We start from the raw sequence: 72,089 nt of genomic DNA on the forward strand, positions 1-72,089 counted from the left end.
ACGTATAATAATTAATTAGGAATGATATAATAAAATCACGATTGAAGCAGCTGAAGCAGGCAGCACAAGCAGGCTTGTCAACATGTGCTTACCGCCACTTATTATTAAGTATAAACTTTTATAATACTTTTTACATGATTTCAAATAGTATATGTTACTCTCCTTGTCCAAACTTTTGAGGCAATGATAGTTATATTTTAAAATAATGTAAGTTTTACATTATTGTAATTTAAAATATTTTTTCTTCTATTTTAATTTAAATGACACAGATATAATTTTGAGAGTTAGCTAAATATTTTGATATCTTTTAATATTTTTAAATTGTTAATTATTGTGATTTATAGTATTTTTTATGTATATTTTAAAAATATATAACAGGTTAAACCAAAATTTTGTGGCATTGATAGTCAATTATATTTTAAAAACAATTTAAGTTTTGAATTATTATGATTTATAATATTTTTTTTTCTATCTCAATTTAAGTGGACTGATATAATTTCGAGAGTCAATTAAAAACAAACAGCAGATCAACATGCCTGCTTTGGCACTTGATCATTGAATTTGAGCCCGTTCACCTTTATTATTAAGTAGAAAAAAATACAATTATAATTATATACAATAACTAGGGAAATTAGCCACGCTTCGCACGGTGTTAAAAAATTAATTATTTTCTTCGATTAATTTTATATTCACTTTAGATTTCTAATTGTAATATTATAACTTGTTATAATTATATTATGAAGAATGTTTTCGTTTCATAAAAGAAAAGAAAATTTAATAATTTAATATTTATTGAATGGTGGATAGTATATTCTTTATCAATAAGTTAAAATATATTTTCTAATAACAATTTTATTTCATTTTTATTTCACATTCAATGAAGTGGAGATTTTAATTTGAAATAATGTACTTTTTTTTTCAATCAAAAAGCATGAAAAAATTAAATCAAGTAGATATCCATAATTCCTCCGCACCGCACCAAATTATCAAAAAAATTCAAAACTTTCTCCAACATTTCATAACTTCTTTCTCCATATGTTTCTGAAGTGTACAATATTATACCTTACAAGATTAACTACACAAGGCTTTTTAAATAGAATTGAAATATTGTATATGATGATCCTTAATTGTCCATTTACAACTCTTAATTTTCTTGAGTAATGAAGATTATTAAGAGTATGAGTTATAAAGATGGTAATATGTGAGTTAAAGGCACAAAATTAATGTATATTATTAGAATAGAAGTTATGGAAATGTGAAGTGGTGTAAGTTATGAAAATGACTTATTAAATAATTTATTTAAGAAAAATAAAAATACTTTAAAATAGATTATTATGTTATCATTATATAGTGAAATGGAGACAACAATATCAAAAAAAAAACAAGGAAAAAGATAGCTACAATTGGAGGCCATAAAGAAGTGCCACATGAGCTCTTATATATATATATTTAAACTTTAAGCATTTCAAAAAATGACATAAAGAAGAAAGCTATAAAATAATGTAAGCGGTATATGCCCATCATAGTAAGCTAATGAATTGTAACGATAATTAAAGAAGATTAAAGTCTAACCCTGTAACATATATATTGGAACAAAGATGGAGAAGATTTTTTTCTTTATAAAGAGAGACTGTTGAGATACCTAGCATCAAGTAAAAACTATGGAGAGCAATAATTTGATAAGTTAATTTTTCTATTTATATTTTATTTGAGTTCTTAAAAATAGATGAGTATGTACCATCTCAGTATTGGATAATTACAAACCCATTTGACCTAAAAACCTCCCGCGATAAATTTTTTCTTTTTTTAAGTTTCTCATCCAGTATTTGAAACCTCCATTCGAGTCTGATTAATACGGATTCGCACCGGATAGAATCTATTTGAAGATATCGCTCCTACTAAAGATTTTTCTACACCAAGATCCCAAAACAAAGACTGATAAAGGAGCAGACCCTCCAACAACAAATTTCAACTTGTGAACAAATGAAAAATTTAATGTTTAACCGAATAAATTGTATTTGCATTACTAATCTTGCATTGGAAAAGCAATTCCAACTTAAAAACAAATTATTATTTTGGCAATAAGTAACCTGCAAAAAGATAGAAAGATTAGATCTTTGTGATCAATATCCAAAGTTTGCATTATAATTTAAATATTGGCAGAATCAAAGTCAATCAAAAACAAAATATGCCAACAAAACACTAAACATATCAAGAATGAGATTTAAGCTACACATTCGTATACATATGACAATATTATGAAATACTATATGTTTATGATGATGTTATAAAGAGATAGAAAAGGACATCAAAAGGTCATACATGAATACATATTAAGATATTCAATTAAGAAGATAATTATAATGGAAGGTGAAAAGTTGATTAATCGAATCTACATATTTTTTGTCCTAATTAAAATAACATAAATAAATAAATAAATAAAGAGGAAAAATCCAAAACTAAAAAGGACAAAATATTTTGGAATAAAAATATATCATGAGACCCTCTCAAAGTTTAACAATTTCAAAAAAATTAAAACTTGAATCATGAAAATTAAAATAAATCTTACAAAAATTTAAATGACAATGATATTGATAAAATAAATTATTGACTTACCTCTTCATATCAAACAACTTCATCCTCACCATCTTTTTTATAAGACTAGTTTAGGTGTATGCGCTTCGCGCGTGTATCTCACTTTAATGAATTCAAATGTTAAACTAAATAGGATATTTGTTTAAATTGATAAAGATGCATATAATAATTAAATTCAACATCTTTTGAATATGTAAATGTGGAGAATTTATTTAATTAAACCTAACCTTTACTAAAAAAAATCTCAAAGCCGATTGACATTCATCTACCACCTGTAAACTATAACAAAAAATATAATGATAGAGAAATAAAAACAATACAATTAAATCTAACCTTTACAAAAAAAAATTCTCAAAGCCGACGGACATTCATCTACCACTTGTAAACTACAAGAAAATAATATGATAATAGAGATAGTAAAATAATAAATCTAATCCTAATTTTTACACAAATAATTCTCAAATTAGAGATATCAAAATAATACAATTAAACTTAATCTTTATGTAAAAAAATATTTAACAATATTTTTAATTAAAAGACGAATTTACAAAAGTAAAAATCTTCTATAAATCAACCAAGCAAACTTGAATACACTTGAAGCACAAAAAATCACTGGGGTTGTGGTTTAAGGTAGAGTAGTATATTTATTTTAGAATTCTAATTATGGTATATTAGAGATAAGGAAGGAAAAATATTTTATCTTTACCAAAAATACTAAAGGAATTTTATACCTAAACAAATTATACTACTATCACACATCCCAATTAAAATAAGGAAAGAAAATTGATTTACCTTAACTAAAAAATAGTACACGTAATTTATAATTTTTTCAAAAATAAAAATTATTAGTATTTGTGCATAAATACTAAAAATACTAAAGGAATTTTATACTTACACAAATTATACTACTATCACATATCTCTATTAAAATAAAGAAAGAAAATTGATATAGTATTCACCTTTGCTCATCCACCAAGTAAGTGAAGAGATGCTTTGTTCATTCTTAAAAAGAAGTTTGACGGATCCGCCTTAGGCCTCATTTGTTTGCGCTTAATGGAGGTCTGAATCTGAATGGTTCAGACTTCAGACCATTAAGTGTATTTATTTTTTATTAAGGTTTTAACTCTTAATAGGTCTGAATCATTCAGATCTAGAACCAAGTCTTAATAGGTCTGAAGGGATATTCTGATGTTGGATAATATTCATCATTCTATTCATAATCAGCAGTTACCACCACTAACCACCTCTGCCACCATCACCATTGTCAACCACCACCCACCACCACCAACCACCTCCTCCATCACAACACCATCGACAAAAAATACCGCTACCAACCATAATTATCAACCGCTTTCACACCTACTACCTCTTTTATTCTAATTATATTCATCATCACCACTAACATCAACAACACCACAATCAGCAACCACTAGCGACCAATCCCTACTACCAACCAACTCATCTATCAAAACTAGCACCACCACCTAAGTACCACTAATATATCACAACCTCTACACATTCTTTGGCCGCCGCCACCATTGTCACTAGTAATGCCACCTCTACCATTACTTCAACCAGTACCTTCGCTACAGTTTATCTCTACTAACAACCATCTCCACCATCATAACAAATAACATCTCCAACTAGCACCAGCATATCGTCAATCATCATCCATCCATGTTTCAGCCAACATAATCATCACCTTAAACTACTAACATCAAGCAACGTCACATCACAACAACTACCACCGCCATCAATTGCCACCATCATAACAGTCACTACAATACCAACCATCACAATTATCACCACCAACAATATTAATCACTAACATCAATCATTGTCACCGCAACCACCATTATAATTCATCTCCACTATCACTAACAAACATAAATATTTTTTATCAATCAAATACTAATAATTTTATTGTATTAAATTACATACTTTTTTAATATATAATTTATTTTTTATTTGAATTTTATTTTATATTTTATTATGTATACAAATAATTTTTTTTACACATTCAGATGTTGAAAAACAAACAGTCTTAATCATTCAATTTTCAGATCTTGAGACAACATCTTAATCATTCATATGTGCATTCAGATTCAGACGTCTGAATCTTAAAAAAAATAAATGGAGCGTTAGTCTTCATATGAACCAAACTATGTATATTCCTTGATGTTGTACACTCCAATATCCGAAACTTAGGCTACCTAGCTTTGCTTATTTATTTATTTTTTTAATTTACCAACCTAATGAAAACAAAGATGTGTAGAATATGATAATTAAAACTTTCGAGGGAATAGATGAAACACAACTGTCAATCATTCCTAAAAAATCAATTTCGCAGAGAACACTTTCGAGCAATATTTATACCTAAACAAATTATACTACTATCACACATCCCTATTAAAATAAGAAAAGAAAATTGATTTACCTTAACTAAAAAAACAGTACATGTAATTTATATTTTTTTCAAAAATATAAATTATTAATATTTACTTCTACGATTGTATTTATTTTTCAAATATAAGTACTATAATTAGGATCCTTTTAATAATGATGATTTATTAATTTTCCAAAAATATATATTATTAGTGTTTATGTGTAATTATAATTTTAAAAAATAGTAAAAAGATGATTTTATCTAAAGAATAATGTTTTAATGAATGGTAAAAAGTTCAAATCACTTTTCTAGGGGTCTTCACACTTTTAATATATTATAGATTATAGATTATAGATAGATTATAGATTATAGATATAGATTATAGATTATAAATTATAGATATAAAATATAGATTATAGATATAGATATAGATAAATATAGATATAGATTATAGATGATGATAATATACATTAAAATCAAAATATAAAACAAAACTAAAATAAAAAAGAAAGAAGAAAATAAAGGAGAAGAGAAAAAACATACCACAAAACCCTCCCAAAAAATGAGAAGATCCTCCCAAAAAATGAGCAAAGCTCCTTAAAAAAGTGATTTGAACTTTTTGCCCTTCATTAAAATAATCTGTAATAGACAAAATAATTTTTTCACCTTTTTTAATTGATTATAAAATATAAAAATATTTAACAATTAATTTTAAGAGTCCTTTTCCACTTTTAATTCTAACTAATAAATTTTTCTTAATCAAAAAATCACTTAATCACGTAAAAAAAGGAATAAAAGAAAGAAAAAATGAAAAGTAAAAAAAAAAAAAGAAGAAGAAACTCACGTTCAAAAAAAAGAACTAAGAAAGGAAAATATTAAAGGAAAGAGCGTGTAAGAAATTGCATAGATATATTTTGTCTCTATGTTAAAGGGCTCTAATGTATTCTTTTTAATTTAGGTAAAAAAAGTTGCACTTAATTTGATTTATGTTTTTTTAGTTTTGGTTATTAAACTAGGCAAGAAATCATAATATTTAATACTTCTAAATCAATTAAAATTTTACTTTATATAAAAAATAATTTCTCTAACTCTATTTAAGTAATATTTGGATGGATCAAATTAAAATTTATAAAAAAAGGTATACTTCTTTTACTTTCACTTTTTTCTTCTTATATTTTGATTTTGATGATTCAAGTCATATTCTTGCATCATCATCTTTTTTGCTTTTTTTAATTTCTTTTCGTTAATATCTTTATATATTATATATAATCAATAATTGACAACGTATTCTCCTTTTCTGATGATTTTCTTTTTCAGTTTAGAATTTTGAATCGAAAAATTGGACAAAATAAGTATGTTGATGCCGAGTGAAGTAGCCAAAATATCAAAGGTTTATCTCTTTCTCTTTCTTTTTTAATTGTTACTTAATTTTGATTAGCTTTGATTATGTTAATTTACTATATTTTAGTATATTATTTGTTAGTATTGCAGTTGAATTTTTAATTATACTTATTTGTTAAATTCGAAATATAAGATTATATTTTGATATTTTAAGATGCTTTATGTGCTTATCTAGACATCATTTCCTAGGTTGTTATAATGCGTGGTGGAAATCGAAGTGACAAAGAATCAAGTACGTTTAAGAGTTCAGGAATTTTAATTATTTTCTTAATTTTTAAATTAAAAAGATTTGAGAGTTTTGAATTTAATTGGTTAATATTTTTGTTTTGTTCTATGCTTTTGGATGATCATATACAATTATCAAACATGTTGATTTATCAATTTACTACAAAATGATGAGATTTGAATTGTCCTAATTGAAGATGTTCTCATAGATGATATGTTCGATGGATTATTTTGTGACATTTGTACTTAAATAAACAAAAATAAGTAAATATTTTGCAGGTAATTCTTAATTTTGTTTGCCAATGTTTCTTCTTTTTTTCTTTTTAAGTCTTGAGAAGATTAGTTATGTCATATAATTGTCCAATTTATCTCTTGAAATGTGTTATGTACTTAGCTAAATATCTTTTCCTTGATTGTTATGGATGTATGAAAGACAGTCTCGGATTTATCTAAAATGGTTATTGTTTGTTTACTTATGTTCCAGAGTTTGCTTTTGTCGTTCTTTTCTATTGGATTAGTTGAACTTATTTTTTGTGTTTGTATCCTAAAAAAAATAGAAAAGTCCTTGCACATTGTGTATTTTAGCGACTTTCTTGGACTGCTGGTACTTAATAGAATGAATTGGCATTATTTTGTTTCTCCTTTTCAAGATAGGAGTAAGGTCAACATATACTCTATTCTTCTAAGCCTCACTTAAGAATTACATTTCATTTATTGTTATTATTGGTTAACTTTAATTCAGAATATGATTTTCAGTTTTAATAGTAGAACATTACATTTTTTTTAATAGTTTGTGTTTACTTTTAACCATCAACCTACATACTTGACTATGCTTCAACTCCTTCTTACTCGTTTTTTGAACTAGGTTAGTGTACGTGCATTGCATATGTGTCTTGCACCAAGCAATAAAACTATATATTAAAAGTATCAACTGACGTTGAAACAAACATATGTCTATTTAAATAATATATATAATATTGTATTTCAAATAGTATGGCATCTCGTATTATTTTCTTCGCATCTTCATATTGATGGATAAAATATGATAATCAGCAAAGAGAAAAATTATCTTTTAGGGAGAAATCAACAATTTTAAATTTTAGCAAAATTAACGTAAATTTTTTAACCTAAAAAGTGTGTTTAAAGAGGAACATGATAACCCACTATCATATTAATAATTAAGGAGCAAAATTAAATGTAGTGAACAAAATTTTTCATTAATATCAAAAGTTAAAATTATGTTCGTATTAATACACTTAGGCCAAGTTTGGCCATGAGAATTCTTTTCGAAAATATTTTTCACTTTATTCAAGAAATGATGTTTGGCCGTGCAAACTCCAAATACAACTTTGAAAAGATGAAACAAATCTCAACCTGTATTCACTTTTTTCATACCTATTTCTCTCACAAAATATATATCCATAGTCAAACTCAACTAAAACTATAATTCTAATTACAACTCCAACTTCAACTTAACTCCATTTTTTTTTTACTTTTATGGCCAAACGCCTATCAAAACACATTCTAAACTACAATAAAGTAAAGAAAAATCTAGCAATTAAAAAGTGGCTATTGCACTCGATCATTTAATCCACTTCTACTTTGATTCAAGCAGGTGATATTGAATTGGATTTGACACATACATGATGTTGGGTTTGCAAGTTCTCATGACATACTTATGTGAATAAATAGGTTTATGAAATTAATTCTCTAACAGATACATTAATTAAATCACATTTTACGATTAAAGTATGAACTTGATCTTTTAAAGATATATCTATATCTATTATACTAATAAATTGTTATAAGTAAAAATTACAGAAAACTTCTCAATTAGCGATAATCTATCAAGAATACATGAGAATTTATTATTTTAAACTTCAAGAACATACTTAAATCACCAAAAAAAAAAAATCTTAATTAACAATCGTCTATCTATCAAAGTATATGATAATTTATTTGTCAAAGTATATAAATATAAAAATCAAAGCAAACTTTTAGAAAACTTACGTCAAATCACAAGCACATTTGCGATTAAACCTAAACAAAAACCTAACCTCAGTAAAGAATCTATTTGTCAAAGAAAACTCTAAAGCTATAATGAATCCAAAAAATCAAAGTATTCTAACTCAGACATACGACAATCATTTTTTGCCACCAAATAAAATTGTGAATGTTTGTCCTTGGAGAAAAAATAATTTTAAAAAATTTATACGTAAAAGGTAAGGTAAAAAAGTTCTAAATTTTAGATAAATAATTAAATATTTTTTGGTGACTATAATTTATTAAAAGTTGAAAAGAAGATTTTGTCTATTTTATAATATTTTAATGAAAGACGAAAAGTTTGATCATTTTTTTAAAATTTTTATTTAAATGGAGGTAAAGAGAGAGAGAGATAATATAAACCTTTGAATTTTTTGACTGCCATGCTTCTTTGATTTTTTCGTCTGCTTTATTATTCGGCTGCAACATGCTTGTTTGTTCAATTTTTCGATAAAAAATTTTCAAAAAAAAATATATATATATATATACACATAAAAATGTTAGATCTTCAAATACACCATAAAAATATATATACAGAGAAAGTTAGATCTTCAAACATTAGAAAAAATAAACACATACTACAAAGCAAAATTATCGATATTAAATAAATAATAAACCAAAAAAAAAAAAAGATAAGAAGAACAATGTGTAAGCTATACCAATTGCGTGTTATTAACCCAATTGCATGTTATTAACCCCATATATAGCAAAAAGAGTCGTGTGAAGTGTTGTCCTTATTTATTAATAATAGAATTCCTATAATTTTTTCATATACAAACTCATTCCTAATTGAGTAATAATAGAACTCCTATAATTTTTTTATATACGAACTAAAAGACGAATTCCATCTAATCTTTTCATATATCAACTAAAAATACCGGGTTTATTTTTTTGCATATATTTACTATACTCAATAGTTGATATTATTAATATAATAAATATTATACAAACTAAGTGAAAAGACTATTTTGTCCAAAGTAAAGTGTTTTAATAAAGGACAAAATGTTTAAATCACTTTTCTAAGGGTCTTCACACTTTTAATATATTATAATTATAGATTATAGATTATAAATATAGATTATAGATGAATTATAATTTAATAATTAAATTCAAATTTTCCAATGTTAGTTTGATTCTAAATATTATAGTAAAAAGACCTAAAAAGTCAAAGTAATATATTATAGTAGTAAATTTCAAATACTTCAAATATAAAGAGTTTTTACATAATCATATGACTTTAATAACTCAAAATTTAGTTGGTTTTAAAATTCTAAACATCATAAAAAAAAAAATGATTAGTGGCAACTCTAGATTAAATTTTAGAGCACCATTAATATTTTTAACTGATCTCCTCTCTATTATTTTCTTTGATTAGCATGATTTTTTCATCAATTAAAGATTTACGTTATTTAAAGTTATGTAGTATATATATATTTTTTTTTTAGAATCGTGATGTTCGGGTCAGTTTACGCACACCTTAACTAATTCTACGGGATACTTACCAGCTCCATCAACAATAGGTTTCAGGTAACTCTGTCTACGAAGATTAAAATAGACTATATATACTTCTAAATATAATCTTTTGTTTTTTATCTTTTTTGTTATGATGCATGATAATAATAGTAATTAATATTTTTCAAATTAAGTTCTATTACTTGAATAATAATATTAATTAATAAAAAGAATTTTTACTTTTTAACGTTAATAAAATATCACATTTATTTTAAAGTTAAACAACTTTTTTTATTGCTTGAAATAATATATACATGCTTTGCAGTACTCTAAACTAGTATAAATATACATAGACGATTACACAGAGGTACAAGTTTAGCCATTTTTGAGTAGAGAAAGGGTCTTGTTTGACTACTTCATCCTCTTGATCATTTTGCTGGATGATTGTTTTGATTCTTGGTTACGTTAGCAGCTCTTGTAACGAGTAGTGATGGCGCAGAATGAAGCAGAGTCGTCAAGTCTGGAAGAAGAGCTCCCTGAATGTCCAGTTTGTCTCCAACAATACGGCGACCTTTCAACCATCCCTCGTGTCCTCGCTTGTGGCCACTCGACCTGCCAAGACTGCTTAAAACAGCTCCAAAACCCCTTTCCTAGTACAATCCGCTGTCCATCTTGTACTCTCCTTGTTAAACTCCCCAACCCCATCTCTTCTCTCCCCAAAAACATTGATCTTTTACGCTTCTCCAATTCAAAGGGTTCTTCCAACAATCAGCAAACAACTCAAAAATATGATAAACATCCTATTTTTACCAAGCCCCAATTGTTGTCTCATGAGTTGTACTCAAAGGGTTCCAAGAATCATAAAATAACCCCAAAATATGATGAAGATTCTATTTTTATCAAACCCCTTTTCCGGTCTCATGAGTTTTACTTAAATTGGAAAACATGGGTCCTGCCACAAGACACTATAGTCTTCGAATCAAAAAATGGTTCTGTGTGGTATGGGAAGGTTACGAAGGTTTCTAACAGTGTTTCTTCTATGGGGTGTGTTTTGAAAGTGGGTGAAAAGGTTAGTCTTCTTGAAATTGGATGTTTTGTTGACTTGAATGAGGGCTCTTTATCTTCTTCTTCCAAGTTTGATTGTAGTTATGATGTGAAAGTTATGAGTGTATTGTCTGGATTGAGTGAAGGAGTGAGGAATGCGTTGGAGTTAATTATGAAAGCTAGTTTAGCTCTTCATGTAATGTGTAAGGTTTATGGGTTTTGGTACAATGTGGATAATCATTGTGTTTACGTAGTTTCTGAGATGTTTTGTGGGACTTTGTTAGGGAAGATTGTGGTTCTTGAGAACAATGCTGAGGAAAAGAGCAGTACTGTAGATGAGTTTGTGATGATTGGTTTGGATATGTGTCAAACGGTGAGTGATTTGCATTTGAGAGGATTGTTTCTGGGTTATTTGGGACTTTCTTGTTTTGGTTTTGACAAGTTTGGCCGTGTTTATGTTGCTATTAGTGAAGTTTTGACAACAGGAAGGAGAGTTCGCAAGATACTCACAGAGATTGTTGTTGGCAAGAGTGGAACTGATAGTGAAGATTTGCTGTTGAGATTAAAAAATAACATAGTGGATGATTGTGTTTTTGTTAGTCCAGAAGTATTCTTTGAGTTGTCGAAACTGGGTGGTGTTGTGATAGATTTAGGCAGCTCAAGGCATCATGTTGGATATGGTTCTGATGTTTGGTCATTAGCTTGTGCAATTATTTCACTTCTAGTTGGCAAATCATTCCCTGAAGAGATGCAGAGTTATTTGAGTTATCTGGTTGCTGCAGTAAGAGATGATAAAGGACTTGATTTTGTTAGGTGGTATGTGGAGTGGAGGCAAAAGATTATGACTTTAATTGAATGCAGATTGGGGCCAGAGTTTACTAATATGAAAGAGATTCTCCTCAAATGCTTGGAATACAATCCAGAAAATCGGCCACTTATATCTGAGCTGTGGAAAAATTTGAGGGTTCTTGTGACCAAATCTGCATTTGATGAAGCAAAAGACTTAAAGCAGGAAATAAGAATGGAAAACATGTGTAATTGTTTAATTCTTGGAGACTTTTGTCAGTCGATCAACAAGGTTGGTGCACAATCGCCGAGGTGCCTTGATGATACTTCTGCGGTGGAAAAAGCTAACGGAGAGGAGGATGATGGGGTTGAAACTTTAGAGGTTGATAGGGATGTTTTTGAGGGTCTCTCCTGTGGTCAAGTGAAATGCATTGATCTAAAAGGACATCTTAATTGTATCACAGGATTAGCGATTGGAGGTACAAGCACTGCATTTTTCTCTTTGATATCTTAATACTACACTATCTTTCTTGAGTTACTTGAATGTACCAGATACTTGCAGTTTAATCCTTTTTCATACTTGATGTTTGTGTTGAAGTGCATGTTTAAATATTTTTCTTTGCATTATTGCAATTATTCACAACTTGACGTTGTTAATGCTTATTTTATGTGCATTTTCTTTTGCATTAAGCTTAGAGAAAATATTGAAAATGTGAATGCTTTTATAATTCTCGATGTTGGCCTTTGGTCCTTTCAGGTGGCTTTCTGTTCAGCTCGTCATTTGACAAAATGGTCAATGTATGGTCTTTACAGGTACACTTGTTAAATCTAGTATTTGTATGAATTGGTCCATCATTTGGCTTAAAGGATTTGGACTATGTCATTGCTGGACCCTCTTTGTGGAATTAGCCTGTGACTTTAGAACTTGGAAATGAAGAGACTGTAAAATGTCTTGCAAAACTGACACGCTTAGATTGAGACAAATGACTTTAGAAAAGTTTAAAAGCTATCTTGGAGGAAGAGTGTTAGACTAGATGACATATAAGTGCTAATCTTTGAATCTTCCTATTATTGTAACAGATGGAAATTTATCTTATTGGTAATAGGAGCTATTACCCCAAGGTTTCCTTAAGTGGTCTCTGTGGCAGGATGTAATTTATAAATGTCCCAGAATATTAAAATTTTGAGCCGGGGGTCTATTGGAAACAACCTCTCTACTCTATCTTAGGTAGTGGTATGGACTGCGTACGCTTTACCCTCCCCAGACCCCATTCTGTGGAAATACACTGGGTATGTTGTTGTTGGTATCTATTAATGCATGATTATGATTGTGGGATCTAACTTGAAAGAAAATGAGAAAATTTCGTGATTCTACGACGCCGCTAGGCACTAACTTGAATAAATTCTATTCCAGCATGGCTTTCATTAGAATACAGATATAGCATTCATATTGCTTGTGTTTTTACTAGATAAATTTTTTTCCCTTTTGCTTTCTCCTTATGAACTTCCTTGAGTTATCCAACTATTACAGGACTATTCTCATGTACATTCATTCAAAGGTCACGAGCAAAGAGTTATGGCTGTAGCTTTTGTAGATTATGGAGAACCACTGTGCATTAGTGGTGATAATAGTGGTGCAATTTGCATTTGGGGAGCCAGCGCCCCATTAAGTCCAGACCCAGTGAAGAAATTACAGGAGCAACAGGACTGGCGTTATAGTGGTATACATGCCCTTGCTGTCTCTGAAAACCAATATGTATATACTGGCAGTGGTGACAGGTCTATAAAAGCATGGTCATTGCAGGCAATTTTCTGCTGCCTTCTAGTTGTAATTTAGTTTATTCGAGGCAGAAACTGAAATACTGCTTCCTTCCTCACACTCCAGGATTACAGTCTAGCATGCACTATGAATGGCCATAAATCAGTTGTATCTTCATTAGCAATATGTGATGAGGTTCTTTATAGTGGTAGTTGGGATGGAACTGTACGTTTATGGTGCCTTAGTGATCATAGTCCACTGGCAGTTTTAGGGGAAGAAGCACCAGGAAGTGTTTGCTCAGTTTTTTGTCTTGCTGTTGATGAGAATGTACTTGTTGCAGCTCATGAGAACGGTTTGATGAAGGTACTGTTTTGAATCCAAGGCAAATAAAAGGTTTCTTTGATTAGGTTAGGATATTGAACATCAACCTCAATATATAGGTACTTAGAAAGCATATTGTTCAAGCTAATAATAATTGTAAATTAGAAAAAGATCAGTTGTTTTATTATATACCCTCATGCTTTTATTTATTCCATTAGATTTGGGTTGACGATATTCTGGTGAAATCTGCACTAGAACATGACTGTGCCATCTTTTCTGCCTGCAAGAAGGAGAAATGGATTTTTACAGGTGGCTGGGACAAGACTATAAAAGTAAAGGTATGTGCATTAACATATGAAAATAGCAGCTTTGGTGCTGTTCATGTATCATCCAAATGCTCTGAGATTAGAGTGGGTTGATGGTTTAATTTGAGCTTTATACTGTAATTCATGGTGCTTGAAGTCGTACTTTCTAAAAGCTGCTGCTTTATAGGAACTATTTAGAGATGGTGATCAGATAGATGCCGTTCCACTTGGATCTATTACATGTGATTCTGTAGTAACAGCTCTACTCTACCGGCAAGGAAAGCTTTTTGTTGGACAAGCTGATGGAGTTATCAAGGTATTATCACACTAAAGCTCTTTATTGGACAAGCTATTTGTTAAGCACACTTAGATGCTTCTATGACAAGCATGAAGTCCTGATGTAGCCTATCAAATGTTTTCAGGTGTACTATTCTGTAGTTAGATGAATCCTGAAGGCACTTTTTGATAGTTCTATCAATTATTTCTTTCCAGAAGCATCTCGTCTCAGCGACTGCAAGGAACTGATTGCACCAAAGCATAGTGGAGAATCCTCAACTTTAAACCAAGGGGTTCGTGCCACTGTTGGCTGCTGGAAATCTTATCATATCAAGAAAGAGACTCTCATTTCTGTTTTTTAAGCATGATAGTAGTCTACATAGTGATTGATGCAGCAATACTGTAAAAAGCACTCTTAACTGAAGAAAGATGTGTTTGATAGAGTATACAGCATAGCATGAAATGTATAATTTTCAACAGATAAATATGTATAGATGATGTTTTCAACTTGTCTCTGAATGAGTGTTGTTCATGTCGAAATTGAACTGTCTTCCGACATGTAAAACTTTTGCAAGGCTGAAACAATATGAAATTCCCTTGTTACTTTTTCAGAACTTGTCAATTACTGTAGCCTGTAGGCAATTAGACAGCTAAAATAAGATGGGGGGAGTTCCTGTTCCTTTTATATGCAAGTTTGCATATAAATATTAGGACATAATTTCAACAGATGCAGAAATTAACTAGCAGAGGAGTGTTGTTTCACTTCAAGTCGACAGCTTTTCAGGACAATGTCTAATAGGCTTGTTGTGAAGACGACTCAAGTCTCATTAGAAATTAAGCTGGAAATTGGATACAATAAGCATATCCCTGATACTACCAACATGTCTGAATAAATCAAAACTCCACCTAGTTATAGAATTCCACCTTTTGCAAATGATTGTATGGAACTGGTCAGACAATTTAAGCTAGTATTAAAGTCAATTTAAGTTTTATATTATAATATATCTGCCTGACTACAAAAATTGTCAACATGCAAACATCTTACATAAAAAAACTGAAAAAGATTGTTGGTGATCTGGACTAGTTTGGAGTAAAAAACATAGCTAAAATTGAGTTAAAAATTCTTGCGCACATGTCAAAAGCTACGCACGGAGTTGGGACTTGGCTACTTGGCTATCAGGTACGTAGGGTGTTTTCAAATCTAGGGTCAAAATTAAGAGTAATATTAAAGTGGCTTAAAGTGATAGGTTGAGTGCGGGTGGATTCTTTTTAATGAATCAAAACTAAAAAAAGAAAAAGACGTGGACCTCTAATAAGAGGCCACGTGGCAAAACAGTTTTTAGAAAATCATCATTAAAAAGTAATGGCATTGATGAATCAATTTTATAATGGCGATGACATGAATGAGTCCAACTTTTAACGGAGGCATAAATGAGTCATTTCTGATAGTTTAGTGACATATTTGAGCCTTTTCCCCTAAAAAAAAAAAATAAGGAATTGAAAGAGTATATAGACACCATTTTCTATACTTGATACGTTTTATCTAGTGTACATTTAAATTTACCTGATTTAGGACTTGGCATTTCGGTAGACTTGACTTCTAGCAAATCTGCTTGATGATGACGAGACAATTGCTTTGTCACATAGAGTATTTTTCTTCACGTGGTATTTTTTAAAATAAAATGTCAAAATTTTGATAAATAATTCACTTGGAAGTTGATTTTTTTATCTTTTTCAAAAGAGAGTCGATTCACTCTCTTTGTTTCGTTAGCGTTTAGAGGGTCGACTATTAAATAGTTAAATTTAGAGTAAATTAAAATTAAAAATGATTTATGTATGCGTCAAATTTTGAAGTACTGAGCTATTTTGTCGAAAAAAGTCCTACCTTGCAAAGTTCATTTGCTCTAAGTTGTACTCTTATATCTTTTTTGGCAAAATAGCTTGGTGGGTCCTTGTACTATGTTCGATTTGTAATATAAATATTCCTACTTACATGTTTATCATTTGGACCCTTGAACCCACTAAAAAACAACATTTTAAATACTTTTTTGGTGAGTATAACACATTCACCCCATGCCAGCTGCCACGTCATCTTTCACGTTATTTTTAAATATAAAAAATATTAAATATTAAAATAAATAAATAAATAAATAAATAAAAGAAACCCCCCCCCCCCCCCCCCCCCCGTTCCCCTCTCTTCCTCTTTTTCTTTCTTTTCTTTCTTGTCCATCTTTCTCTATTTCTTCCTCTTTTTTTCTTATTCTTTTCCCTCATCTTCTCGTTCTTCTTTTCCTCCATCATCTTCATCTTCTTATTCTTCTTACTCTTTGAAAAAGTTGAGAAGTATGGGCCGAAGAATTTGAGAAGTATTTTTTCTGTTCAAAATTCAAAAAGATCGAAAAAAGTCGAAGTAGTGGGGGCCGAGGAAGAACAAGTGAATTTTTTATGTGTTGGATTTGCTGGAATTTGAGAAACGAATTGATTTTTTTTCTTTTGTATTTTTTACTTGTTGGATATGTTGAAAATTGATGTTCTAATCGTTGGAGTTCGAGAAAATAGCTCACTTGTTCCTTTTTTTTTTTGAATTTTCACTTATTTGGTTTGCTGAAATTTGAGAAAAGAATCAACTTTTTCTTTATTTTTTGTAGTTGTCACTAGTTGAGTTTGCTAGAAATTGACGTTTTAGTTGTCCAAATTTGAAAAACGAATCAGTGCAACCCGGAGAGCTCCGGCGAATTTACCGGTGGCGGATCAGTACAAGAGAAGCGGCAGCCATCCACGAGCTTACCCCACCAAAAATTCCAAAAAGTTGTTAAGCCAAACGCCATTAATTTACAATTATATGCCACCAATTGCAAATTTTGGCGATGCAGCACCGACTCATCTGACCGGCAAACAGAAAAATTTCCACACCAGAAGGGTCGCCTCCTTATGGGGAACAAGACCTACCAAAAAGCCCCAAAAGTTTATGGGTCAAATGCCATCAATTTTGATTCGTTTGCTGCACCACAGATCAGACTAATTTGACGTTAATGATGGTGTGGCCATGACAGCCTTGAGGCTGCGGGGTGGGATGGGGGGACTTTTTTAAAAATTATTTTAAATTATTTTAATATAAAATTGATAAAAAATAACCCTCATTCGCACCCCAGGTGCGTGCCTACACACGTTTTGTCCTACTCAGCTATTTTAATGCCACATAAGTTCGGTCAACGGTTAAAGTATTTCAAATGTTATTTTTTAGTGGGTTCAAGGGTCAAGATGACAAACATGTAAGTAGAAGTATCCACATTACAAAACGAACATAGTACAAGGATCTATCGAGCCATTGTTTGCTTATTTTTTCTACTAGTTTAGGTATACACGCGTCGTGCGTGTACCTTATTTTAATGAGTTCAAGCCCTACACAAAATATGATGTTTATTTAAATAATAAAGAAGAATAATAAGTAAATTCTACATCTTTTGAACATGTAAAGATGTAGAATTTATTTAATTAAACCTAACATTTACAAGGAAAAAATTCTCAAAGCGAATTGAAATTTATCTACCATCTGTAAACTATAACAAAACAATACGATGATAGAGATATTAAAACAATATAATTAAAGCTAACATTTGTAAAAGAAAATTTCTCAAAGTCGATCGACATTCATCTACTACCTGTCAACTACAACAACATAATACAATAATAGAGATATTAAAACAATACAATTAAACCTAACCTTTACACGAAAAAAGAAATTCACAAAATAGAGATATCAAAACAATATAGTTAAACGTGACCATTACCTAAAAAAGATTTCAAAGCCGACTGACATTTATCTACCGCCTATAAACTACAAACAAAATAATACGATAACAAAACTACGGTCACAAAGCTTTATTACCCAAATAAATATCTATATAAACTTAAGAAAAACTTCTAAAATTGAAAAAAAGAAAGAAATATAAGACTCCTAAATCAAAATTTTATAACAAAAAATAATAGTCCTAACCTAAAATAACAATACCTTTTTTCTTGAAAAAGTCCACTACCCTTTTTTAATTGGAAAGAAGTAAGTCAGTTTAGTTTTTGAAAGATTTTTTTTTTTCTTCATTTAGGACTCTAATTCTATTTTATGTAAAGTAATTTCACCAATTTTTTTTTTAAATTTAGAAGGATAGAAATTTTTTTATATAATAATTTCTTTGAAGTTAAATTTTTTTAAATATAATATTACCATAAATTTAGAAATTCAACTAAAAGTAGAAAATTTTCTCCATTTAACTTTTTTATATATATTTATTTTAATTAATATTTAATATTATAAATTGAAGAAAAAATATGAAAAGATAATTTTATCTATTATAAAGTCTTTTAATGAAAAACAAAATCATAAATAAACCACAAAAATGAAAAAAAGTGATATAGTTTCTAATTACTTGATTTATTTATGTTAGAAGTCAAATTCAGGATAAAAATTGTAAAATAAAATATTTAAACTGATAAAACAACAAAAATAATGAAAGAGTAGGGAGAGTAAAACTTAAGCATCGGATTATCGAGGAAGACGTTAGGTGGTAAAATGGCGACAGCAACCTCCAACAGCGCAGTGTTGGCGCTGCAATTTCAGCAGCAACGCCGGAACAACGAGCGTCCTCTACTAACTTCTCTCTTATTCAGCAAGTCTACTACATACCCTTTACTTGTTTTGCCTGTTCCTTACAACAAGACTCGCCGCCGGCTCAGTCTTCCACCTCTCTCTGCTTCTCTCATGGTACAATACAATACTTAGCCAACTGCTTATGATATTAATACCCTTTTCTTGTAGAGGGATAATTGATACCTACTAATTTTTGGATGTGTTTCCCATATTTAGAGATGGCTTATCTCAGGATTATAGTTTTTTTTTTTTTTTATCCCACGGAGTGAAGAAACAATTCTCAAATAACTAATCCGGGATAACTTGTTCGCCAACCAAATGAGCCCTTAGTAGAGGAAGGGGATTACAAGGTGGCAAATTGAACACTCATCAATAAGGTGAAAGTTCAGCTTGCGAACCAACACCAACTCACTACTAAGATTTCCAGTTTGATTGATGTTATTGCTTATGCACACTTTTGTTCAAGTCTTATTCATTTCATTTCATTTTTCCTATTTTAATTTTCTGTTTTGTTTATTTTAAAAGGAAAAAACGGATGGGGTGAGAAAATCTTGGAGTGGTATTAGTAGCTTGAACAACTGGGTTGTAAAAGATTATTACAGGCTTGTAAATTCTGTGAATTCCATGGAACCCCAAATTCAGCATCTTTCTGATGAGCAGGTTGGTTTGTAGTGTTAGTTTTGTTTATCTTGTTTTCTTTTGTTTGATTTGTATCCCTTTTTTAAACTGTTTCATCTTATTGGTATTTTGTTTTTACAGTTGAGTGCAAAAACTTTGGAATTTCGACGACGTTTGAGAGAAGGAGAGACATTAGCTCATATTCAAGCTGGTCTGATAATATACTTTATTTTTCGTCTGATAAAGATTAAATCTTTTAGTAAAATGGAGTTGAAATTCTTGTTTTTTATCATGTCCATTCGCCATTTCTATCTCCAGAAGCATTTGCGGTTGTCCGTGAAGCTGCAAAAAGAAAGCTGGGAATGCGCCATTTTGATGTTCAGGTATCTCCTGTGTAATTCTTGACCATGTTGATTCAATAACTATAACATAGCATCTTTTGAAGGATGTTGATTCGTCTAGTTCCACAGATAATACATATTGCAGTTTTCTTATTAATTTTTGTTGAAAGAACATGTTCATATTCTTATCAGAGAGTGGTCAGGCGTAATCATATCATACATGGATGTTTATGATGTTTGATATAATCAAATGGATATAAGAATAAACCACTTCGTGAATAATTCAATATTACATGCATGATATTCTTACTTGTGCAAATTGATGAATTCTGCTTTAATTGGAAATCTTAGATTATTGGAGGAGCAGTTCTCCATGATGGGGCTATTGCAGAGATGAAGACAGGTGAAGGGAAAACCTTGGTTTCCACGTTGGCAGCTTATCTTAATGCCTTAACTGGAGAGGGTGTTCATGGTATGCTGTATTGAGTGTGTTTATGTGTGTGTATATATATCCACGAATCAATCCATCTAGCTATCTACATACACACACATATACATGTAAATATTTCTCCATCCATTTCTACTTCCTTAGAAAGCCTTTTGTCTGCTATAGCTTCAGGACTGTGAAAGGTGTTTGTGGATGCTTGTTGAATAATCCTCAGTGTTAGTCATTCAGGGCATGAGTCGTTTCTGCTGGGTTTTATCTCAAACATACATTAATTAATCAGAACTGGCAAATATTAGCATGGTTCTAAATATAGATAATACTTCTTGGTGTTTACTAATTTTTCTTTTGGAATCTGCTTTGACAGTGGTAACGGTGAATGATTACTTAGCTCAACGTGATGCTGAGTGGATGGGACGTGTTCACCGTTTTCTAGGTCTTTCTGTTGGCCTTATCCAAGTAATTTTTTGTAATCAGCTGTCTGTAATTTCAATGTTATGTTTTTTCTTACATATGTTTTCTCAAATTTTATTTTGCAAGTAGGTTTTCCTAGAATTGCATGTAATTCAAGGGTTTGGTCTTTTTCTTTTTGAGAGATCAACTGTTATAAATCAACCATAGTAATTCTTTTTATGCTCAGAGAGGGATGAAGAGCAAGGAGAGGAGATCTAATTACAGTTGTGATATAACATACACGAATAATTCGGTAAGTTGTGGTGAGTTTCATGTTGTTCCCTTGCATATTTGTTATGTCATGTATCTTTTCTGGTTTATACTTCTTCATTTCTCTTAGTTGCTTAACACATGGAGATTTCTGACATCCTTTGATGGTCAATTTAGCTGCCTAACGACTACATCTCTCCTGCCCCCCTTTCTCTGTTTTTTCCCTTTTCTTGTTTCCAATGGCCCAGGAACTTGGTTTTGACTATCTTCGAGATAATCTTGCTACTAACCATGAGCAACTTGTGATGAGATGGTAAGCATTGATAGACATTACTTTCTCTCTCTTGTTAAATTGTGTGATGCTTCATATTTACCTTGTATAAACAGGCCAAAGCCCTTCCATTTTGCCATAGTTGATGAAGTTGATTCGGTCCTCATCGATGAAGGAAGAAATCCATTGTTGATAAGTGGTGAAGTATGTCTCATTGTTTTCTTATCATGTCAAATCACTTGATAGAATTATTCAAAATATATTAGTTTTTTCTTTATGTTATCAGAAACTATTGATTGGACGAGTTTTGGTCGCTGGGTATCATAATTTTCCGTTTTCCTTGTTTAGGTTTGCTTTATTTATTTCTGTTTGTCTTATATTTGTTTATTTTTTAGAAGTAATTTTGTGCATTCTATCTCAGGCTAACAAGGATGCTGCTCGTTACCCTGTTGCTGCTAGAGTAGCCGAGTTGCTTATTAAGGGTCTTGTGAGTTCCAAGTTTCTGAGTTATCCCTTTAAAACTTGAGCTCTGTGGCAAAATTACACGATAATGATGTTTACTTGTAATATCAGCATTATAGCATAGAGCTTAAGGATAATTCTGTGGAGTTAACTGAGGAGGGAATTGCACTTGCTGAGATGGCCCTAGAAACAAGTGACTTGTGGGATGAGAATGATCCATGGGCTAGGTAAATATTTACCTTGTTGTTCTGTTTTCTTCCTTTGTTTTCCGTTTTATTTCTTTATTAGATGAACGGAAGCCTTGGAGTAACTGGTAAAGTTGCTGCCATGTGACCAGAAGGTCACCGGTTCAAGCCATGGAAACAGCCTCTGACAGAAATGCAAGGTAAGGCTGTGTACAACAGACCCTTGTGGTCCGCCTTTTCCCTGGACCCCGAGCGGGAGCTTTAGTGCACCGGACTGCCTTTTTTTTTTTTTGGATTGCATAAATTACTTTTGTTTTATCTATTACATCGAACACTGCAGGTTCGTATTTAATGCTTTAAAAGCCAAGGAGTTTTACAAGCGTGATGTCCAATACATTGTTAGAAATGGGAAGGCTCTTATAATTAATGAGGTACTTCAGAAGAAGACTCCCTCATAAAATGTGATTGTGTTCTTGGTCTCTTTTATTGTCACTGATGATTTTATTGTCATTTTGTTCATCAACTTCCCCTTCCTTATTCTATTTAGTTTAACCCTTAAGGTGGAATTGTTAGTAGTTTTTCAACCATGAAATGATGATGATATGGTCAGTATTAAGATAATGTCATGATTATTTGCGTTTGCGTTTCTATGAAGATTGTCATTTGACCAGTAGTAATTTTAATAAATGTATTTTAATCCCAAGTAAGAGAGGGTTATAGAGTAACCGTCAACAGCTGGGGTTTTGAGGGTTTCATTTTCGCATAGATCTGAAGATTTTAGGCAGACATTATTGTGTATGGGATGGCTGTTTTAATGCGGCGTATTCAAGGAGAGGTGCCTTGGTGTATGTTATTTCGGATGATGTAGTACTGATTGACGAGACTTGGGGAGATGTTAATGATAAGTTGGAGGTTTGGAGACTGACCCTTGAGTCTAAAGGATTTAGGTTGACGGAGTAATTGGAATGTAAATTTAGTGATTTGTCGCATAAGTTTAGTGATTTGATTAGGTATGACATGGAGCAATTATAGCTTATGGAGGACATGACCCTTGATAGGAAGGTGTGGAAGATGCAGATTAGGGTAGAGGGTTAGTAGGTAGGAGTTAGTCCGTAATAGTAGGGAAGAGTGTTTTGTTTGTATGTGTGTCTCTTATTCGTGTTGTTTTGGTGATGTCTATGATTTCGAATAGCTTGCTTATAGTATTACCTTGTGGGTGTCTTGTTTTTATTGTCTAGTGGTGTGATATCCCATTTGTTGTTTGCTTTTATTTTTTGTTTGTTATACTGTTATCTGCCCGGAGCGAGGGGTCTATCGGAAACAACCTCTCTACTTCATCTGAGTTAGTGGTATGGACTGTGTACACTTTACCCTTCCCAGACCCCACTTTGTGGGATTACACTGGGTATGTTGTTGTTGTATTATTGAGTGTGGGAATGAAATGAGTTCAAATGGAGCAAAATGGATACTGAGGATTGGGTTTATTGTATTAAAGAATTTAGTTTTCAACATCATGAGGTATATTTGACATTTTAGCTGGTTTAATCCATGTATTGCTAATACCCGTATTCTTATTCCACATCCCATTTCGCCTAAAATATTACATAGATTTCTGCATAAATTGTGCATATATTATTTTATGAGAACAACCAAAATAGCTACCAAATAATGTAGAAAAAATGTTGCATTTTGTACAATGATAATTCCCTCCACCAATCAACCAAACAATATGAAATTGTATATCATGAGTAATTTTTCCTACAAGCCAACCAAACGGCCCCTTAGAGTATGTATCAATGTATTTCAGAAACTAGAATCAAAAGAATAGTACTTTCTTAAGCTAAAGTTAACTTGGAGGACCTAAAATAGTGAATTACCAACAGTGGGAACACATTTTCCCTAAGTTGAGCTGAATTCTGAAACGAAAACAACTTCGAATTATTAAAATTTTGTAGTTCAGATTTCTAAATTTAGCTTTCTGAATGCCCCTCTATCATTACCGCATTGCCAAACCAGTTTACAGTTTGCGAGGGATAGCAAGTTATGGTAACTATCTATCCTACTATTCTGCTGGAAAGCTACTCTGGTAGTACAACAACTAGTCAATTGTAACTATGTCTCAATTACAAGTACGTTGGGGTCAGATATATGAATCCTCAAGGACCGTGTCGTTTTATGTAGGCTCAACTCAGTCCAATATTATATAAAAAAATTGACAATAGGAAAAATTACTGCACCACTAGTAGTTCTCCATATATTTTCTGCCGGCATACAAATATCTGACGAGACAAAGACTCCTAGCAAATATTAGACCTAAAGGGAATGAGCAAACATGCCTAAAACTTAATCCCAACTAATTGGTATTGCCTATATGGATATTTTCCTTCCATTATGTCCTACTTTTTGGTAGGTTTGTACTTTGCATGGATTCCAGGAGGTTGTAGGTCTTTCAAGACAGCTTCCATCCATGCAATTTTAGATCTTGAAAGCTACTCTAATCGTCTACTAAATTCTAATCCTTGAGAATGGTTATCTGAAGAGCTCTGGTCATATTTGTTTCATGACAGATGTTGATTTCCGTTTTTGGTATTAATTTACAGTTGACTGGACGAGTGGAAGAGAAAAGGCGATGGTCCGAGGGAATCCATCAGGCTGTGGAGGCTAAAGAAGGCCTTAAAATCCAGGTACGCTGTCTCCCACTGTTGACTGCTCTTTACTGAAAATAATTTCTTAAGTATCTTCTAATTGATTCTTTATTAAAAGTCCATGATCTATTCATTTGGTAGGCTGATTCTGTTGTCGTGGCACAAATTACATATCAATCGCTATTTAAGCTTTACCCAAGGCTCTCAGGAATGACTGGTACTGCAAAAACTGAGGTGGTGTCACTTCTAAAGTCTCAAATTTTATGCTTTAGTAATGAATTTCATTGTTTACGATACTTATCATCTGTATACCTGTGTACTTCAGGAAAAAGAGTTCTTGAAGATGTTTCAAGTGCCAGTAATTGAGGTGCCGACAAATTTGCCTAACATTCGTAAAGATTTACCAATTCAAGCTTTTGCAGTAAGATGCTTATCATACTCAAATAAGTTTAGCGAGGTTTTGGGAAAGGGATGTGTACCAAGTCTCTGATTTTTATTTGCGTGCTTTCTACTGTTATGCCTTCAGACTGCACGAGGAAAATGGGAGTATGTTCGTGAAGAAGCTGAGTTTATGTTTCGATTGGGTCGTCCAGTTTTAGTGGGGACAACAAGGTACTTCTGTGACAAATATTTTTGGTTTGAGATACATTTGAAGTTAAGAAATTGTTTAAGTATTGACTCTCGCATATGCTACAATCATAGATTACGGACTGCTTACGAATATATGCAAGCACGAAGTTTTAAGTATCTTAGGTCTGTAATTCAAGGAAGTGGGGACATCGACGATGATGGCACACATCGCATTGGTGCGGCATGGATGAAGTGGAGGCTTGCCTCCAGAGTCTTATGTGATAAAAAGATACCAACTAAACTTAAAAGGTAAGTTCTACCGAATGGTGGTTAGACCGTCCTTGTTGTATGGGGTGGAGTGCTGGCTAGTTAATAACTCTCATATTAAGAAGATGCACGTTGCGGAGATGAAGATGTTGAGATGGATGCGTGGGCATACTAGGAGTGATAAGATTAGGAATGAGGTTATACTGAAAAGGGTGGGAGTGACCTCCGGGCGGAGAAGATGAGGGAGGCGAAATTGAGATGGTTTGGGCATGTGAAGAGGAGGTGCACAACTGCCCTAGTAAGGAGGTGTGAGAGGCCGGTTATAGTGGGTACGCGGAAAGGTAGAGGTACGCCTAAAAAGTATTGGGGAGAGGTGATTAGACAAGATATGGCCCAGCTTCGTATTACCGAGGACATGGCTTTAGATAATAAGGTGTGGAGGTCGCATATTAGGGTAGACGATTAGTAGGGAGTAGAGTGTTGTGCCTTTAGGAGGTCTCAAGTGGTTGGTGTCTGTCATAGTTTTAGTGACATCTTGTAGTTCTTGCTTTATATTTGTCTTCAATGTTGTATATTGGGTTTCGAACACCATTGTATTTTGTTGCGGTTATTGACTTTCCCTATAAACTGCTATGCTTTCTTCCTTGTTTTCTTCTTGTACTTAGATTTGTTGCACTTGGGCCGAGGGTCTCTTGGAGATAGCCTCTCTGCCTCCACGAGGTAATGGTAAGGTCTGCGTACAATCTACCTTCCCCAGACCGCACTTGTGGGATTTCAATGGGTATGTTGTTGTTGTTGTAGACAGATATACACACATATATCTCTACGTACATATGTATTCTTTTGTGGAGCTACTATGTGAAGCATTTTTAGGTCTGAAGGTCTTATATCTTTGACATCATAATTTGGTAAACACACTGTCACAGTAACATTTTCCCTATATGATGGATGATGTAAATACTCATATATGAACCGTAGGGCTTTGTCTAGCCTAGGCGATCAAACCTTGATTCCTTTTCCCTGCCTTACTCGTCTCTCTTTCCATATTCCCTTTCATTGTTATTGGATGAAAAAGACAGATGTCAATGTGAAAACTGGGATCAATTGAGAAAGTACCTGCTACGTGCTACTTGAGAGTGATTAGTTAGTGTTCCTGTGCACAAGCATAACAACGGAAAAATAATCAGTTAGAATAATAGGACTATCAGCAAAGAGCAAAAGCCAATAGAGAGGATATAACAGGTAGTCGAGTCCCCCCCTCCCCCCCAAAACCCGACAAAGGAGGACGCAGATAGCAACTATTGAAACTGCATTTCAATGTGTCTGCTTCTGTTTGCCCCTGTTTTTTGGTCCTGTTTCTCTGTTTTATGATTTTATTTTTCAGAGGGGAACATATAGGTTTATATTATTGAAAACTCTTCTGTTAAATTTTTCTACAAAGAAGCATACTTTCTTAGGTCTCTGTGGTCCACAGCAGGTACTATTGATTTTACTCGACAAGTTCTAATATTAAGCAATAATGGGGTCATTTACTTCACTCCGTTAGTTATTTTTGACACATCAGATCATCCTTTTGACTACAGGGAAGCTAGTATCTGCTTAAATTTGACTTCATTATACGACTGTTTGATAAGAGTCTTTGTCGCCACGTGGTCTAGATCGGAAGACTCATCATCTAGATCGAGATTAGACAGATTTCTTGTGTCTACTTCTTGGGCCCCCAATGTGATCCAGGTTCCTCTTCCGCAATTGATATCAGACTATTCTCCTATTTTGTTGGATGGCAGTAGAGGAAGGTGGACAAAATCTCCTTTCAGATTTGAGAGCATATGGCTAAGCGTGTCTGATTTTCAAGACAGAGTGGCTAGCTAGTGGAGTAGTTATGTTGTGGAGTGGAGACCTTTTAGGCTAGCCAAGAAGTTGAAATTGCTCAAAGCAAATATGAGGGTGTGGAATAAAGAGGTGTTTGGGAGGATCGAGGTGAAGATGAGAGAGATCATGAATGAAGTAGGGGAGTTAAAGAGGGTAGAAGTGGGGAGGGAGTTAGAAGAGAGGGAGATAGAGAGGAAAGAAGTTTTGAGAAATGAGTTAGTTGTCTTGGTGTTGTCTTAAGAGGCTAGTTGGAGGCAAAAATCAAGAGCGTTATGGTTGAAGGAAGGGGACTCTAATACAAAATTCTTTCACAGGGTGGCAATAGCTAATAGAAGAAAGAACTTTATAGAATCGGAGGAGGTCGATGGGGTGTGCCATGTAGGGAAAGAGGAAGTAGAGGGGGCAGTTGTAGATTATTATTGTGAAAAATATAAGAGAAGAATATTATTGGATTGTTGTAGATACATTATTACATTGAGGCCCTATTTGTAAATACTACATTTCAATCCTTTTCCTAATAGGACACTACATTACAATCCTTTTCCAAGTAGGATTCTATATGTTGTTCCTATTCCTATTCATATTCTAACACTCCCCCTCAAGCTGGTGCATAGAAACACATGTACCAAGCTTGTTACAGATGTAATTAATACAAGGATCAGTGAGGGACTTGGTGAAGATATTTGCAAGAAAACTGATAAGGACTGCTTTGGACGTCTTGGAGACCTCAACTGAAACGGAACAAATTGAAAAAATGATCCGAAAAGTAGTAAACATCGCCGGAAAGTTGATGTGCCGCTACAAATTGAAAAAGTGATCCGAAAAGTAGTAAACATCGCCGGAAAGTTGATGTGCCGCTGGAAAATTGTCGGAAACTAGTATAAAATATACGGGTCATCTTGAAATTAAGAGATGAGTAGATCTTGAACAAGATAGTCACTGAAGAATTGATCGGAACATACATATGCGCTGGGTTATTAGATTTGATTAAGGGTGGCAAAGGAACCGGAAAATTCCGTTCCGGTCTGCCAAGTCCGGTTCCGCTAGGTTTTCGGTTCCGGTAAGCAACGGTTCCGGTTTGGTCCGGTATACCAGTACCCAATGGTCCGGATAATGTTACCAGTGCGGAACGTCGAAAAAATCCGGTATTTCCGATTCCGGTACCGGTTGATCGGATTCCGGTCCGGTTGACGAGTTAATTTCTGTTTTTTTTTTTTTTTTAAAGTGGGATTTGAGCAATGGCTCTTTTGGCCATTGTTTTCTAGCCGTTGCCCCCGCCCCCCAATTACCCCACACCACCCCTTAAATTTTCATTATAAATATCCTTCTTTTCAATTGTTTTTTCACACAAATATTATCAATTCTCACAATCTCTCTTAATATCACATTCTCTCTAAATATTTATAATTGTTATATTAGTTGGAGTTGAAGATTCAATTATTAGATTAGTTATTTTTTGAAGATATTATAATCTTCAATTATCATCTTTTAATTCTGACATTTGGTATACGTCTGCTTTTACGCAGACGTTCGGTATAATCGTTCCAACTTTAAGCTCTTTTTATTTTCGTTAATATCTATATTTTTATTTTTTAGTATCTAAATTTGTTTACTTACATTAATTTTGTAATTTATAATATTTGTATTGCTTGTGTTAATATTTTAATTTAAATTATGGATTTCGAAAAAAATAGTAGTGTTAAAAAAACAAGCTTTGGCAAGGTTTTTCGTAGAAATAAAAAAAGTAAGGCTAGTACTAGTTCATTACCGCCTACATTTAATGAAACTTCTTTATCACAATCTAATGGTTTCGATGTTGGTATCGGTATGGAATTAGATAATGAGACCCTAAGTAGGCGTTATAATGATTTTGAGGAAGACTTACTGGAGGAAGATGATATAAAAGAACAGGAGTTAGGTGATACCCTTACCCCTACTAGTCCGGTTACGGAATTACCGAAACACAGTGAAGAACTTCCCCCGTTACCGGAATTTACTAGGGTCAAAGGTACCGAACGTACTAAAAGGTCTTTAGTTTGGAAATTTATGGAGCATGATAGGGTAAAAGGTATTGCTACTTGCAATAAATGCAAGAATATTTTTAAATATTTGACCGGGGGAAAAAATGGCGGGACAGGGTTGCTAACTCGCATTTGATGAAATGTAATAAAGAATTTATTCGTCTAAAAAATGAGGCTAAGGCTAAAAAAGATGGCACAACATTTGTACATGAATTTGTAGGAGGTAATATGGTTCAAACGCGTTTAGACATGTTTAACCTGGCTGAAGTAAGTTCATCATCGACATATAGTGAAGATGTAGATAGAGAAGAACTAGCGAAAATTGTTGCTGTTATGGGTTTGCTTTTTAGTTTTCCTTCGCATCTCGGTTTTATTCATTATATTCAACAAGTATATAATTCCTCTTTTAAAGGTTTTTCACAAAATACAATTAAAAATGATATTTTTAAATTTCAAGCTGAACGTTGTCATTTTCTTTGTTGCTTATTTGATAAATTTGATGGTAGAATATCTGTTACTTCTGATATGGGTGCTAGTGTTGTCGGTAATGATTATTTTACTCTCACGACTCATTGGATTGATCACGATTGGAACATGCAAAAAAGAATTATTGCTTATAAATATGTTGACGAGTCTAAAACCGGTATGTATATAGCTAGTACAATAGCGGAGAGCATGAAATATTTTAGATTTATTGGTAAACCTATGGCATGCACATTAGATAATGCTTCTAATAATTTGAAAGCTATTGACGAGTTAAAAACTAGATTATATTTAATGTATGAAGATCATTTTCGTGTTAGATGTTCTGCACATATTTTAAATTTGATAGTACATGATGATATTCATTTGTTTGGAAATGGCTATCTTAAAGTGCGAATTGCTTGTAGTTATATGTTTAAAAATAAAAGAAAGAGTGTAATGGATGATTTTAAACGTAAATGTAAACAATAAAGAGTGTAATGGATGATTTTAAACGTAAATGTAAACAATATGACCTTCCATATCAAAAAATTCCAAAAGAAATTCCTACTACATGGAATTCTTTATTTCAAATGTTTGAAGTTGCTGTTATTTATCGTAAACCTATACAATTAGTTTATAGTTCTTATAATGAGGATGTTAATTTAATGCTAGATGAAGATGATTGGACTGAAGTAGAAGAACTTTGTAAATTTTTGAAAACTTTTTATCAAGCTACGAACACAGTATCTGCTCAATATACTCCAACTATTTCTTTTGTTTTAGTAACTATTACTGCTATTTCTAAAGTACTTGCTGAATATAAAAAAATATGTCCTAACAAGAGGCAATTGAAGCTATGATTGAAATTTTTTTAAAATATTATTTTCCTATTCCACAAATTCTTTTAACAACTAATTTATTAAACCCATTTTATAAAGAACATGGTATAGTGATGTTGGTTAGAAAATTATATAACAATTTAGAAATTGGACGTCATGAAAAGCCATCAGTTGAAACTTGTTGTGCTAGCATAGTATCTACAGCTAGGAGTTTATATAACTTGTATCAAGTTATGGAACAAAATATTGGGCCGATCGAACCTCCTACTTCTAGACGTAGATATGATGATTTAGATGACGAGATGGGCGAAGAACTTGGTCTTCAATGTTGTAGGAGAAATGAATTTGATTCGTATCTTTTGTAGAATCGGGAAAATATTAGAGATGAAACTGGAAACAACAACTTTTATCATGGTGGAAGACTCGTATCAGACAATTTCCAAAACTTTCAAGGATGGTTCGAGATTTGCTATCAACTCAAGCTTCTTCAGTTGCTTCGGAGCAAGCTTTCAGCGTAGGAAGATTTATAATAGGAGATCATCGGTATTCGTTAGCAAGGGATAGTTTGGAGATTTCGGTATTATTTAGAGAATGGATCAATGCCGAACGAAGAAATTTTGGGCTCCCTAAATTACCGCCCATATTGAAGACGAAATAGAAGAAATTTTTGAGGAAAATAATGATGATGGAATGGAAGCAATGGAGGGACAAGGAAATAGACCAATTCCGAAAGATTTATCCGCCGAAGACATAGAAAAGTTACGCCAAAAAAATTATAGACAATTTAGATATTAATAAGATTCTACGATAGAGATCTAATTCAAACAGAACCCTTCCTAGAAGGTGGCTGCGTAGATTAGATTTTCATTTAATATCTTTGTAATAAATGTACAACATACGAAATTTGAATAAATGTAACGGCTATTAGCCTAATTTTGTTTTAAAACTAGTTTAGTTGTACGCGCCTCGCGCGTGTATCTCACTTTAATGAATTCAAACATCAAACTAAATAGGATATGTATTTAAATTATAAAGACGAATACAATAATTAAATTCAGCATGAATATGTAAAGCTGAAAAATTTATTTAATTAAACCTAACCTTTATCATAAAAATCTACCACGTGTAAACTGCAACAAAACATTATGATGATAGAGACAATAAAACAATACAATTTAATCTAACCTTTACACAAAAATTTTCTCAAGGCTGTCCAACAGTCATTTAATACCTGTAAACTCTAATAAAATAATACGATAATAGAGATATCAAAATAATACGACTAAACCTAACCTTTGCACAAAAAAAAAATTCAAAGCAAAGATTTTAAATAACACAATTTAACCTAACCTTTACCTTTAAAAATTATTCAAAACCGATCAACATTTATGTAGCACCTGTAAACTACAACAAAATAATACGATAAAATAGATATCAAAATAATACAATTAAACTTAAATTTTACACACAAAAATCCTAAAATTCTTACCTTAAAAAGTGGTAGGGATTTTTTGTTACCATGCGTACTTTTCTTAAAAAATATAAAATTTTAATTCTTAAATGTTTTTATTTTCTTTTCCACGTTAATTTAATTCCTTTTAAAGATTTTACCATAAACAGTTTTAACGTATTCTTACCTTAAAAAGTGGTAGGGATTTTTTCTTACCATGCGTACTTTTCTTAAAAAATATAAAATTTGAATTCTTCAATGTTTTTATTTTCTTTTCCACATTAATTTAATTCCTTTTAAAGATTTTACCATAAACAGTTTAACGTATTCTTACCTTAAAAAGTGGTAGGGATTTTTTGTTACCATGCGTACTTTTCTTAAAAAATATAAAATTTTAATTCTTAAATGTTTTTATTTTCTTTTCCACGTTAATTTAATTCCTTTTAAAGATTTTACCATAAACAGTTTAACGTGCATCCCAATATTTATAGAAGTATTTCCTTAATAGGATTCTATTTTAGGAGTATTTTTTTAATTCAGCAAAGGAAAATATTAATTAATTTTTTTTTCATATAGTTTAGGAGTCCCATATATTTTAGGATTCTAGTTAATATAATAAAAATAATTAAATAATAAATTAAAAAAATAGTGAAAAGACTGTTTTGCCTAAAGGACAGTCTTTTAATGAAGGGCAAAAAGTTCAAATCACTTTTCTAAGGGTCTTCACACTTTTAATATATTATAGATTTGTCTTTTGTTAGTTGCAATTATGAAAAAAAAATTAATACAAAACTTTATAAAGTTAGAAAATTTTTTAGCTTGTTAAACTTATTAAAAATATTATATTAACTTAAAACTTATATTTTTTATGTTAAAATTCTAAACTTTTTAAGATATATTAATAAATTATATAAGTTATAATATATATAAAACTTATATATTAATGCCATTAAGTTAAGATATAGATAATTTAAATTAAAATTGTAAAACAAAAACTGTAACCAAAAGAAGTTATGGAAAACTTTTTATAAATTATATAAGTTCTTAAACAAAAACTGTAGCAATTATGAAAAAAAAAAATTAACACCAAATTGTATTACTGTACACTACGTAATTTATTTTCGGTAATTTCGGTATCGCTCCGGTGTCGCTCCGGTCCACACCGGTCGCAAGTGGACCGGTGCGAACAACGAAAAAATTTTGGTAAGACCGGTTCCGGTAACACCAGTTCCGGAGCAAAAACAGTAAGGAAGTCCTGGTTCCGGTTCCAGTTCCGGTTCCGGTATCGGTTAAACCGGTCTGGCATTTCGGTTTCGGTCGCCAGCCTTAGATTTGATGGCTGAAAAGTGGTCACCATTTCAGAAAAAATTATATGGGTAGGGTCGGAATGACGATACGATCTTACTGAAAAATAAAAATTATATGGATAGCGTCGGAATGAAGACATGACCCACTGAAAGAAAAATTATATAGATAGGGTCGGAATGACGGCACGACCCTACGCAAATCAGATCTGAGGAGTCACCGTAAAGACGCATGGAACTACGCAAATCAGATCTAAGGAGTCACGAAAAGACGTACGGTGCTATGCAACTCAGATATGAGAAAGTTGTTTGAAAAGATGAACGGACTATGCAAATTAAATATGAGTAGTCCGAAGAGATGCGTGGTGCTATGCAAATCTGATATGAGAAAGTAGTCATCAGAAACATGCATGGAGCTACACAAATTAGATATGAGAAAGTAGGGGAAAAAAGTGAGGTGGCCTAACTTTTGCTAACATGATCATAGACCGGACGGGCGGCATATATGGGTTATAGCCACCTGTCGGCAGCGGAAGCTCTTTGATTCTCTACCAAGATCGTAGAGGCTCTGATACCACTTGTTGGGTTCGAAATCGAGATGGCGTCATGCGGAAGCTATTAGTTGCAATCCAAAGCGGTGATAATTCAGAAAACAAATAAAAGTATACTAAAACATAATATTATTGATATGATTTGACCAATTGGCCTACTCATGAAAACTAATATTAAAGAATACATAAAAACTGTTGGGAGAAAATCTTTCTCTAAACAAGACTCTTAAACGACTACACTGTGGATGTTATTGTGTTATGATATGAGAAGAGGGGTCTTTTATTTATAGAGGTCCAAAACTTTTCCTTCAAGAAAGAGGTTAGTCAAATATGAAAGAGTTTTATATTTTTGTTTTAGGAAAAGTAAAAGTAATTATGGTATTACTTTTATTTTCCTTTCAAGAAAAGTAAAACTTAAACTTGGTAAGAAAATCAGGGCAAAACCTTAATAAATCTTCCCTTTTAACTTGATTTTCTTGACAAAATAATTTTGATCTTCCGTCTTAACATGATCTTCATATATCACTGTTGCTTACCATGATTAAAAGTTGAGATAGGATAAAAATTGGAGCCCTATGCGTTAAAAATAAAAGTACGGGTTAACATTATTGGAGTCCTGTGTTATTAAGTGTGAAAAAATATAAGAGAAAAATATTATTGAATTGTTGTAACTACATTATTACATTGAGAATAGACAATACATTCCAATCTTTTTCCTAATAGGATACTACATTACAATCCTTTTCCAAGTAGGATTTTATATGTTATTCCTATTCCTACTCATATTCTAACACTCCCCCTCAAGTTGGTGCATAGAAGACATGTACCAAGCTTGTTATGGATGTAACTAATATGAGAATCGGTGAGGGACTTAATGAAGATATTTGCAAGAAAACTGATAAGGACTGCTTTGGACGTCTGGGAGACCTCAATTGAAATGGAACAAACTGAAAAAGTGATCCGAAAAGTAGTAAATATAGCCGTAAAGTCGATGTGTCGCTGGAAAATTACCGAAAACTGGTATAAAATATACGGTTCTTTTCGAAATCAAGAGACGAGTAGATCTTGAACGTGAAAGTCACCGAAAACTTAGCCTAACATGCTCACACCCCGGATTATTAGATTTGATGGTTGAAAAGTGACTACAATCTGAGGAAAAAAATATATGGGTAGGGTTGGAATGATAACAAGATCCTACTGAAAAAGAGAAATATATGTAGGGTCGGAATGACTGCACGATCCTACTGGAAAAGAGAAATTATATGGGTAGGGTCGGAATGACGGCACAACCCTACTGAAAAAGATTTGAGAAGTCACTGGAAAGACATACGGAACTATTTAAATTAAATTTGAGGAGTCACCAGAAAGATGCATGGTGCTATGCAACTCAGATATGAGATAGTAGTCCGGAAAGATGCACAGTGCTACGCAAATCAGATATGAGAAAATAGTCACCGAAAAGAAGTACGGTGCTAAGAAAAATAGATATGAAAAAGTAGTCACCGGACAGATACATGGTGCTATGCAAAGATATGAGAAAATAATCACTAGAAAGATACACAGTGAGTTAGTGACCCAACTTTTGCTAACATAATCATTGGCCAGACGGGCGGCATATATGGATTATAGCCGCCCGCCGGTAGCGGAAACTCTTTGATTCTTTACCAAGATCGTGGAAACTCTGATACTATGTGAAGAAATATAAGAGAAGAATATTATTGAATTGTTGTAACTACATTATTATATTGAGGCCTTATTTATAGACAATACATTCCAATCCTTTTCCTAACAGGACACTACATTACAATCCTTTTCTGAGTAAGATTTTATATGTTATTCCTATTCCTACTTAAATTCTAACAATAAGTGAACAGGGTTAAAAGTAGAGCCTTGTGCATTGAAAGTGAGCATAGGTTAAAAGTGGAGCTCATACGTTAAAAGTATATGCACGGGTTAAAAGAAGCCCAAACATTAAAATTAAGCAGGGGTTGAAAGTTGGAGCCCATAAACATGGGTTAAAAATTGATTTTGGTTTTAAAGATGGATTAGCAGTAGGATTGTTGAAAATTTATTTGAAACTTTTCTCCACATGTAGCTAGACCAAGATCTTCATTATCATCAAATTGGTTGCAACTTTGATCTCAAAATGTCCTCAATCTGAACCATCGGACCATTGAACCATAGGTTTTGATACCATGTAAAGAATGATCTTGGGCGTAACTCAACCTCAAAAGCTAGCTCATGAGGGGAGGATTGTCCAAGTCCATATAAGAAGATCAATTACCCATCCATTTTTCGATGTGGAATACTTAACACTTCCCCGCACGCTCATGCCTCGTTAACTGAATATAATATGGGGCCCAACATCGGTGAACAAAGATTTGAGATGGGCCTGGTTCTGATACCATGTTATAATATAAGAGAAAAATATTATTGGATTTTTGTAACTACATTATTACATTGAGACCCTATTTATAAACACTACATTCCGATCCTTTTCCTAATAGGACACTACATTACAATCCCTTTCCAAGTAGGATTCTATATGCTATTTCTATTCTTGCTCATATTTTAATAATTATTAAGACTTATTTAAAGAGAAAGCGGAGTGGAGGCCTACCATAGGGGGTTTAGGGTTTAGTCAATCAGAAGGGAGGAGGGTTAGTGGTTGGAGAGGGCAATCGAGGAGGAAGAAGTGAAAAAAGCAGTGGAGTGTTGTGTGGGTGACAAAGCTTCAGATCCAAATGGTTTCTCTTTGGCGTTTTCAACATTGGTGGAATATCGTCCATCTTTGGCTTTTTTTCAACATTGCTGAAATATCATCAAAATCGATGTGATGAATGCTATTGTTGAGTTCTAAGATAGTGGTGAATTTGAAAGAAGTTTGAATGCCTCGTTCATCGTCATTATTCCTAAACAGGAGAGAGCTATGAGCGTGAAGAATTATAGACCTATTAATCTAGTGGGAGGCATTTACAAAATTCTTTCTAAGGTGCTTTCTATTAGACTCAAAAAGGTGTTGGATGAGACTTTCTACTTCACAGAATGCGTTTGTGAAGGGTAGACAAATTCTAGATGCAACATTAGTGGTAAACGAAGTTGTGGATTCAAGGAGAAAGCAAGGAGTTCCAAGTGTGTTGTGCAAACTTAATCTTGAGAAGGCATATAATCATGTGAATTGGAAATTTTTAGATTTCATTATGCTTCAAATGGGATTTGGGGAGAAGTGGTGGACATGGATCTATGTTTGCATTTCTTCCGTGAAATTTCAGTGTTGGTGAATGGTAACCCGTGTGGATTTTTCGGAAGCTCGAGGGGTTTGAGTCTTTGAGACAAGGGACCCTCTATCACTGATGTAGTGATGTTTTTATTTTTGTTATGGAAGCTTTGAGCGGCGATGGGGTGAAGGGACAATATTAGTGTCTCATTTGTTGTTCACGGATGATACCTTGGTATTTTGTGATGCAGTTGACAACTAGATTATTTAGGACAAATTCTCACTTGGTTTTAGGTGGTGTCAGTGCTTAAAATCAACTTGAAAATTGGATCACTGCTCGAGTTTTGAATTGCAGGGCTGGGTCTCTTCCAACTACACGTCTTGGAGTTCCTTTAGGTGCTTCAAACAAGGATCTCACTGTGTAGAATTCGATTATTCAAAGGGTCGAGAAGAGACTAGCAGGGTGGCAGAAAAGATATTTGTTCAAGGGTAGGAAGGAAGTGCTTATCAAGAGCACACTCTCTAGCATTCCCACTTACTAGTTTTTGTTTCTTGCTCCAACTACGGTCATTGAAATGTTGGAAAAGATTCAGAGAAATTTCCTTTGGGATGCGACGATGGGGCAAAGAAGTTTCATTTGGTGCGTTGGGAGGTTGTCACATCTCTTAAAAAGTGGAGAGGATTGGGAGTTAAAGATTTGAAAGTCTTTAATAAAGCTTTATTGGGCAAATGAATGTGGGGTGGAGGTTCAATCTTGATGGAGGGGGGTGATAGGTGATAAATATGGGATTAGGAATGGGGGATGGAGAACTAGAGATATTGTTTTGCCTTTCGGGTGCGGCTTTTTTGAGAAATATCATGAAGGAATGAGATTCTTTCGTGGAAAATATCTCTTTCAAGGTTGGTGATGGGAGAGAGTATTTTTTGGGGGGCCATAACTGGTGTGGGGATATAATTTTGAAAGTTGCATTTTAGAGTTTGTACATGATATCTTGCCTAAGAGAATTGACTATTTAGCAAATTAGGAGGTCACAAGGTGGAAGATTTTTTGGGATCTGAGATTTAGAAGGGATTTTCAAGATTGGGAAGTGAGTGAGTTTCAAAGATCAATAAACCTTCCTCACAAGCAAGTCAATTTGATGGATAATCCCAATGGGTGGTGGTGGGGTCTTGGAAGCAATGGAGTGTTTCTGTGAAGTCTTTTTATGAGAAACTTTTGGTTTGGGAGAAGGTTGAGTTTCCATGTAATGCAATATGGGTTCAAAATGTGCCAAGGAAGGTGTGCTTTTTCACTTGGCTAGCCACTAAAGGGTGAGTTTGACGGCCGAAAATCTTAGAAAGCGGAAGGTTGTCTGTGTTAGTTGGTGCTACATGCGCAAGGAGACGGGTGAGGATGTGGATCACCTCCTTCTACATTGCGGGCTTACCATGCGATTATGGTGGGATATGGTTAGATGGTTTCACACTCCTTGGATAATGCCAAGAACTGTGAAAGATCTGATGCTGAGTTGGAAGAGCGGGAGAAGGCGGAGAAGACGAAGGGCTTGGAACATGGCTCCTATAGCGTTAATGTGGGTACTTTGGAGCGAGAGAAATAGAAGAGCTTATGAAGGTGTGGAGTCCAGTTTCTTGCAATGAGGAATAGTCTTTACTCTCTTATTTTCCTTTGGTGTAAACAGAGAGTTTCTTCTTGCTTAGAGGAATGGGTGGATTTTGTAGAGCTTCATATTTTGTAACATTTTGATCTTTTGGTAACCTGTGTATACGACCGATTTGGTCATGTTTATGAATGAAAATACTTTTACTTGATCAAAAAAAGAGTATTTTGTTGCCAGTTATTTCGGGCGGGTATCTCTCTAGTAGCCTTAAAGTGTTTTCTCTGAACTGGAATGCTGTTGGACTGCTAAAAATTTTTAATTTGTTAGGTCATATTTAGTCATCTACTATTTGAATTTTCATTTTTGTTCATCACATTTGCTGGCAATTAATGTTACTATATGTATATTTTGACTATTACTAATTCTAATGCAGTGTTGAAAATTCTGAATACTTGTCTGACTTGCTGAAGGAAAGAAAAATTCCACACAATATCCTCAATGCCCGTCCCAAGGTTCTTACAGAACTCTTGAGCTCTACTTCAACTCAATTTCAGTTTGGTTTGGTATCTCCTACTTGCACATCTTTACATGTGATATTGTTTTGCTGGCTTTTGATTGATGTTATCTTAATTCTTGCAGTATGCTGCTAGGGAAGCTGACACTGTTGCACAAGCAGGAAGAAAATATGCAATCACCATATCTACTAACATGGCAGGAAGGGGCACTGACATAATCCTGGGAGGAAATCCAAAGGCAAGTTAACGTTTATGTTCTTTGACATTGTACTGATTCATCTTTAGGCCCTAGCGCTTGGAATGACATTCATATATTTTCCACAATAAAGATGCTTGCAAAGGAAATTTTGGAGGAAAGTATACTTCCATTTCTGACACAAGATGCTCCTGATGTTGATGTTGATGGTGAATCAAATTCTCAAAAGGTTCTTTTGGCATTTCCTTCCTCATCAAATAAAGAAGCAAGCATTCGCCCCCTACTCTGCTGATAGTTTTTTGGTATGTAGGTTATGTCAAAGATAAAAGTTGGACCGTCATCATTGGCTTTGCTTGCTAAGGCGGCTCTGATGGGTTAGTAATTTTAATCAACTACTATCTCAAAGTCTAAATCAGTTCAACTGATATCGTCGCCTTTATCACTAGAAAATTTAACTGATAGCTTCTGATGAATTATAGTTTAGCATTCAATATTGACTAAGTTGAGCGGACTCTTCACTTTTGATGCTGCACCCGTGTCGGATTCTCCAAACATACATTAATTTTGGAGAATCCGATACGCACCCATTGACATTTTTGAAGAGTCCGAGCAACATAGAATATTGATGTACTTACTTTTTTATCTGATAACTTTCTCTTTGTTGTTTCTGTTTGTTATATTGATTATCTAGCTAAGTACGTTAGCAGAAATGAGAGCAAGAAATGGTCATATCAAGAGGCGAAGTCTATAATAGCTGAATCCATCGAGCTGAGTCAGTCTGTGGAGATAAAAGAGCTGCAGAAGCAGGCTGACGATCAGTCAGAATTTTACCCTCTTGGTCCATCCATTGCTCTAACTTTTGTATCAGTTCTTGAGGATTGTGTGTCTCACTGTTTGAATGAAGGGTTAGAAGTGAAAAGTCTTGGGGGGCTTCACGTCATTGGAACTTCTCTGCATGAGTCCAGGAGAATCGATAACCAGGTGAGTTTTAATTGGTTAGGACTCTCAAGGAGGAAAAACTAACTAAAGCTTTATCAAGAAGGTATAAAAATAATGTAAACCTTTGGCCTCTTGCATACTTGTTCATGTTAGAGAAAAATGAAAGAATGCTTTGAAAACTTTGTATTCTTATGAGTATAGTAGTTGTTTTGCTTGACTTGCCTATTCTTATCGTTATTATTAACTTGTTTATGTGTGAGTTCCATAGGAACTCTTTGTCTTTCATGGTCTTGTTAACTCCGTATGTGATTCTGGATTTAGGTGTGGGCAATTTTAAGGCATTTTGGATGAAGTTACATATTCTCCCCTAAGCTTGATTAAGAAGAGAGAGATCGGGAGACTGTTACCTGTGCTGGTGGAGGTAGCAGGTACCTAGTGGAATTAGTCAAAGCGCGCACAAGCTAGCCCGGACACCATGGTTATCCTAAGAAACAAAATGAGTGTGTATGTGTGTGTGTGTGTGAGAGAGAGAGAGAGAGTTAGAGAGTTTGCACATCCCCGTTCAAAAGAAAAATGGTGATTGCTCACTTAACTTTCAGCCTTGTCTCTGTGCAAGCCAAATCATGAGTTTGCACATCTCCGTTCAATCGTGGTTTTCTTCACATATGCAAAAGGCAAAATACAGACGCTAGATGACTGTCAATTTTTTTCTCTTGACTAGGAGTTTAGGGTCAACAGATAGATGCCTACCATAGTGTTGGATTTGGAGTCTCTGCAGGATGGTTGTTGACAAAAACTTTATACCTGATACAAATGTATTATGAAGACACAAACTGTTTAAAATAAAAGGATAAGACATGATTACAAGTTGGACGTATACTTTGTTTCAAGTTTATAATCTTCTGTTTGGCCTAAATTGATAATTTTGTGATACCTATACACTATGATATGCACTTTAGAATTTTGTACTGTCGCGTCCTAGTTTAAAGCTGTCTTAATATGGATGGATGCACTATCAAACGATTTGTATCTTGTCTGGCGAGGACTCTAGCCATTGAAGTTGGGAAAACTTTCTTATTTTATTTTGTTCTGTTCTTCTCTTAGGGTTGGGGTTTTTGTGGTGGTGGGGGCTTGTTTCATCTCTCTTCTTTTTGTTAGGCTTCTATTGTGGTGACTTCTGTTTCAAGCTTGAACTTTCATAATAGCTAATTTTTACTGTAGAATGCCATGGAACTTAATTCTGCCTTTTTTGATCATACCCGTAGGACTAGTGTAATGTCAGTAAATGGGCGAGGCAACTCATAATGGCTTGTTCTTCAAATTCATTTTTATGATGTAACTTTTCCGTACTGCTTTTCCTTTGACCTGTTGTTAAAATCATGTATATTGATCTATAAGTTGTTGTAGCTTCGTGGTAGAGCAGGCAGGCAGGGTGATCCTGGATCTACACGATTTATGGTGAGGTAAGATACCGTATTTAACTTTAACAGTTCCTCTTCAGTACTTTTGATCATGAAGTAAATGGCACTCAACTGTTTCTTTGTTCTATTTTTAAGAAGATAATTACACACACACCACACACATATATGTATTTTTTTTTATTTTTTTTTGTGTGGTGTGTTCCCGCGTACATACACATGTCTGCAATGACGGACCTGCATGCAAAATGGTGGGTGAGTAAGCAACCATTGGCCGGAAACTAGTAAAATATTGCAAATAGAGTTGCTAAGCACCCAAACTTAGGGGTGTTCGTTGGTCGGTTCGGTTTTATGTATTATCGGTTCTTTTTATCGATTTTCGGTTTTCAAATATGCTAAACCAATAACCAAATCAATAAGATATTTTTTATCGGTTTTTAGTCCTTAACGGTTCGGTTTTCGATTTAACCAATTAGGAAATACTCATAAAATAGAAATAGTAGCAACTAACCTGATAAGAGATTGAATCTTTGTTGAAAAGAGATTGAATCTTCAAGCTTGACTGGTAGTTCAAGAAATTGAATCGGTTTGTTAGTTTAGAGAGAGAGAGAGAGAGAGAGAGCCAATAACTCAATAAGAAAAAATTGAAACCGAATCAATAACCCAATAATTTTTTTTTTATAAAATCATTAAAAAAACCGTTAACCCAATAATCCAATTACAATAAACCAATAGCATTTTTATCGGTTCGATTTATTGGTTAGTTCGATTTTTGCACACCCCCTACCAAACTGTAGAAATAGCAATGGGTGCACGAGTCAAAAAGTGGATGAAAGTAAAAATTGCTCCTTTCTTTAAGTGAAGCTGTATGATTAAATTAGTTTAGCACCCATCACTTAAAATCGTGGGTCTGGCCGTCCGACGCTGCATGTCTATATATATGTTTCTGAAACAAACAATTAGTGGTGGTTCAAATATGCAAGTTATAAGCACTATTGTATATAAAAGAAACAAACAAGACAGCATAACACTCTTCTTTTATTAATTTAGGGGAAAAAGGCAAAAGCCCCTTTACACGTGTTCTTTATTCCTAGTTCAGGTTATTACCTACATATTGCACAAGGTATATGTGCATTAGATTTTTCTGCTGTGTTATATGAGCTCTAAGTTGTACTCTTTGGCCTCTACTCGCCTCTAGTGTGCCGAAAATATTCTTGGTTTAGGTGAAATATCAAGATTCTTTTATAAAGTTATCTAGTGTATTTCTGCTTTTCATGAAAAGAATAGTGCATTCTGTGACTGACCCGTTACCCTTAAGATGCCATCGCTGATCCTAGCTACTTCTATTTTTTACAGCTTGCAAGATGAGATGTTTCAAAAATTTAACTTTGACACTGAATGGGCAGTGAAGCTTATATCCAGGATTACAAATAATGAAGATATCCCAATAGAAGGTCATGGAATCGTTAAACAGGTGCTAAATAATTTTTATTTGCTCTGTTTCTATCTCTGTGATTTAATATCCTGTGGTTTTTCCCATTTTTTTTATGGATAACTATGGCTTGGCTATGTTTGTTGTTTCAGAGTTGTTTCTGCTTTTAAAAGATACTATCTCCGTTTCTTTTTTCTTTCTCTGACATGCTTCGATGATGTTGAAACTTTACTCAACTGTCAGCTTTTGAGTTTACAAATCAATGCTGAGAAATACTTTTTTGGAATACGAAAGAGCCTAGTTGAATTCGATGAAGTTCTTGAGGTATCTATCATGTACTGATACAATTTCGTTGTTTCTCGCTTCAGGATATTATCCCCTATTTTTGACTCATAAATATGTGCATTTTACTATGTAATATACTGATTGATTTTTATATAGATGATTCTGAACGACCATATTCTTGTATGCTTTACTTTTTCTGCTTCGCAGGTTCAAAGAAAGCATGTTTATGATCTTCGGCAATTAATTTTAACTGGAGATTCTGAAAGTTGTTCAGAGCACATTTTCAAGTGAGCCTCTTGATTCCGTCTTTTGACTGCTGGAACCAGCATCTCTGGATTCTAACTCATCTATCAGCACTCATGAAGACTATCTGAGTTTTCTTACCTTCTCCAACTTAAAAAAGAAGAGTATCTGAGTTTTCATATGTAGAATACCATCCCATTATTTGTCAATTTCTTTTTCTTTTGTCATGAATCTCTTACTCCACACGTTAAGGCCCGGGTAATGTATCCCCTTCATCTTGATTAAAAAATATATTCCCTTCATCCGGAGGAGGTTTTGTGTTATCTTTTCTCCGTTCTAAAATATTATCCTCTTTCCGAAAGAAATTATTTAGCTCATTTTTATGTTGCACAGGAGTACTTTTCCACTCTATGCTACATCTTTCATATCTATTTAATCCTCCTACGCTATGAAAGTCAAGATATGGCCTCACATGTTTTCTCGTTGTTGAGAACTTAAGCTCTTGCTTTATTTTCTTCTTGGATCCTAGGTCTATCAAATTAAAAGGGTGGGAGTAATACTCTTAATGTGTTCTATTACTTAGTCATTTTGTGATGAGACCTTACCAAATTCAAAATAACTTTGACCAAGTAATTAACTGTGTGACGTAGGTAGTATACTTCTGCAAAATGCTGATAAGCAAATAACATGATGACCATGATGAGATTTTTTTTGTTAATGACAACCAGCATAAGTGTAGCTGATGTTGTGAAGATATCTCTTGTCCTATAAGTTAGTATTTTCGGGAAATCAAGGATCAATACTTTATGCTAGATTTTGGAGAAATAAAATAATGACATTTTTGGATGCTGATAAGAGACTTGCATTGAACAATGACCTACACCCCTTAGTTAAGGTATGGAACAGGGTACAAGTAGCAACCTCCTTTTCTTTATATATTTGTAGCTCGACTTTCTCAGCCATATCATATCTCTTGTGGGGGTTGGTGATTTGATGATTCTAAAGTTTAGCATGGGATGTTAGATTCACCGATCCAATTCTTTCAGGACAAAATCAACAACAACAACAACATACCCAGTATATTCCCACCAAGTGGTGATACGAGATCGACAAGGAAGACACTAACACACACCAAAACAGTCCATGATTTGAAGAACCGAGGACCCCTTTTGGTGACCCCTCTCGGATTCACTATACAATAACAATACAAGCACGATAACAACAGGATTCTAAGGTGTTCAACACCTATAATCAGTGAACCACAAACTAAGATTACAACACAATAACAAGAATAAAAATGACACAACAAGGTCTCGGGTTTGGACACCCAAAACCGAAAATGAACACAACTACAATAATAAAATAGAATGATAGATAACTTGACACACAATGCACAAACACTATGAACCAAAGTGTATATTGAACACTAAGACCCAAGAATTCATACAAATAACATCAAGTTCTTACGGTGACCTCAATGGAACAGAATTCCCAAGCAACCAACGTTTCAAAACAAGCAACCAACACAAGTGATTCCACACTTGTCACAAGTGATATCCACACTTGTATGAACACTCTCAAAGAGCTCTCAAAATATCATCTAAGTTATGAGAAAATGGCCTATTATGTTCTATTTATAGCCTAGGTTACAACTTATTACAAAATGACTAAAATGCCCTTAATGAGCCATGGCAAAGGGGCGGCCTTGGAGTGTGCATATTGGATGGCTTTGGAGTGTTGGGACTTGTTCTCTACATTTCAAAGCTTGTTCCATTGATTTGGCAGCCACCCGAGCTCGAGTCTTTACGTATTGGTCCACAATCACGATCGTACTTGTATCATCGTCCTCTTCTTGAAAAAGGATTCGACCTTGAATCCGAACCTCGCAAAACAATAGGAAGGACAAACAAATTCAAGTTCCTCAAGGTATGAGGGTTAGGATTAGTGTAATCAATCATAGCATCTTGCCAAGGTGGCTCAAACTTCATATACACCCAAACATCCCTCTTACCCGAATACCCTCCCAAGAAAGAGTCAACTGGTCTATCCACATAAGTGTGACAAGAAACAAGGAACAAGAGTTGCTCATCAAGTGAAAAACATAAACTCTTCTTGGAACAACAAATAGGCTTGAAAGCCGAGATAGGAAGGCTATAAATTCCATGCACATTCAAGTCATTCCAAAAGACATCCTCATCACCATACTTCAAATGATCACCGGGATTAAATGGGTGGAGTGTCCATGGACACGGGTTTAGGATGCATTTCCTTTTCCCAATACTATTACTAGTACAATCATATATCCCCTCTATACTAGCATGGTCTACAACATAAACAACTAGAGGGTCATCCATAGTCAATCGGCCAACATGTTCAACATCACCATTTTCACACACAAGTTGGTCTTCATGACTTCCATAAGACAATGTACTATCACTTGCCACAATGGCCTCAACACTAGATGGATCAACTAGTGTATCCAAAATCTCAAGTTGTACATTATCATCACTAAGCGGAGGCACATTCGGCTCATCTAAAGCCAAACTACCATTCACACTTAGTTGGCTACTAGCCTAATTCAGTAGAGTGCAAGGTTTAGTTTGATTACCTTGTAGCTCATGTGTAGCATGTCCACTCACAGGAACTTGATTAGGAAGGCTTGGATTCTCTATCAAGTTATCCAACTCCTTGCAAAGAGAGCTTTCTGTCCCTTTTATTCTTTCTTCCACTCGGTCCATTATTTTTTTCATTCTCTCCATTCAAGTACTAAGCTCATGTTTCATACCCATTATGGCATCCATCAAATCATTCATGGTCACCTTTTCCAATGCCATAGTACCTAACATGAGAAATTCTAAAACAAAAACACAAAAAACAACAAACTAGTTAATGTTAGAAAAGAAAACATCTTCACAAGCTCTCAAGCTCTCACACTTTGAAATGTCTCTCAATTGGCCTCATAAGTGTTGGTAACTCGTTCATACTCCTAGGAGGTTGCTTGGTACCAATTGGGGCTCGAGGTCGGAATAGATTCTCGTTTGAAACAACTCAAAGAAAATAAGTACGGACTTGAATCAAGAAACTACAGCGAATTTCAAAAAGATAAAAACACACAAAAAAACGTAGACACAAATAAACGGACCCAAAACTAACTTACAACGTAGTAGACAATTACTAGTTTGTTAATTAGTAATAGAATCAACAAAAGGCAACTAAGAGACAAAGATTAGAAACTAAGAAATAAAAAATTTGAGCTTACTTATGTTGCGTGAACAGTAAAACGTGATGACGTGGCAGCCACATAATTGGTCGCGATCCCACACAATTTTTTTTTTTTAATCACCAATTTGAAGCTTTTGTCTTATACAATTTGGAATGGATGAGTTTTGTCTTTTGGTGGAAAAATTCAAGTCTTAGAAACTTTTTCAAATTCCAACTCAAAAAGTGAGACTTGACTTTACTATTCCCACAAAACAAGGTTCTTGAAATATGGAAAAGTGGTTGACAAGTCTTTGAAGTGATGTGTTCAAGTCTCTTCACCAACAACTTTTCGACTTTATCTTACACCTTTTTTGGATCTATGTTATACTTTATATTGATTAAGAGGTGTCAAGATGTGAAGAAGAACAAGATCTCAACAACAATTTCTCAAGAACACCACCAACATTCACCTCCAAGTCCACAACAATTGCAACACACGACCAAGATCAACAATATCAACACACGGCCAACTTCAAGTTTACAACAACAAGTTCAACAACATAAGCTCAAACCTTTAGATCTAGACACTTTAGTGTTGGTGAGAAAGAAACCAACACTAGAAACAATCTAAACAAACAAAAGACTACAAGATCTAGCCACAAAGAAACATGTCTCGGCCAAGAACAAGAACAACTTCTACACTTTCTTTTTTTTTTTTTTTTTTTTTTGTATTTTTAAGCTAGCTAGCCCAAGATTGATCTTGTGAAAACAAAATCAAGTCATGCTTTGATACCAAATGATACGAGATCGACAAGGAAGACACTAACACACATCAAAACAGTCCATGATTTGAAGAACCGAGGACCCTTTTTGGTGACCCCTCTCGGATTCACTACACAATAACAATACAAACACGATAACAACAGGATTCTAAGATGTTCAACACCTATAATCAGCGAGCCACAAACTAAGATTACAACACAATAACAAAAACAAAAATGACACAACAAGGTCTCGGGTTTGGACACCCAAAACCGAAAATGAACACAACAACAATAATAAGATAGAATGATAGATAACTTGACACACAATGCACAAACACTATGAACCAAAGTGTACATTGAACACGAAGATCCTAGACTTCATACAAATAACATCAAGTTCTTACGGTGACCTCAAGGGAACGGAATTCCCAAGCAACAAACGTTTCAAAACAAGCAACCAACACAAGTGATTCCACACTTGTCATAAGTGATATCCACACTTGTATGAACACTCTCAAAGAGCTCTCAAAATATCATTTAAGTTATGAGAAAATGACCTAATATGTTCTATTTATAGCCTAGGTTACAACTTATTACAATATGACTAAAATGCCCTTTATGAGCCATGGCAAAGGGGCGGCCTTGGAGTGTGCATATTGGATGGCTTTGGAGTGTTGGGACTTGTTCTCTACATTTCAAAGCTTGTTCCATTGGTTGGGGAGCCACCCAAGCTCGAGTCTTTACGTATTGGTCCATAATCACGATCGTACTTGTATCAAGTGGTGTAGGGGAGGGTAATTGTACGCAGTTCATACCACTACCTCAGATGTGAGAGAGAGCTGTTTCCGATAGACCCCCAGCGCAAAATAAAACAATCTAGACAAGGAAAGAGTCAGATGCTATAACGGCTCAAAAACAATCTTTCATCATGAGATATCAAGATTAGTTTATGCAGCTAAACCAAATCGCATACACTACAAAAGAATAGAAACCGAAAACCTTAAAAAGGACAAAATGTTGTTAAAAATTCTATCTCAAGGAAAAACAAAGAGTTGAACCAGAATTTGCATGAAATTTAGCAAATAACCATCCCGTCATCTTATAATACTCTGTGATATTGCTCAAGGATTTTAATCAGTTGTGCTCTCAGAGTTGGTTGTCCAAGCCATGCCATGAAACAAAATGATCAAGTTCTCTTAATCATTTTTGACCCTTAATGCCACGTTTAACTTGGGGCATGCAGCATACTATACAACTGCGCTATGCTATTTTGAGGTGAAATTACCCAGTATCTTGAAACATGCATGAAAATTGATGCATCTACTTTCATTAGTTCGAAACAACAATTACTATTATGCCTCAGTTCTAAACAAGTTGGGTGAGTTATATGAAACCTCATTGACCATGTTCTACATTTAAATTCATGAGAGGCCAACCTTTTACACGACTAAAAAAAAAAAAAGAAGTACTAAAGGTTCTCTATATTTCCTACTGGCATAAGAATCTCTAATAAGGCTAAAAGACTCCTAAAAAGCACAGGACCTAGAGGAGACGTATTAACATGACTAAAACAAATTCCCAGCTAATTTGTATTATCATATAAATTTTTCCTTCCATTGTACTTATCGTTTGCTACGTCTACATTGGAACCAAGAGATTGTTGGTCTTTTGAGACAACTTCCTTCCATGTGAGTTTAGATCTATCTCTGCCCCTTTGACACCTTCGCTCACCACGGTTTCACACCTATAGACCATACGACAAGTGCATCTGGAGGTTGAAAGGCCCTAGTAAAACCAGGCTTAGATTTCTAGAATTTTCTTTATGCACTCTAGATTTTCTGCCGGGATAGTTTTATGTTTCTTGATCAGTGTTTTCTGGGATCTGTACATGGTGAAACTGTTGAAGACATTAGATATTCTAACCTATTTCCTCTGTTGGACCACTGTGATTGGTGTACTTGATTTTTAATGAGAAATCATTATTCATGGTGAAAATTCATTTCTTTATGAGTGCAAATGTTTAGGATTAAGTTTTTCCCAGCAAAGTCTATATACTTTTGAGGATCAAGATTTTCTCATCACCGTTACTATTCTATGTAGATACATGCAAGCAGTGGTGGATGATGTTATCTTTATGAATGTAAATCCGCAAAAGGTAGCTAAACTTCTTTTCAAAGTAGACAAGTCTTTTTGTGATGCATTGCATTGCTCTTATCTTCTATTTTTCTCCTTGGTATTATTTTGCCAAATGCCATAGCACCCAAAAAACTGGCGCTTGGACAAAATCTTAAAGGAGTTCAAAGATGTTGCAGGCGAGACATTGAATTGTAAGAGTTGATTGTGGAATAACCAGTTATGAATTTGCAAATTTGCATCATAAAGTTTGACCAGGAAATCATGTGTAGATTCATTTGCCGGGATTAATGAGGATGCATTACTTAATTCACTTGTACAACTTCAGAAGTTTCAATCCATATCTATTGACCACTTTTACCTTCCAAGTTTGCCTCCAATTCCAAATTCTTTTAGAGGTATACGTGGAAAGACCTCTTCTTTCAAACGCTGGCTAGCTATATGCTCTGATGATTCAATCAAGTATGACCAATCTACATCAGTGAGTTCAATGGTTTAAAGTTCTTTTTTGCAATCTTCTGATTAGATGTCTGATTTCTGTGCTAGGTATGGGAAGTACAGAGAGATGGTTAATTTCCTCCGAAAGTACCTGGGAGATTTCCTCATTGCCAGCTATTTAGATGTCATACAAGAATCTGGATATGATGCTGTATATGTGAAGGAAATAGAGGTAACATTTTTCTTCAGCTTGCTGATGCTAATATGCTCATTCCCCATGGTAAATTCATTGGTATGCCTTTCTATCAAGTTTGCTGTCCAGATGTGTCATTATCCAAATGTATGTATTTTTTTATTAAAAAATAGAGGTAAAGAATGCCCTCACTCCTCGGGGATTTGGTCTAGTAGCAAGAGTGCAAAGCTTGATGTGTGGTTTATGCCACCAGTTTGAACCCTACTGCAAGCTCTGCGTGGTAGTCAAGTGGAGAAGAGTAGAGTGTAGGTTCATTATCAACCGAGTTTCGAACTGTGCGCCACTAGCTTTTGGGGATTTCTCAGTCATCACCATCAAAAATTAAAAAAGAAGAGGAAAAAGGAATGTAAATTTTGGTGCTCATAAAATTTGAAATCTTTTCTATGTTTAAATGTTAAAAAAGGTCATGCCTCTGACCAGAAATGCTTTTGCTTCCTATTTGGTTATAATCTCATTTTATCTCTCTTTGATTGCATAATAATTATCATAGAGGATTTGGATGTGTAGTTTCTGCATACGCATTAGTTCCAAAAGAATCTTATTCTCTAAATTAATTCCTTATGTTCTGTGGATTTAGAGGGCAGTACTTCTGAAGACATTAGATTGCTTCTGGAGGGATCATCTTATAAACATGAACCGACTAAGTTCAGCGGTATGGTATTTGCACGTCGGTTAAAAAATCTATGCTTTTCTTGATTGGAAGTTGCGTATTGATTCTCCCACTGGGTTCTCGGAACAGGTGAATGTAAGGAGTTTTGGGCATAGAAATCCACTCGAGGAGTACAAGATTGATGGTTGCAAATTTTTCATCTCAATGCTCAGTGCAACTAGGAGGCTTACTGTAGAGTCTCTCCTGCGCTATTGGTCATCTCCGATGGAATCTCAAGAGTTATATGTTTAATTAGTTGCTGTCTTTTTTATGTTCTGTTGCTGCTTATGTTCAGGTATCTCTATTCGTTGGAGGTGTACATGCTTGCTCTCCCTTTGCACCTTGGTTTGGCTGGACACTCTTATTATTATTATTACTACTGTTCTTTTTTTGGGACGATGGCTGGGGAAATAGAATTACATCTGTTAGAGTTTCAAGCTTAACTTCAACTCTTAGAAATAGAAACAAAGAAAGAAAGAAGAGAACAAATCATTAACTGTACAAAGATTGATTTTTCATTAATCTGAAATGGTGCTTAAATACAGAAAAAGTGCAACAACTAAAGCCTATAATTAAGAAACTACTTTGCACATGATACCATGATCAACAACATCCTAAAAAACTGAACCACTAACATCTAAAAAACAGCAACTAAGTAAATAGAACATGGCTAAAAAAGCTGGATAATGTCCAGCAACTGCTCCAACTTTTACTGCAGTAACTGAGGCGTTTAACTTTCCTCTTTGCTTCAGTTGCTGCAAATTCCACGTCTTTCTCTGAGAAATTCAAATCTGCTCTTTGGCAAGGCTTTGGTGAACATATCTGCCAGTTGAAGATCTGTCTTGTAGTACTTTAACCCAGCCGATCCTTCTTTCTGCACGTCTCTGAGAAATAATAATTTGATATTGAAATACTTGGTTTTTGCGTGAAAAACTGGATTATTTGAGATAGCAATAACTGCTTGATTATCCACAAACACCTATGTGAACTTCTCTTGCTTTAAATTCAGATCAAGTAACACTTTTCAAAGCCATAAGGCTTGATTTGCAGCAGCTGTTGCTGCAATAAATTCAGCTTCAGCTGTCGACTGTGCAACAATCTTTTGCTTTTTAGAACACCAAGAAAATACAGTTGAACCAAGATTAAAACAATAACCAGAAGTGCTCTTCATGTCTTCAGAAGAACCACCCCAGTCACTATCAGAATACCCCTGCAACACGTGTTTCTGATTTGCATAAAACTTGATTCCAAAATTTAGTGTTCCCTTAACATATCTTATCACCCTTTTCGCTGCTCTAAAATGAGTGTTAGTTGCACAATTAGTGAATCTAGATAGAAGACTTACAACATATAAAATGTCGGGTCTAGTTGCTGTAAGATACATGAGAAATCCAACCATACTTCTATAAAGAGTCTCATCCACTTTTTCAGCTTCATCATTTTTGTTCAACTTCTCTTTTTGACACATCAGAGTAGTTGTCTCTTTTCAATTTTCCATCCTAAACTTTCTCAAAATGCCTCTTGTATGCTTTTTTTGACAGATGAAAACCTCATTTTGCTCTTGCTTGATTTTCATTCCTAGAAAATAAACCATCTCTCCCAAGTCCGTCATCTCGAATGTATGCTGCATATCTTCTTTAAATTTCTGAACAAGCTCATGATTGCTTCCTGTAACCAACAGGTCATCTACATATAGTGAAATAACAATAAGATTTGTTCCATCACTTTTAATGTAGAGAGTAGCTTTACTGAGACTTTTTCTAAAATCCAACTGCACCAAATGTTCATCAATCCTGTTGGAATCCTGTTGGGCCTGGGTGCCTGCTTTAGTCTATACAAAGCTTTTTGAGATGATACACTTCATCTTCATGCCCTTTGACTGCAAATCCTTCAGGTTGCTCAACATAAATTTCTTCCTCAAGATAGACATTCAGGAATGCTGATTTTACATCTAGCTAAAACACTTTCCAACCATTTTGTGCAGCTATAGCCAACAACATCTGATGGTTTCTAATCTAGCAACGGGAGCAAATGTATCAGAAAAATCAATACTAAAAATTTGAGCATACCCCTTTACAACAAGTTTGGCTTTGTGCTTGTTGATAGAGCCATTTGCGTTCAGCTTGGTTCTAAAAATTCACTTCACTCCTATGACTTTCCTGTCTTCAGGTCTTTTCACAAGTTTCCAAGTCTGGTTCTTCTTAATCATGGTGAGTTCTTCCTCATTACCACTCTTTATTTTGGATCTTTTTCTGCTTCGCAAAAATCTGTTGGCTCAAGAACATCCATGTTGCATCTCTGATATCATCTCTGATAGATATCAGAGAGTGATCTTGTACCTCTCACCGGAACATCATCCTCCAATTCATCTTCTTTCAGCTGGGGTATTTTACTTTGATCTAGAAATAGCACTGGTTCTGCTTCTTCCCAGTTCCATTTTTCATCCTCCATGAAATGAATATCTCTACTTACCAGAATTTTCCTTGTATGAGGTTGGAAAAATAGCACTGGTTCTGCTTCTTCCCAGTTTCATTTTTCATCCTCCATGAAATGAACATCTGTACTTACTAGAATTTTCCTTGTATGAGGTTGGAAAATTCTGTAAGCTTTAGAAACAATGCTATAACCCACAAATATTCTAGCTTTCGCCTTTTTATCAAGCTTGTCTCTTTTACTCTGTGGCATATAAGTAATGCACAAATATCCAAACACTTTGAGATTTTTTAAAGAAGGTGTATAACCATACCATATTTCAAATGGTGTTTTTCCTTCTAATGCTTTTGTTGGAAGCTTGTTGAGTAGAAAGACTGATGTATGAGCAGCTTGTGCCCAATACTCTTTTGGCAAACACTTCTCATGCAACAAACATCTAGCCATCTCCATTATGGTACGATTCTTCCTCTCACTAACTCTATTTTGCTGTGGAGTATATGGAGTAGTGAATTGGTGTTCAATTCCGGCTTCTTCACAAAATGTATTGAATTGATTAGATGTGTACTCCTTGCCATCATCGAACCTTAATGATTGAATCTTACAACCACTTTGAGTTTCAATCCATTGCTTGAATTTTCACAAGATAGTGGCAACCTCTGACTTGAACCTATGAAAATAAATCCAACACATTCTCGTATAGTCATCGATGAAAATAATGTAATACTTACTCCCTTTGAGTGACGGAGTTCGTTGAGGACCAGCTAGGTCTGTGTGGATTAATTTTAGCTTTTCAGTGGCTCTCCAGTTTGCTTTCTTGAAAAGAAGCCTTGCTTGCTTGGCAAATTGACAAGTTCTGCAATCTGGTATTTCGGCAGCCCTCAAACCAGATCTTTCTTTGTGAGTTAATTACAACAGCATGGTTGAAATGTCTTGAGTCTTTTGTGCCAAACTTGTGCATTGATCTTAGTTGCAGAATAAGTTTTTTGCTCACGATCTAAAAGATCCAATGTAAAGCTCTTTCCCTTCATCATTACCTTGAATAAGTTTTTGCCATCTTCATCCTTGATTTGACAGTAATTGGTTTCGAAGAGAAGTTTGAAACCATTGTCAAGCATCTGGCCAACACTTGACAGACTATGACTAATTTAGGTACAAAAATCACATCTTTGATTAGTTTTGTACTTGAGGAGCATTTCATTTCCCACAGTACCTTATAGTCTCCATTACCAACTTGTACTTTGGAAATTACTGAAGTATCCAACTCCTTGAAGAGATCACGATCAAATGTTATGTGGTTTGTGCAACTACTGTCAATAAGCCACTTGTCACTCGAGCAGCTAGTTGCCAAACATGTTGCTACGAAGAGTTGCTCTTCATCTTCCTGATTAGCTACCTGTGCAGTATTAGTTTGCGGAGTGTTGTTCTTGCAAACCTTCTAATGATGTCCCATCTCCTGGCATTTCTCACACTGTTGGTTTGGCCTTCTCCAGCATTTGAACTGTGGATGACCCTTCTTTCCACAATGCTTGCAAGGAGGAAAATCATGTTTCGTTCTCGTATTAATCTCTAGAGAGTGAGAACTTGAGTTATCCTTCTTGTTCCACTTCTTCTTTCCTTTGTCTCCCTGGTTTGATTGAACTTTTGCAGGTAGTGCACCCTCAACAGATCCTTCGAACCTCATAAGTTTTCTATGTTCTTGTGCCTGCAAAGCATTCAGTAGTTCTGCCAAACTAATCGATCCGTAGAATTTTCCAGCAAGGAAATAGTTGTTTCAAACCTTTCGGGGACTGTTACGAGAATATTTTGAACCAATCTAAGATGTCTCACACCGTACTGGGGCAGGATGGATGAAGTAAAGGCTCGCCTCGGGAGTGTTGTGTGATAGGAAGGTGTCACCCAAGCTTAAAGGCAAATTCTACTAAGTGGCAGTCCGTTCGGCCATGCTGTATGGAGCAGAGTGTTGGCCAGTTAAGAACTCCCACATCAAAAATTGAAGGTGGCGGCAATACGGATGTTGCGTTGGATGTGTGGGCTTACTAAGGGTGATAGGGCTAGGAATGAGATTATCTGGGAGAAGGTGGGAGTGGCTTCGGTGGAGGACAAGATGCGGGAAGTTCGGTTGAGATGGTTCGGACATGTGATAAGGAGGGCACGAATGCCCCAGTTCGTAGGTGTGAGAGATTAGCTTTAAATGGTTTCAGGTGGGGTAGGGGTAGGTCGAAGAATACTGGAGAGAGGTGATTAGACGTGACATGGACGGCTTATTGGGGACATGACCCTAGATAGGAAGGTATGGAGGACACAAATTAGGTTAGACGGCTGGTGCATATGGTTGGGTCGTAGTCAGTAGTTAGGAGAGCTTTGGGGTAGCTGGGCCGGTAGTCTTAGGGCTAGGTCCATAGGTTGGAGCTGCTAGTAGGAAGGGATGAGGGTGGGAGGTGCCTTTGGTTCGTTAATGTAGGGGTATTATTTGTGGGTGTCTTATTTTTGTTATTCCATTTTGTTTCATGCTTTATTATGAATTTGTTTACTATTCTATATCTTGAGTCGGGGGTCTATCGGAAATAGCCTTTCTACTCCTCCGGAGGTAGTAGTATGGATTGCGTACATTTTACCCTCCCCAGATCCCACTTTATGTGGGAATACACTAAGTTTGTTGTTGTTGTTGTAATCTAGAATCAGGAAATTCAGAGCCAAGTAATCTTACATTGTTGGCAATGTTGAGTAATCTATCAGAACATTCTTTGATTGTCTCTGAATCCTTCATCTTCTGAAGTTTAAATTTTCGGATCAGGTTAAGAGTGCGCATACCTTTGATCCATTCATCTCCTTTCATATTCTTTCTCAAGGAAATTCCAAACCTCAAAAAGCTGATTTCAATGTCATAATCCCGACAAAGATTTCAGATGAGACTGCAGCGAATAACGTTGCTCTAGCCTTTGATTTTCTTGTTTTCCTTTCCTTGTGATTCTTCAGCTGTGCCATGGTTGGATTTGCGGGCAAGGGAGGAACTTCGTAGTCCTCCTCAACAGCTTCCCACAAATCGTTTGCCTCCATATGTGCCTCCATTCTTGCTGCCCAGACATAATAGTCTTCACCTTTGAAGACAGGTGGTGCTAGTGCAGTGAAAGGAGTCTCTGAATTCATAGAAGAAAAAATAAGAAGAGAAGAATATGTTTCCCTCAAATGCAGGTCCTCAAGAAGAGTGCTCTGATACCAACTTGTTAGAGTTTCAAGCTTAACTTCAACTCTTAGAAATAGAAATAAAGAAAAAAAAGAAGAGAATAAATAATTTACTGCACAAAGATTGATTTTTCATTAATCTGAAGTGGTGCTTAAATACAAAAAAAATGCAACAACTAAAGCCTATAATTAAGCTATTGCTTTGCACATGATACCATGATCAGCAACATCCTTAAAAACTGAACCACTAACATCTAGAAAACAACAGCTAAGTTAATAGAACATGGCTAATAAGGCTGGATAATGCCAACTGCTCCGACTTATACTGCAGTAACTGAGGCAATAAATCAATATCATCAAATGGGGATAACAAGAATTGGTTTTCTGAGTTGCTTATTGTTGGTAGTTGCTAAATGGTATGCATGTTATCACTTTTTGCAGGATCTTGGATTCTCATTATCATCTCCCAGTCTGAGGGATGAATTTTCCCGTCTTATTCCAGAACAACCTAAGATGTACAGATGGCATGATCTGGATGCATAGCCTGATATCACTGACAACTTAAATTGAGCATCAAAGGTAGCATTTATGTAGTACCCAAATTATTCCTTTTTTCCCTCTTCAATTTTATTACGGTTTGAGATCTCTAGGTTGGAGCATTGGAGTTCGGATTACTGTGTTCTTGGAAGCAGGTTTAATCACCTCTGAACAGTTTTGAGTAGTTTGAACTCTTTGAGGACCATCTCTGTACATGATTCCAGTCCGCTTAGATATGGAATGTAGAGCATCATGGACATTGTAAGACAGTCGGAAAAAAATCCAAGGAGATTCAAGAAGACAAAGTAGGGAAATTCGTTTTTTCACACCGTGTTGGCTCGTTTGAACTGTGTTGACATGTAGTTTTGTTGTTTCAAGATTTTTCATCCGGGAAGACAAAAGAGTATAGATGTGATCAGTACCACTTGGTCTAGCTCATAGGGTGTTTAAGAGAGGCCTTTCAATTTGGTTAAAGGCACTAGGGATGAGCTATTACAGACAGTCTCCACCAAATTGTTGTCAGGACTCGCGAAAATCTGAATGACATTGAGCTCGATATCTATCATACCATGCATCATTCTCAAGTATAAATCTTGCTTGAGCTTCTCATCTGAAGTGTAGAAATTCAGGATCTTGATCCTGGAGTTCAATCACTTTGTTTAGTTGTACACAAATGATATTGAGATGAATCTTCTCTTCAAATACGCCACACATAATGTATGCACCAATGGCGAGGTGCAACCTAGGAGATCAAACTTTGGTGGACTTGGGTCTTATGCTGTGCTGGTGAATTGTAGCAGGCAACCGATTGTATAATCGAGGTGTGATAAAGCTGGTTCTGACATCAGTGTAATGAAAAAAAATGTTTGTATTGGAATGATGCAAGTGTGTCAAGCTCCTCACTTTTCCGTTGCAAATAATGATTGGAGCAATATGCATGTATATTTTAATACATTGTTTTTGTTATAAAAAATGCCTTTCCAATTAAAACTGAAACAAAAAATCAACTGAAAATTTAAAAGAAAGAAAAAAGCCCATCTTAAATTGAGTTTTATTGCTGGTGTATTGTTTGTCAAATTCACCAATTTGTGGAGTGAAATTGGAAGGTTACATATGTATATGCATGTAGAGAGAGGAAGATATTGAACATAACAATTGATTAGTTTAATTTTTCCCCGTTAAATTAGTTTGGTAGATATGTATTTTGATATAGACATTCTTATTCTGGAAAAAAAGATAAAAGCATTTATTCTTTCGAGAAGCTACATATTTAGTCCTTTAATTCAAAAGCAAGACTTGTTTAATTTTTTTGCCAAAATTAGAATTTTGTTAGTCACACAAGAAAAAGTACAACGAGGGGGACATAAAACCTTACCTTCAAAAGCAAAGGTGGTACTAGAATGAATTTCCTACGAGGAACCATCAACTCCCTCCCATATAGAAAAGAACCTACTATATCTAAAAGGGATAAAAGAAACAGTTATACAAGGGCTGGTCATACTACTGGAACTAGGGTGGTATCTTGATTCTTCTTCCCTTCCTGCTTCTAAAGTTATTAATCACGCCTAATTTGTCCATTCTAAAGTAGCCTTTAGCTTCAATAGGCAATTGTTGCACAGAGTAGTAGTGTTGTAGTGGCTACCTGATGTCGGTGTTTGGATAAAACATTTGCAATAAAGTTAGCTTCTGTGTAAATGTGTTGACATTGGACTCAAATAATAGCACTAATTCCTGTAATTCAACAGCGTAATGATAAATGCTCGAAGGTGGTTGAATATCAGCTTTCAATCATTTTACAAGCAACTCCGAATTCACCTCCAATATCACATTCTTATGCCTATGCTGAATACACTATGTGATACCTATAATAGCTGCCTGTAGCTCTGCCTGGTATTGGTACCAGTTCCCAGTGGAGCAGCAAATACATAAATCAAGTTACCCCTATGGTCTCTCAGAATACCTCCAGCCCCTATCTGTCCAGAATTAGTCAAAGCACTGCCATCTATGTTGAGCTTAACCTGAGAGGAATTAGGTTTAGTCCAACAAACCTGTGTATTTTCACTTTAGCTCGACATTTCTCTATCGGTTGGATCAGACTACTCCAGTTTGTTGACGAAATAATACAAGGAAATATAGTTGAAAGTAACATGTGAATGCTTTTCTCAATGGTCAGTCTGACTTTGGTACCACTGGATTTCTTTCCTCCATGCTTACAAGAGCATTTATTTAGTTCCCGCATAAGAATACTGGTACTGCTTGAACTAGGATTGTGTGGACCTCATTATGAGGTTTGATACATCGCCATCTCATCAACAAATTAAACAACGGTATAGGGACATCATGTATACCCAAACTGTTAGAAAAGAGTTGTCAAATAGTATTGGCTAGAGTGGTTGACACAATATATGATCATTTGTATCCATACCAGGAGCATTACAACAACAACAACAAGCGCAGGTTGTTGTCCGAAAGAAGTGAGCTCTGATACCATTTGTAGGGGGGTGCGCGGATTTAATAGGTATAATAGGTTTAGTATGTTTCTAGTGAATCTATTTTTATTAGTGCGTGAATATTTTGTTTTAATATCTTTTAATAATTTACTTTTTTCGTAAGATATATTCATTAATTATTTTATCCTGTTGTAATTGCAGAGTTACAAATTCTTGTATAATAATTTATCCTATCTGTGCTATAATGTATATCTAATTCTAGATTTTCAATGTTACTTATTATCTTGTGTTGTTCTTCTCGTAGTGAGTTTTTTAAATTATATAAACTATCACATGTACTTTTATCTAAATTTTCTAATGTTTTTTCTATCCATATTAATTTTTCTTTTAGGTCTTTCATTATTTTCTTAATTCGGTTTCTATAATTAATTTCATTATTTAGATTTTTTTGATTTTCTCTTGTTTTTCTAATATATTCTAACATTTTTTAATCTGAATAATATCTTTCTGGGTAAATTTCTTCGTATAACTGTTTTAGGCAATTTATAGTTTCAATTTCGTAGTCTATTACTTTTTCTAATATTATTTTCTTAATATCTATAATTTCTATGTTTTTAAGTATATATAATATTAAAACTTTAAGATAATCTAAATGATCTATTTTTAAAATTGTTTTGTAGCTGTTTGTTTTAGTCTTAGTAGTTTTTGCATATTTTTATTAAGAAATTTTATATCTTTGTTTTCCATGTATTTATCTATATTTATTTTTATCTGTTTTTCTAGTAACTGAGTGTTTTTTATATCTTTTTCTAAAAATCTTATGTAACTTATCATCGTAAATATTTGTAAGAGTAGTTAGGTAGATATGGTATATAACTTACTCTAGTCATATAATATTCACCAAAAGCTTTTTCTAATATGATTTTTCTTATATCTGCTACTTTTATATTTCTAAGTGCATACAAAATAAGTATTTTGAATTTATCTACCATCACATCAGATATATTATCATTCATTTTTCATAAATTTGCTTTTTTCAAAATATTCCCTTCAATCACGTACACAACAAAATATGGTCATATTGGCTTACTATATACTAGATTATTCTTAAATAATATGTTCTTCCGTCACTATTAACATGGTAATCCGGATACTTTTTCCCTTAAACAGCGCCTCTACTCTGGTTACTCCCCGCCACGGCTTCTTGCCTCATTGGTTTCACCTTTAGGATGGCATAGTCCTTAGGGATATTTCTCCGTTTCCTCTTTGTTAATAAACTTCTTAACATATTATTCTTCGAATAATTCTACTATAAAGTAACTAATATGAATTTATTTTATCATATCATGATTGTTGGGAATTATGAAATTAGCTATTCATAATCATAAATAGATATACCTGTTCCGGTAGCTTTGATGTTTCTGAGTTTTGTTGTTCCATAGCTTTTTCCATTGGAGTATGTTTATCTAATTAACTGAGTAGAATATTTTTTGTGGAATGGAGAGAGTAAAGTGCTTCAACGCATGAAGGCTTGCTTTTGCAAAGCCTTCTGCCTCTGATATATATAGAATGAAACTTTACAATTTTTACATTCTAATTCTTCACACGTTTTTTACAATTATTAAACTTAAGGACTAAAAAGTCAAAAAGGTGGGGCTATAAGTCTACCCTAAAAAGATAAGATAAGAAAAAGTTAAAAGTTACATAAATGATTTACATTATCTTATCGTAAGAATAAATATCTTCCGCTTGTTGTCGTATCTGCTCCATTATTGCTCTGTATCTGCTCTATTATTGCTCTGTATCTTATATTTCCAGCTGGCATTTTATCTTCTTTATTCTAGATGTACCTCTGGAATAATATTATCTTCTCCATTGCACCTCGAACATTGGTGGTCTGGATATTTATGTCCAATTATTTTACAGTATCTTGTTAGCAGTCCGTCTGAAATAAATCCCTTTTTTATTGCTCGCGCGGTAGATTGTTTTTCTGGGTTAAGTAGCATCAGTATCCATTGTCTTACGTCTTCCATATCTGCTTGTCTTAGTTCTTTCGAATTTGAATATATCATCTGGTGATCTCTTGAATAGTAGCTCCATATTGGATTTCCGTTAGCGTAGTTATTTGCTAGTTCTTGTATGAGCGTAGCTAGTCCAATAAGTCTTTTATTTGCATAAAAATCTGGTATCTCGATTCTAGGTATCTCCGGTTGTCGCGATATATCTTCTGGTATAATCATATCTCTTGTCAGTCCTATCTTTACAACTTGTATCACTGGTTTTATCTCATCATATAATATCTCTGCTGGTGCAGTATAACACTTTATATAAAATAAATTTCCTTTTGTTATTCTTTTATAGGTAGTGAATATCTTATATAATTCTTCCATAGCTGTTAACTCTTCTCCGTCTTGGGTGTATATGGTATTTAGTAGTCCATAGTCAAAACAGGTTTTAACTAGGCTTGGGTTAGTTTTGGGTAGTGCTATTAGTTTATTGTATCCTTGTAATTTTTGGGTTATATAATTGGTATTTGGTTCTTTGATATCTGTAGCTCTGGGGTTATGGTTTAGAAAGGTTTGGACTCTGTATATATTTTCTATGTATTTTTGGGCTGTGTAGTTGTATATTTTCTTGTCTTGGTTTAGGCTGTCTCGGTATGTGTTAACTTGTGGGGGTATGAATAAATGGTCTTTTTGTGCTTTTGGGGTAAATGGTTTTTCAAATATTTTGTTCATATTTACATTCTGGTATCTTGGTCTATTAACTCCTTTGCTTGTACCTGCAGAAGTAGATTGATAAATATTATGGGTTTTATGGAGTGTCCCAACGTCTCCTTCTAGCTCTGGATTTTTAATGTCTTCCGATCGACATAGCTCTGCACACTGCTGAGTTAGCTGACTTGTAGCTATAGACTTCAGTTTATCTTCATTAGTCTTTAGCTTTTCTATCTCATTACCCATACTGTCCACTTTCATTGAAAGCGTAGTTAGGGTGTTAAGTATTTTTTCTAGAGTATCTTCCTCTATTATTTCAGTCTGTGTAGCTTTGTCTTGATATGTAATCTGCAATAACATTTTTGTTAGTACTGATCACTTCAATTGTAAATGTGAAATTTAATATATTTAAAACTAGTCTTCGAATCTCTTTTGTTGTAACTGAATTTTGTATTTTCTTTGTTAGCCACCAACGTACCTGTGTATTATCTGTTCGTACAATAAATTTGTTATATACAATATATGGCTCAAATGCTAATAAACACTTATATAATGAACATAATTCTTTCCTATTTATTTCCCATTTTATTTCTGTCTCGTTGAACGTACCTGAGTAGTATCTACAATGGTGTTCTATTTTTTCTGCTTCATATCGATATTTAAGTACTCCTCCGTAACTATATTCACTTGCATCTGCTTCTACTATATATATAAATTTTCTATTTTCATCTGGAAATTGTAATTTAGGTAATTCTCTACAAAGTAATTTTATTTTTTGAACTTGTTTTTTATCTTTTTCATCATAGTTATATTCTATATCCTTTTTTAATTTTTTCTGTAGTGGTTTTAAGGTTTCTGCTAATTTTGGAATATATTCTCTTACTTGGTTTACTAATCCTAAAAATGATTGTAATTTCTTTTTTGTATCTAATTCTTCTTTCGAATTTATTATTTTTTGTACTATATGTTGTTGCATTTTTACTCCACTTTTATCTATTTGTATTCCTAAAAATTCTATCTGGTTTTTCATAATTTCAGCTTTCTTTTTGCTTAGGCTTATTCCTGATTTTTCTATTATATCTGTGAATTGTTCTAATAATTTTAAATGTTCTTCTTTGGTTTTGGTGTATAATAATATATCATCTATGTGTACTATACAGTTAGATAATTGTTTAAAATAATTATCCATAAAATGTTGATATCTACCTGGTGCATTTTTATATCCAAATGGTAACACGTTCCATTCATAAAATCCTTGTGGTACCGTAAATGCGGTTAATTCTTTAGATTCTTCTTCTAGCTTTAGGTGGTAAAATCCTGATTTACAATCAAATTTGCTAAAATAATTATATCCTTGAATTTGTCTTATTTTTAATATCTTGTTTGGTATCGGATAATTATATGTTATAGTTTTTGCATTTAAATTTCTATAATCAATAACCATTCTACTTTTTCCTCTTTTTTGTTCACTATGTTTATTTACTATAAATGCTGGACTATTATGTTTACTATTACTTTTTTGTATATATTGTTTTTCTAATAATTCATCTATGTGCATTTTAAATTCTTTTAAATCATCAAAATTATATGTTAATGGTTTTTGTGTGATTATGCTATTTTTATCTATTAATTCAATTTTTATAGTAGTTTTGTGTTTTTCCCATCCTTTTAATGGATCTTCACTATATGATTGTTCTAATTTTTTCTGGATTATTTCTATTTTATTTATTGAAAATATAGTTATTTCTGTTTTATTTATCGAAAATACTACTAATTCTACTGTATCTTCAGTATTTTTTATATTTTCTAACTTTTGTGTAATTTTTTCACTTCCTTTTATCCAATCAGTTTTCTTTCTTATTTTATTATTAACTCTTTTTGCTCTTACTTTTTGTTTACATGGTGTTGTAAACCACCAGTCTGTTTTGGTTATTATATGTGGGTATAATTTATCTAAAAATGGCATTCCTAAAAGTATATCTTTTGATGTTAATTCATAGTTATAAATTTCTTCTATTGTTAATATCTTATCCCATACTTGTATTTTTACATTTCTAGCTTTATAAGTAATTAAGCTTCCTTCATTATTAAATCCTTTAACTATTATTGGTGTTTTTAGGTTATCCCATTTGCTTTCTGGTAGGCAATTATATCTACATAAATTAGCTTCTGCTCCTGTATCTATCATAGGCGTATAATATCTACTGTAATATCCTTCTACTACTATCTTCATTAATACATGTATCTTCATTTCATGTTAAGGCTCTTTTTAAGAATAACTTTTCTTGGTTATATGTTAAGGTTAATTGTGTATGTTCTATATTATATGGTTTTACTTGTTCTAACCATTTTATTCCTAATATTATATCTGCTTTTTGCATTTCTTCTTTTACTTCGAATTCTATTTTTATTTTTCTAACTCCTAATATTATTTCTTTTTCTGCTAGATTTTTATTATTTATTAAACTTCTTGGTAAGTCTGGGCATATATTATTGTCGGTTTTTATTTCTTCATTTTTTACTAGATATTTTGCTATATAATTTTCTTCTTGTCCTGTATTCAAAAGTATTAAATATTCTTTTTCATTTATTTTTCCTGTTATGTAATATTGGTTTAAATTACTTATTGAGTTTGTTTCATAACTTGTTCTTTTTGATGAGCTTGATGATTCTGGCTTTTCATTAGCTATTCTTTTCGTTGTACTTATTCTATCATTTACTATTTCTAAATTTTCTTCTGTATCTATGTCTCTATAGGTATAATCATTATAATCTATTGTTTTTACTATTTGTTCGAATGGGCTTTCTATTTGTATTTTGTTAATCTTATTTTTTCCTGTTATTTTATGTTTTGTTGTTAATACATATAGGTTTTTACATCTTGCTGTAAATATTTTACTTCCTGGGGTTAATTCTATTCCTGATATTTTCCAATATAATACTAACGATTTATCTGTATTCCTATCTGTTACTGCTACTGAATAATTTGCACTTATTATAAATTTAAATTTTTGGTATATTAGATTTCCTTTTACGGCAGTTATTATGCTTTTTTCTATAGGTTTTATAATTCTATCGTCTGCTAAATATAATTCTATTGGTGTATCTATTCCTTCTCTAAAACATGCTTTTATTAATATCTCTGTACCTCCAAGGTGTACATATTTTATTGGATCTCCTTTACTTTTTATATCATTTATTTCTTTATTAATTATTCTTTTTGTTACCAGTGGTATACTAGCTTTTCCTTTTGCATATCTGCAGTCTATTACATGTTCTTTTTGGCACACTACATAATATTCATCTTTTTTCCTAGTAAAAATATTTTTTATTGTTGGTATTTTAAATATTTTTTCTACACTTAAATCTAATTCTTTTCCTTTTATTTCATCAAATATATTACTGTCAAATATTATTTTTTGTTCCGTTCCTCCATCATTTAAATATTCTTCCTTTGTTATTATTTTTATATCTTCTTCAGTCATTTGATTCATCTATTTCGCTATCTGTTTCATTATCTGTTTCGTTTTCTGAAATTTCATATATACTATCTTCACTTTCTAATTCATTATCTATATAATCTATCTGCATGTATTCGGTATTTTCTATTTTTATTTCTGATATTTGTTTATTTTTTGGATTTTTCGGTAATTTACAATCTCTAGCTAAATGTCCTAATTTTCCACAATTATAACAAGTACATTCTTTTATAGATTTCTTTTTTCTATATGGTCTTTTATGTTTATAATTTTTTACATAATATCTTTTTCTTGGTTTTTTATATTTATATTTTGATTTTTTATATTTCTTATATTTCTTATGTCTTTTTCTTTTCTTATAATATCTTTCTTCGCATCCAAATTGGGGTGCTATTTTATTTTTGCAACAAGCTAAATTTCTTATTAATGTTTTTTCCATTTTTAATTCTTCTCTATATTTTTCACATAAGTTTCTATACCATTGTTGTAAATATTTTATTCTTGCTCCTAACGTATCTACTATTTTTGCTTCTTCCCAACTTTTTATTATTTTTGAACTAAATGGTTCGGGTAATTTATTAAAATATAATTTTCTTATTTCTTTACTTTCTTCTATACTATATGCTCCTTTGTAATAATATTCTTTAAATGCGCAAGTATATTCATCTATATAACACATATTACATATTGCTAATTTTAACATTAAATTTCTATTTGTATCTTTTTCTTCATTTTGTTCTTCTTCGATTGTTGTCGTACTACCAAATTCATCTTTTATAGCTGTTTCATATTTTTTTAATAATTCTATAGGTGTTAGTTTAGTTATTGTCGATGATGTTCCTTCTATAGGTTTATTAGTTCTTAATACTTTTTTGCTATTTTCGGTTAGATTTGCAAACCATAGTTTTACTGATCCTATTAATGTTTTTTCTATATATTCCGGTGCATCTGTTATATTTATATTATTATCTAATAATTGTTTTGTCATATATCCCGTCCATAATTGTATTATTTTTTCTGTATCTATTACACAGTCTAGATCTAAAAAGTTATAATTTTTATTTACTATTTGTTTTGGTATCCATTTATCATATTCATTATATTTTTTAAACTTATTCTTATAATATATGGGTTTTCTTATTTCTGTTGTTTTAGGTATTATATTTTCATTTTCTTTTTTATCAAGAGTATTTATTTCTGTGTGGGTATTTTCTAAGTTTTCCTCATAAATTTTTTGTTCTTCATTGATTTCTAAATTTTTTGTATTTGTTAATATTTCTGTGTATGTTTCACTATCTTCGGACTCATAATTATCTGTTTCTTCAATATCTATATTATTTATTTCTAATTCTTCGTTTTTTATTTCTAATTTTTTCTTAAATTGATTTATCTCATTTAGTAATTTCTGTTCTCTATCTTTTTCTTCTTTTTCTTTTTGTCTTTGTTCATACAGCTCTTTTAACATTTGTAATTCTTTTTCTAATTCAGCAATTCTACTATTTTTAGTTTCTTCTATTTTTCGTATTTCTTCCGTAGTTTGTTGTTTTATTTTTTCTATTTCCTTTTTCCTATCTATCTCTTCATTTTCTTTTTCTATTCTTACCATTGCTGTTAATTTATCTTCTAATTTTAATTCTTCTTTTTCTAACATTAGATATAAATGTTCACCTATTTTCTTATATCTTCGTCCTAGATTAGAAAATACTATTTTTATTTTTGATCCTTCGTAGTTTTCATATATTTTTTCATCTATTATAAATTCTTCTTTATTCATTTTATTGTGAATAGGTCATGTTGATATACATATTCTAAACTATCTATTTGTGATTCTAATTTTGATATTTCATCTTTTTGTGTATCTATTGAATTTTTACTTACTCCGGCAAATATATTATAATGTAGTCTTTCTATTCTCATTTTTAATTCTTTTCGTTTTTCAGAGATAATTTGTTTTAATTCTTTATATTGTTGTATTTTATTCATTTTAAATTATATTTATAATATCTCGGTGGATATCTAAATCTAATTTTATTATAATTAGGCGGTATATGTTTCATTCTTCTAGATTTTAAATGTGTTATTAATTTTGATTCAATACTAGATATTAATGTAATTAAATAGGCTAGTTTTTGTGGATTTTCTTTTGTTTTATTTAGACTTATATATTCTGAATAATTACTAATTAACGATTCTTTAATTTTTCTAAAAGCTTCTCTATTTTTAAATGGTCTTCGCATAATTAATTTATTATAAATCTAACTCTAACTCTAACTCTAACATATATCTCTTCCGTACTTTTTAAATTACTGAGCTCTGATACCATTTGTAGGGGGGTGCGCGGATTTAATAGGTATAATAGATTCACTAGGTAGGAAGTTTGTTCCCGAGAAGTCCCCGGACCAAAAATGACACCTTAAATGGAATATATCTACTCCAGATATGAGTATTGCTGAGAGCATGATTCCTTTTCTTTCTCACCAGGTCCCAAGTAACGGAACAAGTAAAGAAGCCAATAGAATTGAGTTTCCATATAGGTTGATCAAGCATGCTAGCTTGATACTTAATAGGTGTAGCAAGAATCCGAGGGATCAAAGCAGGAGGAGCACGTTTTCTCACCATAATTTCGTTCCATTTGCCATTTACCAGGAATTTATCTACTGTAATATTGCCAGGTTTAGACAAAATGTCTGTGATTTTCCAAGGCACCTATACCCATCCAATCATCCCACCAAAAACAGCAAGTGCCAGAATTGATTCTCCGCTGAATGTGTTTTTGAGCTTCCACCTTGTTTTGCATCATGTATTTCCAGACCAAAGAGTTTCTTTAGCCCACTTTTTGATCACAGGGTTAGCTCTTTGATAATATTTGGCTTTCAGGAATTCACTCCATAAAGACTTCTTTGTTCTAAAGCCCCACAACTGCTTGTACTGCATAGCCAAACAAATATCTTCTAGTTGCCTTACTCCAACACCACCTTAAACGTAAGAATATCTATGTGTATCCCAACTAGTCCGGTGGTACCTTTTCTTCTCCTTATCCCATCCCCAAAAGAAGTCAATAGTGAGGTTTTTAATCTGCTTGAGAGTGGTTTTGTAGGAGACATAGCTTAGAGAATATGAATATGAAGGGATTATTGATAAGTTGGCAATTTGTCAACCTCTTAGCACTTTTTAAGCTTGAATTATACTTATTTTTCGTTGATTCGAGGTGATTCTCATGTTATAATACTCATTGTGCAGGTAAGGGATGACTACGAGGTTGAGCTATTCATATGAGTCAATTGGAGTGCAAGAACTGAAGAAAAGATGCTAAAAATAACACTTGGGAGATTTAGAGGCCACTTACGCACTCATGTGTTGAGCTGCACACGCGGGTGGCTAAAGCAACAGGGAGGCAGTGTCATCTGCGCAGGACACCTGCTCCAGCAGGTGACCAGTGCAGTGGCAATTTCATAAATAAGCAAGAACGTGAATTTGGGGCTTAAAAAGGGGGTTTTCAGCTTTAAAACTCCATCTTTGTACTTTTTGAAGCTTTAGAAACTTATTATTTTTGGAACCCTAAGAGTGAAATTGGTGACTTTTTTTTATTTGCTTATTATTGAATTTGGATCTCTGATATTGTAATAATCTTTTGTTCAATTGAGCAATGGGTTGAGAATTTGGGTAATTTTTCTCTTTCTGTCTCTATGAGTATGAGTAGCTAATTTCTTTGCTTGGGGTTATGCTTGAGTAAGTTGTGATTATCTATGAATTTTGTTTGTTTTTCTTCTTAATTATTAATTGACATGGGTTTTACTCCTATTCTATGTTTTAGTCTATAATTAAAGGTTGCAAACTCTAACCTTTGAACCTTTATCATCCTTGACAAAGGGGAGTGACCAATAACTTGATTTATGTCATTTAATAATATTTCTTAGGCATAAGGATACAAATTGAGGTTTTAGATTGTTCAAATAGCTATACTTGTGAGGTTTTAGATTGTTCAAATAGCTACACTTGTGAGGTGTTTGAAAGAATCCATTTGTGAGATTTTGGTATTTGATTGACAAATTTTAACACTAAATACTGATAATTTAGCCTACCTATGACCCTTAGCTAAATCCAGACAAATGTTCAATTACCTATGTATGAACCCACACTATAATAGCATAACCCCAAATCTTATTCCACACTTGATTTCAGTTTGAGTTATCTAAACTTTGAATTTTGTATTTCTACCACGGTTAAATTGTTAACTATAAATTGTTGGAAACATTCCCCTCCCTCCCCATTTGATTTTCTCATTTAATTTACATTGTATTATGAGCCAACTTCTAATAATTTTTAGCACTTGAGATTGAATTCAGTGTTCTCATTCCCTGAGAATTTGACCCCGACTCTAGTTGGGTAAATTGTATTGACAATGCCCGCTTACACATTCGAGCTATAATTTGAGTCTGATTAAATTTTGGCGTCGTTGTCGAGAAATGGAACATATTTTTCATTGTTATAAGCATTATAAGTCACTTTTAGTTAGCGGTAGTGTTTATTTTACCTTGTTTGTTGTTTTTGTTCTCTCTCAGGTGATAGCCAAAGTCTCCATGATACCATGAGACAAAACGGTAGCAATACTGCTACTTTTGATGGACATCTCGAGGGTTAGGATCATATTGGAGATGCGGTGCCATTCGTATACCACAGGTGGAAGGGAATAGGGCGTTTTATATTAATAGAGTGATGCTTCATTCACTACAAATGAAAGGATTATTTGGCGGTCAAGCCCATGAAGGCGCCAACCTTCGATTGAAAAATTTTACTGATGTGTGTCTTCCGCTCAATATCACCCACATATATCAAGAATCAATACGTTTGCATCGTTTTTCATTCTCATTAACGGGAGAAACAGTCTTATAGTTGCTGAAGTTACTCGCTAGTTCTATCACTTCACGGGTTGAATTAACGAAAGCATTCTTGGATCATTTCTTTCCTTCATCATGGATGTTCCAGTTAAGTGATGAAATCATTAACTTTCTCTATATTAACAACGAACCATTTCATGAGGCTTGGCAAAGATTGAACAAAAAGTTATTGCAATGCCCAAATCATGAGGTCCTAGACAAAATGCTCCTCCGAATCTTCTATAGGGCATTGGATCAATTGAACAAGATGGGAGCCGATAATGCGGTCGGAGGTTCTATAATGAAACAATATTTTGGAGTTGCAACAATTTTATTAGATTAAGTGACTAAGCAAAGTCGTGGTTGGCATACAAGAGATACTGAGATAGCCATGAGCGATCCCTCCACATCTTTTGTAAGTCAAGAACAAAGGAAAAATGATGAACAGAGAGATGAGAATATTGCTAAAGTAATGACACAATTAGACCTTCTCACCAAACATGTGATAGGAGCTCCTTAAAAGGCATTCAATATCATTGCTTCTAAGAGTATCAAAGCTTATAATGATGATGATCAGAGTCTCTTGATGAACAAATTTGATTTATGTCGAACCAAACGGGGGGTTTTCTCCCTACCTATTAAAGGCAAGAAGGGAATCAAGTTTGAAAGAAAAAGAATCATGAATGGAAGAACTGTGATCGAGATAAATATTGGTGAGATAAGGAGTGCAACAGAGAGCAAGATTGGATAGACAAGTATCAAGATCATGATTGGTACGTTCCTCCACATGATCGGGCCAAAGGTAAAGAGACAAGCTCCGTTGATTTGATGAAATTTAAGAGTGAAGATATCCTTTCTCGTATGTTTATGGCTATCGGAGGAAGTGATAGGATATTGAGAAAGATGAAAAGAGATTTCTCATAAC

General features: G+C 33.5%; 2 protein-coding genes across 4 annotated transcripts; one reads left to right on the top strand and one right to left on the bottom strand.

The window, feature by feature from the left end:
• Positions 1 to 10,446: 10,446 nt before the first annotated feature.
• LOC107867797 (protein translocase subunit SECA2, chloroplastic) lies at positions 10,447 to 58,625 on the top strand. Of its 3 annotated transcripts, XM_016714221.2 has the most exons (37): positions 10,447 to 12,411; positions 12,690 to 12,745; positions 13,464 to 13,736; positions 13,818 to 14,054; positions 14,231 to 14,350; positions 14,505 to 14,633; positions 19,764 to 19,898; positions 19,998 to 20,067; positions 20,175 to 20,239; positions 20,549 to 20,669; positions 21,010 to 21,101; positions 21,283 to 21,348; positions 21,554 to 21,618; positions 21,693 to 21,780; positions 21,998 to 22,063; positions 22,150 to 22,265; positions 22,564 to 22,654; positions 24,824 to 24,907; positions 25,010 to 25,102; positions 25,194 to 25,289; positions 25,395 to 25,480; positions 39,456 to 39,534; positions 39,662 to 39,775; positions 39,867 to 39,962; positions 40,044 to 40,107; positions 40,425 to 40,714; positions 42,080 to 42,135; positions 43,447 to 43,564; positions 43,766 to 43,846; positions 44,015 to 44,094; positions 50,116 to 50,170; positions 50,273 to 50,342; positions 50,421 to 50,610; positions 50,695 to 50,818; positions 51,417 to 51,491; positions 51,579 to 51,783; positions 57,546 to 58,625. In XM_016714221.2, exons 1-36 carry the CDS (start codon positions 10,593 to 10,595, stop codon positions 51,738 to 51,740), a joined length of 5,622 nt encoding a protein of 1,873 aa, XP_016569707.1. In that variant the 5' UTR covers positions 10,447 to 10,592; the 3' UTR covers positions 51,741 to 51,783; positions 57,546 to 58,625. The 3 variants fall into 3 exon arrangements, 2 of the variants coding, with proteins under 2 accessions (XP_016569707.1, XP_016569706.1); XR_001673348.2 differs by lacking the exons at positions 10,447 to 12,411; positions 12,690 to 12,745; positions 13,464 to 13,736; ... (1 more) ...; positions 14,231 to 14,350; positions 14,505 to 14,633 and adding an exon at positions 19,090 to 19,352 and having other exon boundaries at positions 57,546 to 57,683; positions 57,755 to 58,625; XM_016714220.2 differs by lacking the exons at positions 10,447 to 12,411; positions 12,690 to 12,745; positions 13,464 to 13,736; ... (1 more) ...; positions 14,231 to 14,350; positions 14,505 to 14,633 and adding an exon at positions 19,090 to 19,352.
• Positions 52,513 to 53,939, bottom strand: LOC124897963 (secreted RxLR effector protein 161-like). Its single transcript, XM_047411589.1, has 3 exons — positions 53,828 to 53,939; positions 53,038 to 53,174; positions 52,513 to 52,938 (listed from the first exon to the last, which is right to left on the bottom strand). Exons 1-3 carry the CDS (start codon positions 53,937 to 53,939, stop codon positions 52,513 to 52,515), a joined length of 675 nt encoding a protein of 224 aa, XP_047267545.1.
• Positions 58,626 to 72,089: the final 13,464 nt, after the last annotated feature.

This window comes from Capsicum annuum, chromosome 4 (assembly GCF_002878395.1).
Source record: "Capsicum annuum cultivar UCD-10X-F1 chromosome 4, UCD10Xv1.1, whole genome shotgun sequence".
NCBI classification, from domain to species: domain Eukaryota; kingdom Viridiplantae; phylum Streptophyta; class Magnoliopsida; order Solanales; family Solanaceae; genus Capsicum; species Capsicum annuum.

Bases quoted from the DNA above. Each gene is read 5' to 3' on its own strand.
- LOC107867797 (XM_016714221.2), top strand. From the start codon at position 10,593: ATGGCGCAGAATGAAGCAGAGTCGTCAAGTCTGGAAGAAGAGCTCCCT. The intron at 20,240-20,548 runs GTATCTCCTGTG...TGGAAATCTTAG, and splicing joins TGCGCCATTTTGATGTTCAG to ATTATTGGAGGAGCAGTTCT. The intron at 21,619-21,692 runs GTAAGCATTGAT...TTGTATAAACAG, and splicing joins GAGCAACTTGTGATGAGATG to GCCAAAGCCCTTCCATTTTG.
- LOC124897963 (XM_047411589.1), bottom strand. From the start codon at position 53,939: ATGGAGGATGAAAAATGGAACTGGGAAGAAGCAGAACCAGTGCTATTT. The intron at 53,175-53,827 runs GTACAAGATCAC...CACTATATGTAG, and splicing joins GGATGATGTTCCGGTGAGAG to ATGACCTGTTGGTTACAGGA. The intron at 52,939-53,037 runs GTTTTCATCTGT...CAAAAAGAGAAG, and splicing joins TCAAGCAAGAGCAAAATGAG to TTGAACAAAAATGATGAAGC.